We start from the raw sequence: 72,089 nt of genomic DNA, 5'->3' as shown, positions 1-72,089 counted from the left end.
CGCGTAAGGCAATCTGAGAGGCCAACCAAAGTTATTCTTCATGTTCGCGAACTTGAGGACGCGATCGCGAACGCAGAGCCAAGGTCGCATTCACGTTGAGTTAAGGAGGCTAAAGCTGGGCCATATGCTTTGCTCATTGCGAACACGTGAGAACATTCGCGATCACGTGAGTCTGAGAGCCAGAGCATCACGTTTGCGTGGTGTTTTACGCGATCACGTAAAGTTAAAATGGATAGGCAGAAATTGTTCTACGCGATCGCGAACGAATTCCCGCGATCGCGATGAGTAAAAATCTGGGCAAACAGAACTTAAGTTATGGAAATGGGATTTTGTCCCATTTTCCACCATTTTTGATTTTGAACTCGGGTAAGACGGGTTTTGGGCGATTTTTACGGGAAAACATTGGGGTAAGTATTCCTTATCCTATATTGATTATATTTCATGAATCCGTGAATTTATGAAAGAAAAATCAGATTTTTATAAAATCTTCCTAAAATGTAAAATGAAGATTTGAAAGCTAATCTGATGTCGGAATTCGATAATTTTTGTATTGTTGAATTCGTATCGAAATGGTTGTTCGGATTTCATGATTTTTTTTGGGATTCGAGACGTGGGTCCTACTGTTGATTTTTAAAATAAATTTCAATTTTTTATCCGTAAAATTTGTAAATTAATATGAAATTAATTCCTACGATTTGTATTGAGTATATTGAATTGTTTATGATTAGATTTGAGGATTTTAGACATGAATTCACAATGCAAAGGTTTATTGGATTCTTGAAATTTGGTTGCAAAGCGAGGTAAGTGTCGTGGTTAACCTTGACCTGAGAGAATAGAACCCTTTCATTATTTGTTATATGAGCTGCATGTGAATCATGTATAGACAAGGTGACGAGTGTCTATACGTCGTCAAATTAATTGTTTGCATAATTACTTGAAAAAATTATAAATCATTAATTAATTATTATATTAATTATTTCACTCATATTCCTTGTCAAATATTAAATCTTGAATTCCTACAATAATTGTTACATGATTATTTGACTTATGTGTCTTAATTGCTATTTGACATTTAGCATACTAAATATTAAACTCCTTATTTTCTCTATGATTTCCACAATTAATTGCTAATTGTCATTATTTGTTCATAAATAAATTATAATTATTGTGTGCCTTGATACTTAATAGTTTCTCATTGATTGTGGTATTTATTGGAGTAAATTTTATTTTATTTATGAGTTGTTAAAATATATTGGGGGATCGGTTTGCACGCCGCAACGGAAATGAAAGTAACTATATTGGTGGATTGGATTGCACGCCGCAAAAACTTATTTACTGGCCTTACTAATATTCCTGTAAGTGACCCGCCTTAGCCTCGTCACTACTTCGTCGAGGTTAGGCTAGGCACTTACCAGTACATGGTGTCGGTTGTACTGATACTACACTCTGCACTTCTTGTGCAGATTTCGGAGTTGGTCCCAGCGGCGTACTGTAGATCTACCCGGATACATCTTTCAGTGGAGACTTGAGGTATAACTGCACATCGTTCACAGTTTTGAAGTCCCCTTCTATATTATTCTAGAAGCTTGTGCACTTGTGACTCCAGTTCTGGGATGGTATTTAGATATCGCGATTATTATGGATTATTCACTTTATTTCAAACTTTATTTCCACATTTGTTTTCTTATTATTAATTAATTTTTTTGTTTGTTAAAATGGCTAATTATATACTAACGTTGGCTTGCCTAGCAAGTGAAATGTTAGGCGCCATCACGGTCCCGTAGATAAAAATTTCGGGTCGTGACAGTTGGTATCAGAGCACTAGGTTACATAGGTCTCACGAGTCACGAGAAAACTTAGTAGAGTCTAAAGGATCGGTACAGAGACGTCTGTACTTATCTTTCAGAGGCTATAAAGCTTAGGAACAATATCACTTCTTTCTTATCATGTCGTGCGATTTTATTCTATCATCGATGATTGAACCATTCTATTCTTATTCTTTCGCAGATGTAGAGGACACGTAATATATCTACTGACGAACAGCGACCAGAGCCCCCGATAGAACCTATGGCCAGGGGTAGAGGTCGAAGCCGAGGTCGTGCTAGAGGCCGAGGCAAAGGCAGACGTAGAGCTCAGTCTAGAGCTCGAGTAACAACACCTATTGTAGAACCTCAAGTGGATATTTAGGAGGAGGTTCCAGTTCAGACCGTACCGGTTGGACCAGTTCAGGTTCTGGAAAGGTCTACTCCAGTACTTCAGGACGCTCTAGTCCGTTTGGAGTGTCTTATGGAGGGAGTGGCCCAGAATGGTACATTTCCGGTGGCACAAACCATCTCACAGGCTGGGGGAGGAGCCCAAACTCCCACTACTCCCGCTTCGGAAAAGATGGCTCCCCAAAATCAGGCTCCAGCAGCCCCGCCAGTTGGTTTCAGCCAGTTATTGCGGCACAGACCGGTGATAGGCCCACCATGTCTTTTGAGGCCTTATTTAGATTGGATAAGTTTACTAAGCTCTTTCCAGTTCACTTTAGTGGTACACCTTTTGAGGACCCATAGGATTATCTTGACCGCTGCTATGAGGTGCTGCGGAACATGGGTATAGTTGAAACCAATAGAGTTGATTTTGAGGTATTTCAAATGGCGGGTTCCACCAAGAGGTGGTGGTGATATTATACATTGACCAGACCAGTTGGATCGCCTACATTGACTTGGGAGTAGATTTCACGGCTATTTCTAGAGAAATTCCTCCCTATCACATTGAGAGAGGATTACCGCAAGCAATTTGAGCGTCTACAGTAGGGAAGTATGACTGTTACTCAATATGAATCCTGTTTTGTGGATTTAGCCCATCATGCTCTCCTTTTACAACCTACTAAGGGAGAGAGAGTGAGGAGGTTTATTGAGGGACTCACTCACCCTATCAGGCTTCAGATGGCCAAGGAAACCGGAAGTGAGATTTACTTTCAAGCGGTTGCTAATGTCGCGAGGAGGATCGAGATGGTTCTTGCACAGAAGAGAGGGTAGAGGTCTGATAAGAGGCCTCATCAGTTTAGTGGTTTCAGTGGTGCCTCGTCTGGAGGCAGGGGTAATTTTGGTATAAGTCATCCTTCCAGACCGTTACATTTAGCACTTCAGGCATCTCCCAGTGCTTCAGGGAGTTACAGTCCTATTATGCCTTACTCTGGGCAGCCAACATTTAGTTAACATTTAGCTCTTATCAGTGCACCACCACTCTAGAGTCACTATAGTGGTTATCCGGCCCCTTCGGGTCAGCTTCAGCTTCAGCAGTCATGATATCAGGATGGGTGTTATGAGTGTGGGAACATTGGTCACATCAGGAGGAATTGCTCTAGGTTGTCGAGTAGCAGCTCATGGCAGGATTTGCGTGCCATCATACCGGCACCGGTTGCTTCACCGCCTCCTCAACCAGCTAGAGGTAGGGGTCGGGCAGCTAGAGGTGGAGGTCAGGCCATTAGAGGTGGAGGTCAGACCGTTAGAGGTGGAGGCCAGCAAGTTAGAGGTCGTCCTAGGGACGCAGTTCAGAGTGGTGGGGCCCAGCCCCAATTTTATGTTTTTCCACCTAGGCCGAAGGCCAAGTCTTCTGATGCTGTGATCACATGTATTATTCCAGTTTGCCCTAGAGATGCTTCAGTTCTATTTGATCCAGGATCTACTTATTCTTATGTGTCCTCCTATTTTGCTCCATATTTGGTTGTGCCTTGTTATTCTCTAAGTGCTTTTGTGTGTGTATCTACACCGGTGGGAGACTTTGTTGTAGTAGCTCATGTCTATCGTTCGTGTGTGGTTACTATTGGTAGTCTTGAGACTAGTGTGGATCTTCTACTTCTTGATATGGTAGATTTTGATGTCATCTTGGATATGGATTGCCTGTCACCTTATCATGCTATATTCTATTGTCATGCCAAGACGGTGACCCTATCCATGTCGGGGTTACCTCGGTTATAGTGAAAAGGAACTCCTGGTTATTCTGCCATCAGGGTTATTTCTTATATGAAAGCTCGGCGTGTGGTCGAGAGATGGTGTCTAGCCTATTTGGCTTATATTCGTGATCTCAGTGCGGATGTTCCTTCTATGGACTCAGTACTAGTTGTTCGTGAATTTACAGAAGTATCTCCTGCAAATTTGTCGGGAATGCCACCCGATAGAGATATTGACTTCTGTATTGATTTAGCTCCGGGCACTCAGCCCATTTCTATCCCACCATATCGTATCGCCTCGCAAGAGTTGAAATAATTGAAGGAACAGTTACAAGACTTGCTTGATCAGGGATTCATTAGACCCAGTGTATCACCCTGGGGTGCACCAGTACTATTTGTAAAGAATAAAGATGGCTCTATGCGAATGTGTATAGATTATCGGCAGTTGAACAAAGACACTATCAAAAACAAATATTTGTTTCCAAGAATTGATGACTTATTTGAACAGCTTCAGGGTGATAAGGTATTTTCAAAGATCGGTTTGAGGTCTGGTTATCATCAGTTGAAGATTAGGGCATCTAATGTCCCTAAGACAACTTTTCAGACTCGATATGGGCATTACGAATTCTCAGTGATGTCATTTGGGTTGACAAATGCCCCAACATCATATCTGGATTTGATGAATCGGGTGTTCAAGCCCTATTTGGATTCTTTTGTGGTTGTATTCATTAATGATATCTTGATTTATTCCAGCAGTCAAGAGGAGCATGAGCAGCGTCTTCGGAGTGTGCTTCAGACTTTGAAGAATAATCAGTTATATGCTAAAATTTCAAAATATGAGTTTTGGTTAAACTCATTTGCCTTTTGGGGGCATGTTGTATCGGAAGAAGGCATAAAGGTGGATCCTATTTCAGTTACAGAGATCCGGAGTTTCCTGGGTTTGGCAGGTTATTATTGTCGGTTCGTGGAAGGGTTTTCATCTATATCAAGCCCATTGACCAGACTGCCCCAAAAAGGTGTTCCATTGGGATGGTCAGACGAGTGTGAGTTGAGCTTTCAGAAGCTCAAGCCCGCGTTGACTACGGCGCTAGTGTTGGTATTACCCACAGGTTCAAGAGCTTATACTGTGTATTGTGATACATCTCGCGTTGGGCTTGGTGCAGTATTAATGCAAGATGGCGGGGTGATTGCATATGCGTCGCGGAAGTAGAAAGTTCACGAGAAGAATTATCTTGTTCATGACTTAGAATTGGCAACCATTGCTCACACACTGAAGATTTGGAGGCATTACCTCTACGGTGTCTCGTGTGAGGTATTTACTGATCATCGTAGCCTTCAATATTCATTCAAAAAAAAAGATCTCAATTTGAGGTAGAGAAGATGGTTGGAGTTGTTGAAAGATTATGATATCACCATTTTGTATCACCCTGGAAAGGCTAATGTGGTGGTCGATGCTTTGAGTAGAAAGGTTGTGAGTATGGGCAGCCTTGCTTGTATTCCGGTTGGTGAGAGACCGTTAGCTGTAGATATCCAGACTTTGGCTAATCAGTTCGTGAGGTTATATGTTTCAGCACCTAGTCGGGTTCTAGCTTGCACAGTCGCTCGGTCTTCTTTATATGAGCACATCAGAGAGAGACAGTATGATGATCCTCATTTACTTGTCCTCAAGGACATGGTGCTGCACGATGATGCCAATCAGGTTGTTTTGGGGGAAGATAGAGTTCTGCGAATGCAGGGTCGTATTTGTGTGCATGATGTGGATGGGCTTCATGAATTAATTCTGGAAGAGGCCCATAATTCGAGGTATTCTATTCATTCAGGTTCCGCCAAAATGTATCAAGATTTGAGGCAACATTATTGGTGGAGGAGAATGAAGAAGAATATAGTTGCATATGTTGCTCGGTGTCTGAATTGTTTGCAAGTTAAATACTAGCATCAGAGACCCGATGGTTTGCTTTAGAAGTTAGAAATTCCTGAGTGGAAGTGGGAGCTTATCACTATGGATTTTGTTGCTGGACTCCCACGGACTCAGAGAATATTTGATGCAGTTTGGATTATTGTGGACAGGTTGATCAAGTCAGCACATTTCATTCCAGTAGCAGTTACCTATTTTTCAGAGCGGTTAGCTGAAATTTACATTCATGAGATTTTTTGCCTTCACGGTATACCCGTGTCTATCATTTCTAATCGAGGTACACAGTTCACCTCACACTTCTGTAGGGTTGTACATCATGAGTTAGGCACGCGGGTTGAGTTGAGTACAACATTTCTTCCACAGACAGATGGACAGTCAGAGCGCACCATTTAGATATTGGAAGATATGCTTCGCCCTTGTGTTATAGACTTTGGAGGTTCTTGGGATCAGTTCTTGCCACTTGCACAGTTTGCTTATAATAATAGCTACCAATGGAGCATTCAGATGGCTCCATATGAGGAATTATATGGAAGGCGATGTCGTTCACCAGTTGGATGGTTTGAAACGGGAAAGGCTCGATTTTATGGGAACCAATTTGGTACAGGATGCCTTGGATAAGGTCAAGGTTATTCAAGATCGACTTCGCACAACTCAGTCTAGGCAAAAGAGTTATGCCGACTATAAAGTATGTGATATTGCATTCATGGTTAGAGAAAGAATATTGCTCCGGGTTTCACCTATGAAAGGTTTAATGAAGTTCGGAAACAAGGGCAAGTTGAGCCCTAGGTATATTGGACCCTTTGAAATTCTTGAAAGGGTGGGTGAAGTTGCCTACATGCTTGCATTACCACCTAGTTTATCAGCGGTTCATTCGGTGTTTCATGTGTCTATGCTCCGTAAATATCATGGTGATCCATCTCATGTGTTAGATTTCAGCTCAGTCCAATTGGACAAGGATTTGACTTATGAAGAGGAGTCGGTAGCTATTTTGGCCCGGCAGGTCCGACAGTTGAGGTCTAAGAGTTATCCTTCAATTCGGGTGCAATGAAGAGGTCAGCCGGTAGAAGCATCTACTTGGGAGTCCGAGTCGGACATGCAGAGTAAATATCCATACCTTTTTACCAGCTTAGGTACTTTTTCTAACTCCGTTCGAGGACGAACGTTTGTTTTAGAGATAGAGAATATGATGACCCAAAAGGTCATCTTTAAATTTAATAATTATTTTTGTATTCTAAGACCTCAAAAAGCACTATTCATCAATTCTCGACTTGCGTGCGCAGTCCGAATAATTTTCGGGAAAGTTTTTATGTAAAAAATGGATTAAAATGTGAAATAGAGCCTTAAAACTCAATTAAGTTGACTTTGGTCAATATTTTGAGCAAACGAACCTGGATTAGTGTTTTAATAGTTCTAGTAAGTCCGTATCGTTATTTGGAACTTGGGCGCATGCCAGGAATTTAATTTGGAGGTCCCTAACTCAAGTTATGGTCATTTAACGGAAATTAGTAATATAAAGGTTAAAGATTTTCAAATTTGACCACGGATTTGACTTTTTGATATCAGGGTCGGAATGAGATTCTGAAAATTTGAATAGCTCTGTTATGTCATTTATGACTTATGTGCCAAATTTGAAGTCATTCCGGATTCATTTAATATGTTTTGGCACAAGTTTTGTAAATTGGAAAGTTTGAAACTCAAAAGTTCGAATCGAGGTGTGAATTATAATTTCAGCGTTGTTTGACGTGATATGAGACCCCGAGTAAATTCGTATGATATTTTAGGACTTGTTGGTATATGTGGTTGAGGTCACGAGGGCCTCAGGTGTGTTTCGGATGCTCAACGTGTCATTTTAGACTTAAGGAAGATAACTGATTTTTTGGTGTTTAGTTGCAGACTTTTTCTTCACCGCGTTCGCGAAGGAGGTCTCGCGATCGCGTAAGGCAATCTGAGAGGACAACCAAAGTTGTTCTTCGCGTTCGCAAACTTGAGGACGCAATCACGTAGGCTTAGCTGGGCAGAGGGTGAATTGTTCTTCGTGTTCGCGGACATGGGCATGCGAACGCGTAGTGATGTGGGGTGGTGCTTCGCGAACGCAGAGCCAAGGTCGCGTTTGCGTAAATTTAAGGAGGCTAAAGCTGGGCCACGCGCTTTGCTTATCGCGAACGCGTGAGAAAGTTCGCGATCGCGTGATTCTGAGAGCCAGAGCATTTCGTTCGCGTGGTGTTTTACGCTATCGCATAGAGTTAAATTAGATAGGCAGAAATTGCTCTACGCGATCGCGAACGAATTCTAGCGATCGTGATGAGTAAAAATCTGGGCTCGTAGACATGGGTCCCACTGTTGATTTTTAAAATGAATTTTGGATTTTTATCCGGAACATTTATAAATTAATATGGAATTAATTCCTACGATTTGTATTGAGTGTATTGAATTGTTTATGACTAGATTTGAGGATTTTGTTCGCGGGAATTCGTTCGCGATCGCGTAGAACAATTTCTGCCTATCCATTTTAAATCTACGGGATCGCGTAAAATACCACGCGAACGCGATGCTCTGGCTCTCAGACTCACGCGATCACGAAAGTTCTCACACGTTCGTGATGAGAAAAGTGCATGAACCAGCTTTAGCCTCCTTAACTATACGCGAAAGCAACCTTGGCTCTGCGTTCGCGAAGCACTATCCCACTTCATTACGCCTTCACATGCCCATGTCCACGAATGCGAAGAACAATTTTATCCTCTGCCCAGCTAAGCCTACACGATCGCGTCCTCAAGTTCGCGAACGTGAAGAACAACTTTAGTTGGCCTCTCAGATTGCCTTACGCGATCGCGAGATCTCCCTCGCGAACGCGATGAAGAAAAATCTGCAACAAAACACCAGAAAATCTGCTATCTTCCTTAAGTCTGAATGGCCCGTTGAGCATATGAAACACAACTGAGGCCCCCAGAACATCAACCACATATACCAACAAGTCCTAAAATATCATATGGACTTACTCTGGGTCTCATATCACGTCAAACAACGCTTAAATTACAATTCACACCTCGGCTAAAACTTTTGAGTTTCAAACTTTTCAATTTACAAAACTTGCGCCAAAACATATTAAATGAATCTGGTTATTGTGGGGGAAGATGGAGTTCTACGAATGTAGGGTCGTATTTGTGTGCATAATGTGGATTGGCTTCATGAATTCATTCTGGAAGAGGCCCACAGTTCTAGGTATTCTATTCATCCATGTTCCGCCAAAATGTATCAAGATTTGCGGCAACATTGTTGGTGGAGGAGAATGAAGAAGGATATAGTTGTATATGTTACTCGGTGTCTGAATTGTCAGCAAGTTAAATACTAGTATTAGAGACCCAGTGGTTTGCTTCAGAAGTTAGAAATTCCTGAGTGGAAGTGGGAGCTTATCACTATGGATTTTGTTGTTGGACTCCCACAGACTCAGAGAAAATTTGACACATTTTGGGTTATTGTGGACAGGTTGACCAAGTCAGCACATTTCATTCCAATAGCAATTACCTATTTTTCAGAGCGGTTAGGTGAAATTTACATTCGTGAGATTGTCTGCCTACACGGTGTGCCTATGTCTATTATTTCCAATCGAGGTACACAGTTTACCTCACACTTTTGGAGGGCTGTACAACGTGGGTTAGGCACGTGGGTTGAGTTGAGTACAATATTTCATCCACTGACAGACGGACAGTCAGAGCGCAATATTCAGATATTAGAAGATATGCTATGCGCTTGTGTTATAGACTTTAGAGGTTCTTGGGATCAGTTGGATGGTTTGCACTGGGAGAGGCTCGGCTGTTGGGAACCCATTTGTTACAGGATGCCTTGGATAAGGTCAAGGTTATTCAAGATCGACTTCGCACAGCTCAGTCTTGGCAAAAGAGTTACGCCCATCGTAAAGTTCGTGATATTGCATTCATGGTTGGAGAAAGAATATTTCTCCGGGTTTCACCTATGAAAGGTGTAATGAGGTTCGGAAAGAAGGGCAAGTTGAGCCCTAGGTATATTGGACCCTTTGAAATTCATGAAAGGGTGGGTGAAGTAGCCTACAAGCTTTCATTACCACCTAGTTTATCAGCGGTTCATCCAGTGTTCCATGTGTCTATGCTCCAGAAATATCATGGTGATCCGTCCCATGTGTTAGATTTCAGCTCAGTCCAATTGGACAAAGATTTGACTTATGAGGAGGAGCCGGTAGCTATTCTAGCGTGGCAGGTCCGACAGTTGAGGCCTAAGAGTTATCCTTCAATTCGGGTGCAATGGAGAGGTCAGCCGGTAGAGGCATCTACCTGGGAGTCCGAGTCGGACATGGGGGGGAGGGTAAATATCTACACCTTTTCACCAGCTCAGGTACTTTTTCTAACTCCATTCGAGGACGAACGTTTGTTTTAGAGGTGGAGAATGTGATGACCCAAAAGGTCATCTTTAAATTTAATAATTATTTCTTTGTTCTAAGACATCAAAAAACACTATTCATTATTCATCGACTTGCTTGCGCAGTCCGTATAATTTTTCGGAAAGTTTTTATGTGAAAAATGGATAAAAATGTAAAATAGAGCCTTAAAACTCAATTAAGTTGACTTTGATCAACATTTTGAGAAAACGAACCCGAATCAGTGTTTTGACAGTTATGGTAGGTACGTATCGTGATTTGAGACTTGGACGTATGCCCGAAATTAAATTTGAAGGTCACTAGCTCAAGTTATGGCTATTTAACGGAAACTAGTAATTTAAAGGCTAAAGATTTCCAAAATTTGACCACGGATTTAACTTTTTGATATCGGGGTCGGAATCCAATTCCGAAAATTTTAATTGCTCTGTTATGTCATTTATGACTTATGTGCCAAATTTGAAGTGGAGCCAAATCAATACAGAAGTCAATATCCTTGTCGGGTGGCATCCCCGGCAAATTTATAGGAAATACTTCTGGAAATTCACGAACAACTGGTACTGAGTCCATAGAAGGAACATCCGCATTGGGATCACGAATATAAGACAAATAGGCTAGACACCCTTTCTCGACCATACGTCGAGCTTTCATATAAGAAATAACCCTGCTGGCAGAATGACCAGGAGTTCCTTTCCACTCTAACCGAGGTAACCCCGGCATGGCTAGGGTCACTATCTTGGCATGACAATCCAATATAACATGATAAGGTGACAACCAATCCATACCCAAGATGACATCAAAATCTACCATATCAAGAAGTAGAAGATCCACACTAGTCCCAAGACTACCAATAGTAACCACACACGAATGATAGACATGATCTACTACAACAGAGTCTCACACCTGTGTAGATAAACACACAGAAGAACTCAGAGAATCATAAGGCACAACCAAATATGAAGCAAAATAGGAGGACACATAGGAACAAGTAGATCCTGGATCAAACAGAATTGAAGCATCTCTATGGCAAACTGAAATAATACCTGTGATCACAGCATCAGATGATCCGGCCTCAGGCCTAGCTGGAAAAGCATAAAATTGGGGTTAGGCCCCACCACTCTAAACTGTGTCTCTTGGACGGCCTCTAACTAGCTGGCCTCCACCTCTAACGGTCTGAACTCCACCTCTAATGGCCTGACCTCCACCTCTAGCTGGCTAAGAAAGCGGTGAAGCAACCGGTGCCGGTATGATGGCACGAGAATTCTGTCGAGATATATTACTCGACAACCTAGGGCAATACCTTTTGATGTGACCAATGTTCCCACACTCATAACACCTATCCTGATATCATGACTGCTGAAGCTGAAGCTGACCTAAAGGGGCCGGATAACCGCTATAGTGACTCTGGAGTGGTGGTGCACTGATAAGAGCTGAATGTTCACTAAATGTTGGCTGCCCAGAGTAAGGCATAATAGGACTGTGACTCCCTGAAGCACCGGGAGATGCCTGAAGTGCTAAATGTAACGGTCTAGAAGGATGACTTCTACCAAAATTACCCCTGCCTCCAGATGAGGCACCACTGAAACCACTAAACTGATGAGGCCTCTTATCAAACCTCTACCCTCTCTTCTGTGCAAGAACTATCTCGATCCTCCTTGCGACATTAGCAATCGCCTGAAAGTAAATCTCACTTCCGGTTTCCTTGGCCATCTGAAGCCTGATAAGGTGAGTGAGTCCCTCAATAAACCTCCTCACTCTCTCTCCCTTAGTAGGTAGTAAAAGGAGAGCATGATGGGCTAAATCCACAAAACGGGAATCATACTGAGTAAAAGTCATACTTCCCTACCGTAGACGCTCAAATTGCTTGCGGTAATCCTCTCTCAGTGTGATAGGGAGGAATTTCTCTAGAAATAGTCGTGAAAACTACTCCCAGGTCAATGTAGGCGATCCAATTGGTCTGGTCAATGTATAATCTCTCCACCACCTCTTGGTGGAACCCGCCATTTGAAATATAGCAAAATCGACCCTATTGGTTTCAACTATACCCATGTTCCGTAGCACCTCATGGCAGCGGTCAAGATAATCCTATGGGTTCTCAGAAGGTGTACTACTAAAGTGAACTAGAAAGAGCATAGTAAACTTATCCAGTCTTAATAAGGCCTCAAAAGACATGGCGGGCCTATCATTGGTCTGTTCCGCAATAACTGGCTGAACCACCCCAACTGGCGGGACTGCTGGAGCCTGATTCTGGGGAGCCATCTGTTCCGAAGCGGGCGTAGTGGGAGTTTGTGCTCCTTCCCTAGCTTGTGAGACGGTTGGTGCCACTGGAAATGTACAAATTTGGGCCACACCCTCCATAAGACTCACCAAACGGACTAGAGCGTCTTGAAGTACTGGAGTGGCTATGACCCTTTCCGGAACCTGAACTGGTCCAATCGGCACAGTCTGAACTGGAACCTCCTCCTGAAGATTCACCTGAGGTTCTACAATAGGTGTTACTACTCGAGCTCTAGAATGAGCTCTACCTCTGCCTCGGCCTCCAGCACGACCTCGTTGTTACACCCCATATTTTTATACGTGAAAGTGCACCATAAATAAATAAATTGATGAAAGCTCAAGAATGAGATTATTTTGGAATTATAGGTATTATGCTATTTCAGACAAGGGATAAGTAAATTCGTGAAGGTGAGAGGGTAAGCAAATCGAAAAAAATGAGTTTCGTCGAAGTTTGGCATTTTGGGATAAAATACGGCCCGAGTTAAAATATCCGGTATTTATGGACTAGTAACATACAAGGTACCACATGGCTATGATAGTAAGGTGTATAAGGTATGTTAAAAGTGAATAGTATTTTACGTGGGTAATTGATTAATTATTGGGTAATGGGATATTACCTAATTAATTGGGGATATATTGGATAAGTATTAAAGAGCATGAGGTGGCAGCCCCCCATGCAAACCAAGTGACTCACAACTTAAAATGGAAGGTCGCTATCTTAAATGTCATACACATGACACTTACGTGGGTATATTAAAAGTTTGGCGTATTGGGCTTCATTAGCCTTAAAATAATCAAGGTAAGCTTATAGCTTTCTTCATAAACTCAAACATTTGCAAGAACGAAAGTTAATCTCACTCCAACAAGAATGGACATTAATCCTGAAACAAAACAATTCCAACGAGATTTCTTAGTACCGTAGAAACGTGAGATTTTGCGATTCTAAAGGAGTACGGTGCAACCTTTTCCAAGAATATCATACGAATTTTCCCTACTCCAGGTATGTTAAGGCTATCCCTTCTTTCTTTTGACATGATCTTTACGACACAAACGAAACGAACAAATGCGCAATTTCCATAAATGATTATATTCATAGAAATACTAGAGATGCTTATGTTCTTGATTCCCCATGTGTCATATTATTTTATCATCTGTTCATAAATCTCGAAAAATACGTAAATTGGTAAAGTTTATTTCATGATATTAATCAGAGGCATAATGGTCTTATGACGTACCGAGAGATTTTATTAACATATTTCATATGCATTTCATGCATTTATACATGCACATTGACCCATGACTAGATGACATTATATAGGCATATATATGTATATTATATGTATATGGAATATGACACATAAGTCAACATCAGGTTGACTTTTCCAACTTAAGCTTCTACTTTAGAGATTAAGTGTCTCAATCCACTCCTAAACTACTCAGGACTCGAACCAACTAACCCGATATATCATAATATAACTGAAAAGTACAAAAGTAAGCAGATATGGGGAAACATGACTATAACTCTCGAAATAACCGATCGAGTCATTACTGGGCGTATATATGACCCCGGAGGGGCTTCTTCAGCCCAAGCGCTATAAACCGCACGTACAACTCACATGCTAAAATATAAATATCTGGATCGGCACGTACAACTAACATTTCATAATATAAATATTTGGATTTGTATGGACAACGCACGTGCTGCACGGATAACTCATGTGCCATAGTATCAATAACCTCATAATCAGGCACTCGGCCTCACTCAGTCATCAATATCTTTAGTCTCTCGGGCTCACGACCGTTGTGGGTCTCAATAATACCGACATATACCCTCAGCATTGTTTTTAGCTCAATTTCTCTAACACGTGAAAGTACATGGAAAATGCCAAGATTATTTGACTACACAATTTCATGGAATCACTTACGTCACATCTTCTATGGTGTACACCCACACACCCGTTACCTAGCATGTGCATCACATCCAAACAAATCACATAACACGTATATTCAAGATTGATACCCTCAGTTCCAAGTTTAGAAATGTTACTTACCTCGAACAAGTAGAATCCAATATCAAGCAAGCTAAACAATGCTCCAAAAATTCCACTCTGTGCATATCAACCTACAAATGCCTTCCTATCTCCTCTATTCCAAGCTAAATGATTCGAAACTAGTCAAACAACGTGCAAATCAATCAAAATATAATCCAATCATTACAATTTAATAATTTACAAAAATTCCCAACCCCGCTAGAAACATCCTTAGTGGGTACCACATCACATAATCTGACGAAACTCACAAAATCTGACAACCCATACAATTACGAGTCCATCCATACCAATCTTACTCAAATACGACTCAAAATCGATGTTCAAATCTCGAAAATTTATTTTATGGAATTATAGAAAATTCCTCCAATTTCTCTTGAAAAATCAATAATCTAATGCTGAAAACGAAGATTAATTCCTGGAATATAATCACAAGGTAGTCAAAAACACTTACCCCAAGTTGCGTGGTGACATTTGCCTCTGGAAATCGCCCAAACCGAGCTCCCAACTCTGTTTTTGTCAAACAATGGCAAAAACCTCCCGTTTATAGGGATTTTTAATGTTCGAGCCCACATGTGGAGTGGGGCGCTGCCTGTGGCACTGTTTCCAGAACCACTAAACATCCCAGTGCTAGGGCTAGCACCCCACCCTAACCTGGGCGCTGGTGACAGGATTTTATTTTTTCCGACAAGGATATTGGCATAACTCTCTGATACGATGTCTGAATTCAACGATTCTTTTTGCTATGGATCCGTAATTTCAATACAGACCTAATTCTTCAATCAAAAGTGAATTTGGAGCTCATTTCATTAATGTGATACCACATATTCTTGAATAATCGACGACTAAACATTCTAAAAATATCCAAATTAAATTCTGTTGGTCAACCGAAATCCACCTGCTCGGGACCTCAACCAAATATACCAACAAGTACTAAAACATTATACAAACTTATTCAATGCCTAAAATCTCATCAATCAACAATAAAAACACGAACCACACCCCAGTAGAAGCTTAAATAAAACTTTCGAATTTCAACTTCTACATTCTATGCCGAAACCGATCAAATCAAGTCCGATTGACTTCATATTTTGCACACGCATCATTAATAACATAACAGACCTATTCAAATTTCCATAATCGGATTCCAACCCGATATCAAAAAGTCAACTCCCCGGTCAAACTTCCAAACTTAAATTTCTATTTTAGCCATTTCAAGCCTAATTTAACTACTGACTTCCGAATAATTTTCCTGTCACGACCCGAAACATCACCCGTCATGATGGCGCCTATCTGAATACTAGGCAAGCTGACAACATTAATAAACCACAATTTCTTTTAACTACGGAAAACATAATAATTAAGTTTAAGAGAAAGTTCCTTAAATACTGGATATAAATACACTCCCAAAATATGGTGTCACTGAGTACATGAGCATCGATACATCACAAGTTTGGAAAATACGGTCTACAATAGTCCGAGACCAAATATAGTAAACAAGGGGGTAAGGAAGGAGAGACAAGGTCTGCGAAACACGATAACTACCTCTGAATCTCTGAAAAATCAACTGTGCGAAAGAATCAACACCCACTATGTCCAAGATCACCTGGATTTGCGCACGGAGTGGAGGGTGTTGTATGAGTACAACCAACTCAGTAAGTAACAATAATAAATAAGAACCAAAAGTAGTGACGAGCTTTACAGTTAAGTCCAAATAGAATAATTTTCAACATAAAAGGGTAGGCATGCTCTCAAGTTCAACATTTAAAATTCCAGAGTAACTTCATATCAACTTTGGCTGAAACAAAAATAATGTCTTTCAGAGTTTTCCAAAACAATGATATATGAAGGGTGAAATACAACAATAATGGAATCAATGCATCCTCCCAGAGTAACAGTCATTGAATCCTCCCATTCACTCCAACATCACAGTCACTCATTCCTTACAGTCACTCATTTCTAAGAGTCACTCATTCCTCTCAATCGCATAACACTAGGTACTTGGCACTCGGTAGGTACCTACGCTCACATGGGGTGTGTACATACTCCAGAGGGGCTCCTTCAACCCAAGCGCTATAACAAGCCAATCATGGTATAAATCAATAAAACATGCAGCGGCGTGCAGCCCGATCCCTTAAATATTCTCACAATTAAGCCCTCGGCCTCACTCAATCATCAACCTCTCCAGTCGCTCATGCTCTCAGAAATCATGATAAGCAGCCCAACAACAATGATATGATGCATCAATGATGAATAATAGAGACTGATATGAAATGTTTAAGTAAAACTGTGACTGAATGCAAAACATCAATTTAGTAAATAATTAAACAAGTACACGGCCTTTGTGGGTCTCAACAGTGTCAACAAATGGTTTAAACATGATTTATAGATCAATTTCTCTAATACGTGGGAAATGTACGGATATCAATAGATTATTCAACTACACAGTTCCTAGGTGACGGGCGTGTAGGCGTGCACCGAGGGGATTGTGACTTGGTCCGTCTCGGGAAACTGTAAAGTTGAATAATTTGTTGTTAGCTATATGCTCTCTATGTGTTGATAAAATTTGACTGTAAATCATGTATAAATCATTCTTAGGTTATGTGATAGTACTGTTCGGATGCACAGAGGTCGCGTACTTGTTGAATTTCCTACTAAATGCTATATGTACTCAGTCTCAATTTTTACTTGCACATTTTATCTCAGTCTCTGTTATTGTTATTAATACATCATATCATTGTTGTTTGGGCTGATTTAATGATTATTGAGAGCCCGAGAGACTGGAGAGATTTATGTCTGAGTGAGGCCGAGGGCCTAATTGTGTGGATAATTTTGGGATCGGGCTGCACGCCGCAGCAGGCCATGTTGGCTTCATATATATTATATTATAGCACGTGAGTTGGCCGTGTGGATCCAGATATTATTATAGCACGTGAGTTGGCCTCGCGGATCCTGATATTATTATTGCACGTGAGTTGTCCGTGTGGATCCTTATATTATTATTGCATGTGAGTTGGCCGTGTAGCACGTGAGTTAGCCGTGCAGATCCAAATATTTATATTATAGCATGTGAGTTGTTCGTGTAGCACGTGAGTTGTCCGTGCTTATAGAGCTTGGGCTGTAGGAGCCCCTCATGAGTATGTACACCCCAGTGAGCGCGGGTACCCAGTGAGTGAGTGATGAGGGCTGGGAGCCTAGGGAGTGACAGGGCTGGGAGCCCAGGGAGTGATTTTTGTTCTGAGAGGTTGTACTTGAATTCCAATTGTTGTTGCATTTAGTTGCTATCTGTCATTGTTGTGAAATTTCTGAAAGATTGTTGATATACGGATTACATGAACAGGAATTGTATAAAAATTGATTTGACATTAAACTGCCAAATTAGATAGCATGTCTATTCTTTGCTGGGATTACTAGAAATGAACCATAACTGTGTAGCTCGTTACTATCTTCGGTTCCTTATTTATTATTGTTACTTGCTGAGTTGGTTGTACTCATACTACACCCTGCACTTTGTGTGCAGATCCAGGTGTTCCCGAACATAGCGGGTGTTGATTCTTCCGTACAACTGATTTTCTGGAGATTCAGAGGTAGCTATCGTGTTTTGCAGACCTTGTCTCTCCTTCCCTATCTCTGTATTACTGTATTTTGGTCTTAGACTATTGTAGACCATACTTTTCCAGATTTGTATTCATGTTAGATGCTCATGTATTTAGTGACACCAGGTTTTGGGGAGTGTTCGTATTTGTATTTGGGAGATTGTGTATTATATTTAAATATTATATTTTCAAACTTAAACGAAATTGTGGTTTAGTGACATTAACAGCTTGCCTAGTATCAAGATAGGCGTCATCACTATGGGTGAGATTTTGGGTCGTGACGAAGACGCAGGTGCGTGAAGGGCTGAGCTTGGTAGTCTCCGCATTTATATTCGAGGGTTTTGCCATTTTCTCCATATTTTGAGTTGTAGACCTCGGTTTTGGGAGGTTCGTGGGATTTTCAAGCCAATCATTGGGGTAAGTGTTCTTCACCTAGAATTTATTATATTCCATGATTTTATCTTTATTTGTATCATGTTATTAGTATATTGAGTTGAGAAAATGGAGGTTTTTGAAGAAAAAATTCAAAATGAAAAAATCATGGTTTGAGGGACGAAATGGTATCGGAATTTGATAATTTTAGTATGGTTGAACTCGTATCGGAATGGGTGTTCGGGTTTTGTAAATTTTGTCAGGTTTTGAGGTGCGGGCCTGGGGGTCAATTTTTAGATTTTGATAAAAATTGAGACTTTATGATCCGAAATAGTTTCTTATGAGTTTTATTTGTGTTTTGAAGTTATTTTGGTTAGGGTTGAGCAGGTTGGAGGTCATTTCACCTGAGAAGTTCATTTTAGAGTATTGTTCTATCTTCGTTGAGGTAAGTATCTTGCCTAACTTCGTGTGGGGGTACTACTCCTTAGCATTTGAGTCTTCTATGCTAATTGTAGTCTGTGTACGCAAGGTGGCGAGTACGTGCCCCTATCTGCTTATATTTATTTGAAGTTATAATTATCTCTTCTGTAATTGTTCGTCCTTAATTGAGGTTATAATTATATTTATACTGCTTATCCTTAATCGAAGTTATTGTGTCTCTTTCGTAATTGCCCAACCTTAAAAGAACTTTAGATACCCTATATCTTAGTTGACTTATCCTTAATTGGAATTATTCGACTTGTGTTAGCTGCCTTGTTGTTGAAATGTACATTGTGGGACCGTTGTTACCTATTATTTCCTTCCCTATTGAGTTGTTCTTATTATGACTAGCATTCTCTATTGTGGCTACTCCTTGTGAATTCGTTCCTCCGTTCCTTGAGTTCTGGAATTTCTGAGTTGACAAATTTGTCGTACCCTTGTATTACTGCCATTGTTGTTTTTGTACTTGTTGTGGTGAGGCTCACAGTTTCTGCCGTGCGGTTGATGTTATGAGGTTGCACGAGGTTTCTGTCGTGCTTTTGTTACTATTGATATTTGCACATGCGGCGTGACAAGGCGGGATATATATATGTGTGTGTGTGTGGGTTGCGTATATGGCGAGACAAGGTGGGAACATTATTATGCACGTGTGGCGAGACAAGGCGGGCATTTACTTTACTATTGCACATGTGGCGAGACAAGATGGAACATTATTATGCACGTGTGGCGAGACAAGGCAGGCATTTACTTTACTATTGCACATGTGGCGAGACAAGATGGAAACATTATTATGCACGTGTGGCGAGACAAGGTGGGCATTTACTTTACTATTGCACACGTGGCGAGACAAGGTGGGCTATGTCAGTGATTGATTTGTGATGACTTGTGATGGTGTGGGGGCATTCTTGTTGTTGATGTTTGTGTAGTGGTACACTTACCTATGTGAGCTTTATCTTGTTGGAAGTTATGAGAAAACATTCTACGTGTTGTCCATTCCTCTTCCTATACTTACTAACTGGCATGAACCATGTCAGGACACTTGCACAAGCATACATGTAGTTGAGCACTCTTATCGGTTAAGAGGTTTTCTTGATATTGCTGAGTATAGATGCACACGCTTGTTTACTTGTCTTCTATGTGATAATGGCTTTATTCGGTATGTGAGTCATCAGTGCGGTTATGAGGTGTAATAAGGGCACAGGATGCCAAGTGTTAGGGTTCAGGTATTGGGACCCATGAGTTGTGAATAGTATGAGGTTCGGTACCTCGTTGAGTTTTTTGACTAAAACATGGTGTGAAAGTGGTTGTTTTTCATCTAGCTTCTACCTGCCCTTTTTTTAATTGTGTTCATCTGATTTAGGCTGTGTTTCCGTTCGTTCATCTATGTTATTATTATGGTGCACCGCTGATAGTTATTTTACCCCTTTCTTACTGAAATTTACCGTATTAATTTCCATTTCGCGTGGTCTTTATGTAGATATCACACTCTCTTGTTTCTATACTTATACTTGTTCAGGTTATTTAGTCCAGTAGGTGTCTTGACTGTTCCTTGTCACTACTCCACTGGCGTCAGTCTTGATACTTGCTGGGTACCGCCGTGGTGTACTCATACTATACTTCTGTATATTTTTGTGGTTATGGCGTTATATACGCACCACCACCTGATCAGCTGGTATACATTGATGATTTTCCCACAGTGGCCAAAATGATATGATGGGGTGACCTCAGAGGCTTGATGATGTTATGAACACATATACCTATGCATGGTATGACATTTATACGCATATACATGATGTTATAAAAATGAAATGATTCACAGAGCTATGCAGACGTACATGTCGAGTCTTTTACTACATGTTTCTCTAATGTCTATTATTTACTGATTTTTATTCCTTACATACTCGGTACATTATTTGTACTGACGTCCCATTTGCCCGGGGACGCTGTGTTTCATGCCCGCAGGTCTCGATAGACAGGTCGAGAGTCCTCCAAGTAGGCGATGAACTCATCGGAAGATGTTGGTGCACTCCATTTTTCTTCGGAGTTGCTTGTTGGGTCAGTATGATTTAGATGTGTATTGTTTGGTATGGTGGGGCTCTATCCTGACCTTTATGACAATTATGTATTCTTAGAGGCTTGTAGACATATGTCATGTACGGATACTTGTATGGTCTTGTCGGCCTATATTTTGAGTTTACAAATGATCATATTAGACTTATAGGCCCGTATGTCACGTATGTAAGTTTCTATATCAGGTTAGATCGTTCTATGTTTATTCTAGTTAGCCCATGATGGCCTGTTTGGCCCATTTTCTAATGATAGTATGATATGAAAGATACGGTACGTTGGTACTCTGTTGAGTAAGGAACCGGGTGCCCGTCGCGGCCCATCGGTTTGGGTCGTGACAAAAGTTGTATCAAAGTAGTTCTATCCTAGGGAGTCTACAAGTTGTGTCTAGTAGAATCTTGTTTATGGATGTGTTGTGCACCACACTTATAAGCGGGAGGCTACAGGGCATTTAGGATTGTTACTCTTTCTTCTTACTCTACATTGTAAGGTAGAGCTCAGTGGTAAGAACTCAATTTCCTAAACTCTATCTTATTCATAATACGATGATGCCTGCATCCAGGAAGACGGTTGGTAAGAAATATAGCTGTGGAAGAGTTGAGTCAGAGGAACTCGATTTTTGCATCATGCTTATGATGGATAAATATGAGGTATTCAATAGATCATGTGTGTACTAAGACGTGTAAGCTTCTTGATAAGGAACCCTAAGGCAGGAATGTCTATCCACTCTTACGGTAAAAAGGAATAAGAGAATCGGAAGGTATACACAAGTTTCAACAAGTAAAAGAAGCAAGGTGAAGAAGGGTAGGAGGTACCCAGTTAATGAAGATTAACTGTATTTACAATTCAAGCAGAGAAATATGAGTATTTTTTAGTTACCTTCAACAATAACAGAGGCATATACAATTGGCTATACCCATCTCATTTATGCCCTACGGAGGCTAATAGAAGTAGTATAAGAGAAGGTAAGATATTAGGATCTAACTGGGGTTAGGGTAACCCAAAATGGTAAATGGATTGTTAGCGTTAGCTGACATTTTCAAAGGATATTACAAAAGTACTAATAGATCTCCTTGAGAGACACCTAGAGGGTGCACTCTAATATAGTACATCTAGATATGAATACTACAAAGATAGGCACTGGAAGCCTTGAAGGGATAAATATTACCTTAGGGTGGCTCGCGTCCCTAGTAAAGCGAGAACGTTAAGCAACCCCAAGAGCCACTGGATGGAGCAAGGGGAGATAAAAAGCAAAAGAATGTCTTGTTCGAGTTTTCAGAATAAAGTGATAGACATAAATGTTAACGGGAAATAAGAAAAGAGTTAATGAAGCATTATGAGTAAGATATGATACATGGATGACAACGGTGGATAAAAAAATGACAATATTACAGAGTCTATAATCAATTGAAGGAAAAGACGAGAGTTGACAGGCCTTGAGACAACAAAAGAGTATAGGCCATAAAGTAATATCCTCATTTCAAGAAATAAGTTCGTAGCTCCAACGCGACTACCAGAAGGAAAAGTTAGACTCCAGAACAATAGAAATCAGTATGGGCTGGTGAACAAGATAAACTAAATATGAATTAGGGACTAAGTCATTGGATAATAGTCAGCATCATGAGAATTTCAGATTTCATTCCGGCGATAATAGAATGGACAACAAAAGAAGATTCATGCGAAATTCAAAGAATGGTCATTCGGGAAGACGCTTCCCTAGAGCAAGCAAGGTGAGTAAAGTTAAGCTTAAGGTACTGTATGTGCTAGTTACACTAAGTGTCACCCTCGCGAGTGAGGAATTTCGTTATCCTTGGTACTGAAGGATTACCGCAAGGTGAGTAAGGATCATCAATGATGTGAAAACGATGCCAAAGATGAAGAGGTAAAACAACTATAGGTAGATCGTCGTAGCGCTAAATATTAGTACTTCCCCAAAGAGGGGAATGTAGAAGGAGGTGGCATTAAGTCATAATTAAGTGGTTCCAGTAACTATGAGATGGTAAAAGAAGAATGCAATAAAAATGAAAGGGATAAGATTGCACTTATTCAAATCCCCACAGATATGCTGTAATTCCATAACATTATGCAAACACGGCGTCAAGGAGAGGAAGTAAGGGTTCCTGCTCGGAATGTTATTTATAAATAAGGAGCCAGTGCGAGAGGTAAGTTAGACAAAGGAAATAACCCGAGAAAGATTACGTGGAATATTGATATGAGAATGGGCCAACGAGTAGTTAGCAGTTGATTAAGAAAGAGCCTAGTTATGGCTAGACAGGAGGTTACAGACAAGAATCAGTAGATCGTGCAAGATAAACACAGTAAAACTCAATATAGTGAATCCAGCCTCGCAGTAATGTCATTGTAATACTTAAGATATATTCATATAGGAGTCGGGGTAGTTAAAGGTACCATATGAATGTTACAGTAATAAAAGAGAGTTCCACTGAGAAGACAGTCAAAATGTTAGTTCAGAAGCAACCCTACAAGCATAAGAGCATGAAGGTAAGTAACTACAGATAATTATAGACAAATAATGACATCCAAAGGTCCGTAATAAGCTCACAACTTTACAAGAGTCATAGGGTCCTCCCTAAGTACTACAATGAAAAACTAGTTGAGGAAATAAGAAAGAAGGCTTCAACCTAAGCACAGTGACCTAAAAAGGAAATGGTCATGAAACAACAGTCTCACTACAAACTTGTATGCACTCCAAAAGAAAGTGGCACCTACCATGGCTAATGAGTGAGGAGTAAAACCAAAAGTAATATTCAAGACCATAAGAGTTGCACAAAGATTCCGGCATGCGTGGGAACTCAGATAAGCTAAGTATGCACGCAACAAGGGGGCAGAAAGACCAGGAAAGATAATAGCTTATGTTTGAAGAAAGCTGAGAAGAAATAAAAGGAATTATTCGATCAATGATCCACAGTTAGTTACATTATGAATGCACTTAAGATTTTGGAGTATTATCCATGCAGCATATATGTTGACAATCATACAAGTCGTAGAAGACTTCGGTATAAGTTAAAAGAAAGAATTGATCCCAGGGTATAAACAAAGGATTGAATTGTTAGAAGATTGCATTATGGATATTCTATAGCACCCATGGAAGGATAAAGTAATAACTAATACCAGGAGCCGAAGATCGGAAAATAGCTCAAGCGTACATGACGGCTGATCAGAAGGAAGAGGAAACTAAAGAGTTACATCAACCAAATGAATCATGAGTCTAATTATTGGACCCAAAAAATTTTAGACATCATGATTAAGAACATTGTAGAATTACTCTTAATATCAGAGGTACAAGAGAGATGTTACAACAACCATATTCTACAACGGCTTTACGATAAAGCCAGTTAGAAGGGTACCGGCCTCATAAGAAGTTAGTATAAAGCTCCTACCATATTGTGTATGCACCAGAGGTGCAAGTATTATAATAGAGTTTCAAATTATGGGCGTGAATTATACCTGTGTGAAAGCGAGGTCATGAAAGAGATAGAAGATGTGATGCGAGATTTTAAGGTAAGTAAGGTAAAGGTGAACAACGTACAAGATACTCAAATGCAGAAGGTTGCGAACAATCCATACTTCAGATAAAGGACTAGAAGCGTTAGGATTGAATATCCAGGAATGATAGCAGTGTCATTGATGGCATATCTTCCATCCTATGGTTTCTAGGTACCGAAAGACCTAGTCAAGAGAGTAAAGAAGAGTTAGAGATAATGTGATGTCTCGCTTGATATTCCAGAATAACATAAGGAAATCTATGGTGCAAGCAAGTTGAAGGAAGGTTGCGAGTAGTATAAATGGATACGTATAGGTCGCAAGCTAAAGTATAGTAAATCGACAAGGTTTTAGGAAGACATGAGTAAGGATAAGAAAGGGCGAGTGGGAAGATGATGAGAATGGATAAAGTCCTTAGGATTAAGCCCATGAAAATAAGAGAGCTGATGGTTTCTCTAAGTTATACAAAGATTAGTATAGCCTGAATCAACTCAAACAAGTCTAAGACTAATGGCATTTAGAAGAGATGGAATGCTGCCCTGATAGTACAATGAAGGCATAATTGTGATAAAATAAAGGATGACGTTTGGGCCTTCGATTGAGTAATGATCTAACGAAGAAAAGAAAGGGGTCTCATGAATTGGACAGGATTAAAATACCCACGTAAGGTGATTCACATTGGGAAGCTATGAGATACGCTTATGAAAGCATGGTATCTCCCCAAGTGGATCGGTCTAATCATTTCAGATGTTCCCCGATAAAACATGGACCCTAGCGGCAGTGTTACATAAAAGGTTAAGTTATCAGGGGTAGATTATAGATCAATATTGAGGTGAATCAACAATGGATGGATAAAAGTTATAAAGTATGAGATGAGATTAGGCCATCATTCTTAAGATAAATAGTAATGTGGAAGCATTAAAGGACATAGATTTATACATATTGGATAAGCAATGAAAGTAACCTGGAATTTTGGTAGTAAACCTCAGTAACGAGAAATCGAGGTAAGAGTTATGGTATAGTATGACCTACTTAGATGCAGTAAAGTCATACGGATGGATAACCGGGTCTATGAAATAAGATATAGTAATATTCGTAAGTTCGACAAAATACCGGGCGAAGAACTTCAGTAATAGCTAAAAATCGGAGGAAAAAGGAAAGAAGAGACGCATAGCATAAGCACACTTACAAGGTCAGATTCATACAGGCTGCATGATAGAAGGTAGCAACAGTTACGAGACTGGAAGGATTCCGACCATAAGTGAAAGTGCGCCATAAATAAATAAATTGATGAAAGTTTGGGAATGAGATTATTTTGGGATTATAAGTATTATGTTATTCCAGACAAGGGATAAGTAAATTCGTGAAGGTGAGAGGGTAAGCAAATAAAAAAAATGAGTTTCGTCGAAGTTTGGCATTTTGGGATAAAATATGGCCCGAGCTAAAATACCCGGTATTTATGGACTAGTACCATATAAGGTACCACATGGCCATGATAGTAAGGTGTATAAGGTATGTTAAAAGTGAGTAGTATTTTATGTAAGTTGAGATAATTCTTAATTATGTGGTTAACTGGTTAATTATTGGGTAATGGAATATTACCTAATTAATTGGGGATATATTGGATAAGTATTAAAGAGCATGATGTGGCAGCCCCCCCATGCAAACCAAGTGACTCACAACTTAAAATGGAAGGTGGCTATCTTAAATGTCATACGCATGACACTTTCGTGGGTATATTAAAAGTTTGGCATCTTGGGCTTCATTAGCCTTAAAATAATCAAGGTAAGCTTATAACTTTCTTCATAAACTCAAACATTTGCAAGAACGAAAGTTAATCTCACTCTAACAAGAACGGACATTAATCTTGAAACAAAACAATTCCAACGAGATTTCTTAGCACCGTATCAACGTGAGATTTTGCGATTCTAAAGGAGTACGGTGCAACCTTTTTCAAGAATATCATACAGATTTTTCCCTACTCCAGGTATGTTAAGGTTATCCCTTCTTTCTTTTGACATGATCTATACGACACAAATGAAACGAGCAAATGCGCAATTTTCATAAATGATTATATTCATAGAAATATTAGAGATGCTTATGTTCTTGATTCCCCATGTGTCATATTATTTTATCATCTGTTCATGGGTCTCAAAAAATACGAAAGTTGGTAAAGTTGATTTCATGATATTAATCAGAGGCATAATGGTCTTATGATGTAACCGAGAGATTTTATTAACGTATTTCATATTTATTTCATGCATTTATACATGCACATTGACCCATGACAAGATTGTGTTATATACGCGTATATATATATATATATATATATATATATATATATATATATATATATATATATATATATATATATATTACATGTATATGGAATATGGAAAAAGGTTATGGCGTTATATACGCACCACCACATGATTAGCTGGTATACGTTGATGATTTGCCCACAGTGGCTGAAATGATATGATGGGGTACCCTCAGAGGCTTGATGATGTTATGAACACATATACCTATGCATGGTATGACATTTATACGCATATGCATGACGTTATAAAAATGAAATGATTCACAGAGCTATGCAGACATACATGTCGAGTCTTTTACTCCATGTTTCTCTCATGTGTATTATTTACTGATTTTTATTACTCACATACTCGGTACATTATTTGTACTGACATCCCTTTTGCCCGGAGACTCTGTGTTTCATGCCCGCAGGTCTCGATAGACAGGTCGAGAGTCCTCCAAGTAGGCGATGAACTAAGCGGAAGATGTTGGTACACTCCATTTGCTTCGAAGTTGCTTGTTGGGTCAGTATGATTTAGATGTGTATTGTTTGGTATGGCGGGGCTCTGTCCCGACCTTTATGACAATTATGTATTCTTAGAGGCTTGTAAACAGATATCATGTACGGATACGTGTATGGCCTTATCGGCCTATGTTTTGAGTTTACAAATGATCATGTTAGCCTTATAGGCCCGTATGTCACGTATGTAAGTTTCTATATCCGGTTAGATCGTTCTATGTTTATTCTGGTTAGCCCATGATGGCCTGTTCGGCCCATTTGCCAATGATAGTATGATATGAAAGATACGGTACGTTTGTACTCTGTTGAGTAAGGCACCGGGTGCCCATCGCGGCCCATCGGTTTGGGTCGTGACACTCGTTATCGACCTATACCCTTGGCCATAGTTTCAACCGAGGGCTTTGGTCCTTGTCCATCGGTAGATGTATTACATGTCCTCGCCATATGCGAGAGAATAAGAATAGAATGGTTCAATCATCGATGATAGAATAAATCGCACGACAGGATAAGAAAGAAGTGATATAGTTTCTAAACTTCATAGCCTCTGAAATATAAGTACAGGCGTCTCTGTACCTATCCTTCAAACTCTACTAAGTTTGCTCGTGGCTCGTGATACCTATGTAACCTAATGCTCTGATACCAACTGTCACGGCCCAAAATTCTCACTTTTGGAATCGTGATGGCGCCTAACATTTCACTTGCTAGGCAAGCCAACGTTAGAATATAATTAGCCATTTTAACAAAAACTTTAATTAATTAATAACAAGGAAACAAATGCGAAAATAAAGTGAATAATCCATAATAATCGCGATATCTAAATACCATCCCCGAACTGGAGTCACTAGTTCACGAGCTTCTTGAATGAGACAAATAAGGGTTTGAATAAAATAAAGCTATTTGAAAGCAAACACACACCTAAAATAAAGTAGACGGGGACTTCAGAACTGCAGGCGTTGTGCAGTTATACCCCAAGTCTCCTCTGAGTAGTTGAAATCCGAGCAAGTCTATGGTACACCGTTGGGACCAACTCTGAAATCTGCACAAGAAGTGCAGAGTATAGTATTAGTACAACCAACCCCATGTACTGGTAAGTGCCGAGCCTAACCTCGATGAAGTAGTGACGAGGCTAAGACGGGTCACTTATATTAACCTGTACACAATAATAGTAATAACAACAAAAATAATAATGGGAATATTAGTAAGGCCAGTAAATAATATTAATAATTGAAATCAACTCAGCAATCACAATCCCTCAACTTATTTCCATTGCAGCGTGCAACCCGTTCTCCCAATATAAATTTTAAACAAGTGTGTTGCAGTGTGCAACCCGATCCCCCAATATAGACTTAAGTCTGTTGCGGAGTGCAATCTGATCCCCCAATATAGACTTTTAAATATGTTTGTAGCGACGTGCAATCTGATCCCCCAATATAGACTTTTAAATAAGTCGGTTGCGACGTGCATTCCGATCCCCCAATATAGACTTTTAAATAAGTCTGTTGCGACATACAATCCGATCCCCCAATATAGTTACTTTCATTTCCGTTGTGGCGTGCAACCCGACCCCCCAATATATTTTAACTCATACATGAAATAAAAATTGCTCCAATAAATACCACGTTCAATGAGAAACTATTAAGCATCAAGGCACACAATAATTATAATTTATTTATGAACAAACAATAACAATTAGCAATTAATTATGAAAATCATGGAAAAATAGGCAGTTTAATATTTAGTATGCTAAATGTCAAATAGCAATTAAGACACATAAGTCAAATAAGCATGTAACAATTATTGCAGGAATTCAAGAATTAATATTTGACAATGAATATGAGTGAAACAATTAATATAGTAATTAATTCATGATTTAAAACGATTTATGATTTTTCAAGTAATTATGCAAACAACTAATTTGATAACGTATAGACACTCGTCACCTTGCCTATACGTGATTTACATGCATCTCACATAACAAATAATTTAAGGGTTCTATTCCCTCAAGTCAAGGTTAACCACGACACTTACCTCGCTTTGCAACCAAATTTCAAGAATCCAATAAACCTTTGCCTCGCGAATTCGTGTCCGAAATCCTCAAATCTAGTCATAAACAATTTAATATACTCAATACAAATCGTAAGAATTAATTCCATATGAATTTATAATAAAAATCCGAAATTCATTTTAAAAATCAATAGTGGGACCCACGTCTCGAATCCCGAAAACTCACAAAATCCGAATACCCGTTCCGATACGAGTTCAACCACACAAAAATTATTGAATTCCGACATCTGATTGGCTTTCAAATCTTCATTTTACATTTTTGGAAGATTTTATAAAAATCAGATTTTTCTTCCACAATTCACGGATTCATGATGTAAATGAGTATGGAATCATAAAATATAATCAATATAGGATAAGGAACACTTACCCCAATATTTTCCCGTGAAAATCTCCCAAAACGCGTCTTACCCGAGCTCAAAATCGAAAATATTGGAAAATGGGTCGAAATCCCATTTTCAGAACTTAAGTTCTGTTTGCCCAGATTTTTACTCATCGCGATCATGGGACTTCGTTCGCGATCGCGTAGAACAATTTCTGCCTATCCATTTTAGTTCTACGCGATCGCATAAAACATCACGTGAACACGATTCTCTGCATCTCAGAGTCACGCGATCGCGAACGTTCTCACATGTTCGCGATGAGCAAAGCGCGTGGCCCAGCTTTAGCCTCCTTAACTCTACGTGAACGCGACCTTGGCTCTGCGTTCGCGAAGCACCACCCCACATCACTACACGTTTGCATGCCCATATCCGCGAACGCGAAGAACAATTCCATCCTCTGCCTAGCTAAGCCTACGCGATCGCGTCCTCAAGTTCGCGAACGAGAAGAACAACTTGGGCTGGCCTCTCAGATTGCCTTACGCGATCGCGAGACCTCCCTCGCGAATACGATGAAGAAAAAGTCTGCAACAAAACACCAGAAAATCTGTTGTCCTCCTTAAGTCCAAAATGGCCCGTTGAGTATCTGAAACACACCCAAGGCTCCCCAGGGCTTCAACCATATATACCAACAAGTCCAAAAATATCATACGAACTTACTCGGGGTCTCATATTACGTCAAACAACGCTGAAATTACAATTCACATCCCGATTCAAACTTTTGAGTTTCAAACTTTTCAGTTTACAAAACTTGTGCCAAAACATATTAAATGAATCCGGAGTGACTTCAAATTTGGCACATAAGTCATAAATGATATAATGGAACTATTCAAATTTTCGGAATCGGATTCCGACCCCGATATCAAAATATCAAATCTGTGGTCAAATTTTGAAAATCTTTATCCTTTAGATTACTAGTTTCCGTTAAATGGCCATAACTTGAGCTAGGGATCTCCAAATTAAATTCCGGCATACGCCCAAGTCCCAAATCATGATACGGATCAACTAAAACTGTTAAAACACTGATCCAGATTCGTTTGCTCAAAATATTGACCAAAGTCAATTTAATTGAGTTTTAAGGCTCTATTTCATATTTTAATCTATTTTTCACATAAAAACTTTACAAAAAATTATACGAACACAAATAGTATTTTTAAATAGTATTTATTTAAATAGTATTTTTAAATAGTATTTACTATTTATACGAACACAAATAGTAATTTATTTAATCTATAATAAATAGTATTTTTTGAGGTCTTAGAACACAAAAATAATTATTAAATTTAAAGATTGCCTTTTGGGTCATCACAATTCGATCTGCTATTTGTATAAAATCTCTTAAAAACAAAAAGTAAAATGGATAGTAGTTAGATCCCTATTTTCATAAATACTTTGTATTCGGTCAAAATATATTTGTCACGACCCAATTTCACCTTAAGGTCATGATGGCGCCCAACACTATAGCTAGGCAAGCCAAATAATAAATTAAACATATATCGATTAGATTTAAATCCAAGAAAATAATAAGACATCAAATTCTACCAATGTGTGTGCCAAGACCTGGTGTCACAAGTGTATGAACATCTAGTAGATTTTATAAAACTCCAAATACTGTCTGAAATAAAAATAGACAGAATGAAAAATACAAAGAGAGGCACTGGTAGCTGCATGACGGCTCATAAAGGCAGCTCACCACTACCCAGTAAGTATCAAGCCTAAACTCGAAATGGTAGAGACGTGATGGTCGACTTTGACACTTACTAAGGGTCAAAAATAATAAATAGGATGAAATAGAATTTATTTAATTCAGCATGACTCACAGAGTTAACAATAATTTTACTAAATTAGCAGAAATAATTAAATTCTTACAAATGCAATGATTCCCAATGTATTAATTAAATTCCTTCAAGTCCAATAATTTGAAATTTATCAATTAGCTTCACAAGTTGCAATAAACTATCAAAGTATCGTGTATTTATTATTATTATTATTAAGCATCATTTTTGCCGAGAACGTACTGCCCGATCCAGACTGTCGTGTACACTACCGAGTGACGTGCGGCATGATCCATAGATGCATCTATCCTGCCGAGGCGTTCGGCCCGATCCACAAGAAAAGAGGACATTTTCTTATGTACCTCCAGAATGAGAGTATTTATTGTAAGATTTATTCGAGAGACTACACAATTTATTCCAACAATTAATTAATTTAAACAAAAATTAAGCATATGAGAATTTCACCTTTTAATATCTTTCCTAACAATTCACAATATATACATCAAATAATTTAAATAAATAAAAAATATAATTCACACAAGTAATTCATGCTTTGAGTCCTAAACTACCCGGACTTTAACATTAATAGTAGCTACGCACGGACTCCCATCACCTTGTGCGTACGTAGCCCCTTCAATTAGCAATAATTATTAATTCAATTACCTATGGGGTAATTTTCCCCTCACAAGATTGGACAAGAGACTTACCTTGTTTCAAAGTCCATTTTTCGATTACCACGTCGCGTTAAATTCTCGATTCGACGCCGAAAACTCTGAAACTATCCAAATATATAACAAAATAATTAATACATGCTCAATAATTTGAATTTAGGTTATTAAATAATTTACCCTAACTAAAATGGTAAAATTCCTAAAATTGACCTCGGGCCCACGTACGCGGATTCCAGAAATTTTCGGATGTAAACGTTACTCATAATCTCAAGAACTCAAATATATAATTTCTATCCAATTCCATAACCATTTTCGTGGTTAAAATCTCATTTTTATAAAAATCTAGGTTTTTCACCTAAACCCTTGATTTCTAAGATTTAATAGCTATAATCTACCCATAATCTATGTATTTAACTCAAGGGGTGTAGAATTAACTTACCTTCCAATTGCTAGTTGAAACCCCCCTCTCCCTCAAAAGCTCTGAAATCGCCCGGAAATGGAGGAAACATGGGCTCAAATTGTCTGAGCCCCGACTTTTTAACCAATTTTGTCCAACAGGCATTTCCGCACCTACGGAAGGTGTACCGCACCTGCGGCTTTCGCACCTGTAGAAAATCCATGCAGGTGTGAGTTTCACTCACTTGGGCCAAGGTCGCATCTACACACATTTCTTTGCATCTGTGCATTCGCAGGTTTGCAAATCATCCGCATTTGCGGTCCACGTCCCCTTCCTTTTTTCCGCTCCTGCGCACAAGAACTCGCATCTGCGAGGTTAGCTCCTGCGATCTACAGCCGCACATGCGGCTGGCCAAGCGCAGGTGCGATTCTGACAATAGCTAGGAGCTTCAGTTTTGGCTCCCAACTTCCAACTTGGTCCGAGCCTCGTCCGATTGACACTCGGGGTCAAAACGCTCCCAGGTTATCCAACATTGGATTCGAACATACGCCCAAGACCGAAATCATAATACGAACCTATTGGAGCCGTCAAATCCAGATTCTAAGGTCGTTTTCTCAAAATGTTGACCAAAGTCAAACTTGGCCATTTAAAGTCAACTTAAGGAACCAAGTATTTCGATTTCAACCCAAACACTTCCAAATCCCGAACCAACCATCCCTGCGAGTCATAAATCAATAAAAGCACGTATGGGGAGTTTTATTTTAGGGAACGAGATTCTAAAAGTTAACATGAACGGTTGGGTCATTACATTCTCCACCTCTTAAACAAACGTTTGTCCTCAAACGGGTTTAGAATAATACCTCGAGTGCTAAATAAGTGTGGATACTTGCTCCGCATGTCCTCTTCGGCCTCCCAAGTCGCTTCCTCGACTGGTTGGCCCCTCCACTAGACTTTTACTGCAGAAATCCTCTAGGACCTCAACTGGCGAACTTGTTTATCAACAATGGCAAATGGCTCCTCTTCATAACCCAAACTCTTATCTAGTTGAACCGTGCTGAAGTCCAACACATGTGACAGGTCGGCATGATACTTCCGGAGTATAGATACATGGAAAACCGGATGAAATCCCGATATACTGGGAGGCAATGCAAGTTCATAAGCAACCTCCTTAACTCGTCTCAACACCTCAAATGGGCGTATAAACCTTGGGCTCAATTTCCACTTTTTCCCAAATCTCATGATTCCCTTCATTGGCGAAACTTTCAAGAGAACGTTTTCACCTACCATAAATGATAAACCACACGCTTTTTGATCCGCGTAACTCTTCTGTCTGGAATGTGCTGTACGAAGTTCCTCCTGAATCAACTTTACCTATTCCAAGGCATCCTTCACCAAATCAGTACCATATAACTTAGCCTCACCGGGATCAAACCATCCGATGGGCGAACGACATCCCCAACCATATAAAGCCTCAAATGGAGCCATCTCGATGCTGGATTGGTAACTGTTATTATAAGCAAACTCGGCCAAAGGCAAGAAATGATCCCACTGACCTCCAAAGTCAATCACACATGCCCTGAGCATATCCTCCAAAATTTGAATTGTCCGCTCAAATTGTTCGTCGGTCTGCGGATGAAAAGTTGTGCTGAGCTTTACACGAGTCCCCAACTCACTCTATACTGCTCTCCAGAAATGTGAAGTAAATTGAGGAACCCTATCTGATATGATGGAAATTGGCACACCGTGCAACCGAACTATCTCCTGAATATAAATCTGGTCCAACCTTTCCGAAGTATACCTAGTCACAACAGGAATAAAATGTGTCGACTTGGTCAACCTGTGAACAATGACCCAAACTTCATCAAACTTCCGCAAGGTCCACGGCAACCCAAACTACAAAGTTCATAGTGATACGTTACCATTTCCACTCTGGTATAGTCATCTGTTGAAGTAGGCCACCTGGCCTCTGGTGCTCATATTTAACTTGTTGGAAATTCAGACACCTAACTACATCCTTAACTATATCGTTTTTCATTCGCTGCCACCAATAATGCTGCCTCAAGTCACGATACATATTCGTAGCACCTGGATGAATATAATACCGAGAACTATGTACTTTTTCTAGAATTTGTTTCCTCAATCCATCCATATTAGGAACACACAAACGATCTTGGAGTCGCAGAACACCATCCGCACCAATAGATCAAGGCTCGCCAGTATGATGATCCACACTTGATGGTTCTCCGAGAAATGGTACTTGGGCCACAACATATGCAAGAACTCAGCTGGGCTCTGAAATATCCAGCCTCACAAGTCTGTTAGCCAAGGACTGAATATCTGAAGCTAATGGCCTTTCCTCTGCTAAAATGAAAGCCAAACTACCCATACTTTCCGCCTTTCTACTCAAGGCGTCTGCAACCACATTTGCTCTGCCCGGATGATACAGCATAGTAATATCATAATCTTTTAATAACTCCAGCCATCTGCGCTGCCTCAAATTTAGGTCCCTTTACTTGAACAAATGTTTCAAACTGCGATGATCAGTATAAACTTCACAGGACACCCCATAAAGATAATACCTCCAAATCTTAAGAGCGTGAACAATCGCAACTAACTCCAAATCATGTACTGGATAATTATTCTCGTGAGTCTTCAGCTGATGTGAAACATATGCAATAACACGCCTTTCCTGCATCAATACACAACCCAAACCAACGTGTGAAGCGTCATAATACATTGTATACATCCCCGAACCGGAAGGCAACACTAACACTGGTGCTGTAGTCAATGCTGTCTTGAGCTTCTGAAAGCTCAGCTCACAATCATTAGACCATCGGAACGGAGCACCCTTCTGGGTTAATTTGGTCAAAGGCGCTGCAATAGAGGAAAAACCTTCCATGAATCGACGATAATAACCTGCTAAACCCAGAAAACTCCTGATCTCAGTCGCTGAAATGGGACGATGCCAATTCTGAACTGCCTCAATCTTCTTGAGATCAACCTCAATACCCTCACCCGATAAATTATGCCCCAAAAATGCTACAGACTCTAGCCAAAACTCACATTTGGAGAACTTAGCATATAGCTTATGTTCCCTCAACGTCTGAAGCACTACTCTCATATGCTGCTCGTGCTCCTCCTTACTGCAAAAGTAAATCAAAATGTCATAAATAAAGACAATGACAAATGAATCAATATATGGGCGGAATACCATGTTCATCAGATCCATAAACATTGTCGGGGCATTAGTTAAACCGAAAGACATCACCAGAAACTCATAATGACCATATCTAGTACGAAAAGCAGTATTTGGAACATCTGAATCCCAAATCTTCACTTGATGATACCCCAACCTCAAGTCGATCTTAGAGAACACCCTGGTGCCCTGTAACTGGTCAAATAGATCATCAATACGTGACAACGGGTACTTGTTCTTAATAGTGACTTTGTTCAATTGGAGATAATCAATACACATTCGCATTGTTCCATCCTTCTTCTTCACAAATAATACTAGTGCACCCAGAGGCGATACACTCAGTCTGATGAACCCTTTGGCTAGTAGCTCCTCAAGCTGTTCTTTCAATTCTTTCGGAGCCATGCGATACGGTGGGATGGATATAGGCTGAGTATTTGGAGCCAAGTCAATACAGAAATCAATATCACGATCAGGTGGCATACCTGGAAGGTCTGAAGGAAATACATCGGAGAACTCCCGAACTACAGGCACTGAATCAATAGTCGGAGTCTATGTAGTAGTATCCTGAACATAAGCTAGATAAGCTAAACAACCCTTATCAACCATGTGTTGAGCCTTTATAAAAGAAATAACCCGATTGAAGGAACTAGTAGACGAACCCTTCCACTCCAGCCTAGGCAATGCTGGAATAGACAAGGTAACAGTCTTGGCATGACAATCTAGAATAGCGTGATATGGAGATAACCAGTCCATGCCCAGAATAATTTCAAAATCGGTCATCTCGGGCAATAAGAGATCTACTCTAGTTTCATAACAACAGAATGTAATAATACACGACCGGTAGATCCGATTCATAGTAACAGAATCGCCCACAAGAGTGGACACATAAACATGAGTACTCAAGGACTCACAAGAAGCACCTAGTAATGGAATGAATATAGATGACACATATGAATACGTAGATCCTAGATCAAATAATACTGAGGCATCTTTGCCGCAAACAGAAATAATACATGTAATCACGGCATCTGAGGCCTCTGCATTTGGTATGGCTGGAAAAGCATAGAACCGAGCTGGAGCGCCAACTGGCTGGCCTCCACCTGGCTGACCTCCACCTCTAGGATGGCCTCTACCCACATGTTCTCCACCTCTTGGTGGTCGGATGACTGGTGGAGCAACTGGTGCGGTAATCAGAGGTTAGTGACCCTGTTGCACTGGTCTACCCCGCAACCTAGGACAGAATCTCTGTATATGACTGGGATCCCCACACTCGTAATAACTTTACGGTGCAATAAGCCGCTAACTAGAAGTCTGGCTCTGAGGACCTGAAAACCCACTGGAAGAACCCTGAATAGACGGTGGGCGGTAAGAACTCTCTGGTATAGCACTGAGATAAGGTCGCACTGGAGCACCTCGAGGAGGCGGTGGTGCTAGATCTGGACTACCCTCTCATGAACTGACCTCGTCCCCCTAGAAGGAGCACCTATGAACTCTCCAGAATACCTGAACCGCTTAGCTCTCATAACCTGCTCTCGGCTCCGCTGACGTACATTCTCAATCCTCCAGGCTATCTCCACGACTAGATCATAAGAAGTACCCATCTCAACCTCTCGAGCCATAGTGGCCTGAATGCCATTATGTAAACCAGCTACAAACCTCTGCACTCTCTCTGCCTCAGTAGGGAGTATCATAAGTGCATGGCAAGATAACTCAGAGAACTTCGCCTTATAATCGGTCACTGACATCTGACCCTGCTGGATCTTCTCAAACTGAAACTGCATCTCTTCCCTCTAGGAGGATAGAATATACCTGTCCAAGAAGATACGGGTGAACATGTTACAAGTTATGGGAGGAGAACCTGCTGGTCTTCCAAGAACATAATATTGCCACCATATACGGGCCCTGCCCTCTAGCTGAAAAGTAGCAAAGTCAACCCCATGAGATTCCAATATCCTCATGTTGTGCGGTCTGTCCCTGCACCGATCAATGAAGTCATGGGATCCTCATGTGCGCTCACCCCCAAAGGCAGGAGGGTGTATTCTAGTCCATCTATCCAATAGTTTTTGCGGATCTGCGGCTGCAACTAGCCTGGGCTCAAGTGTAGCTGCTTCCACTGGTTGGGCTCCACCTACGGGTAGTACACCCTAGGTCTGATATACAGCATCTGCCTGTCCATGAGCCTGCGCGGTAGGGGTCTGTGCTCCCCCGCCCACCTGAGATGTGGCTGGGTCTACCGGAAATAAACCGGCCTGAGTCATAGTGTCCATGAATCGCAACATATGACCCATAACATCCTAAAATCCCGGTGCAGATGTGAAATCCACCGGAGCTGGCTCTACCACAGGCACTGCACCCTGCTCCTTAATAATGAGATCCTCTGCTGGACCCACTGGTGGAATAACTGTAACAGTCTTGGGACATCCTCTACCTCTACCACGGGCTGGAGCCCTCCTCCGGCCTCTGCCTCAGCCTCTAGCAACTAGGGGAGTAGCTCTTCCCTGGTCTGAAGCCTCATTCGTGCGCGTTTTTACCATCTGTGAGAGAGTAAGAGAAAGAAATTTAGTATTGCATCAATTGCATGATAGAAGATGAAGAAAAGTAGTTTCCTAACACCCTATAGCCTCTCGAATATAAGTAAAAACGTCTCCATATCGATCCGCAAGACTCTATTAGGTCTGCTCATAACTTATGAGACCTACATGAACCTAGGGCTCTTATACCATGTTGTCACGATCCAATTTCACCTAAAGGTCGTGATGGCGCCCAACACTACAACTAGGCAAGCCAACTAATAAATTAAACATATATCGATTAGATTTAAATCCAAGAAAATAATAAGACATCAAATTCTACCAATGTGTGTGCCAAGACCTGATGTCACAAGTGTATGAGTATCTAGTAGATTTTACAAAACTTCAAATATTGTCTGAAATAAAAATAGACAGAATGAAAAATACAAAGAGAGGCACTGGTAGCTGCAGGACGGCTCATAAAGGCAGCTCACCACTACGCCTCTGGATAACGAAGATGTGTGATGATAGGTCCTCCACAAGTACCTGTCTCAGATCCTGCACAAAAAAGTACAGCAAGTGTAGTATAAGTACGTAAACAACGTGTACCCAGTAAGTATCAAGCCTAATCACAAAGTGCTAGAGACGAGATGGTCGACTTTGACACTTACTAAGGGTCAAAAATAATAAATAGGATGAAATAGAATTTATTTAATTCAGCATGACTCACAGAGTTAATAATAATTTCACTAAATCAGCATAAATAATTAAATTATTCCAAATGCAACAATTCCCAATGTATTAATTAAATTCCTTCAAGTCCCAATACTTTTCAATTTATCAATTAGCTTCACAAGTTACAATAAACTATCAAAATATCGTGTATTTATTATTATTATTATTAATCACGATTTCTGCCGAGGACGTACGGCCCGATCCAGAGTGTCGTGTATACTGCCGAGGGACGTGCGGCACGATCCATAGATGCATCTATCCTGCCGAGGCGTTCGGCCCGATCCACAAGAAAGGAGGATATTTTCTTATGTACCTCCGAAATGAGAGTATTTATTGTAAGATTTATTAGAGAGAATACACAATTTATTCCATCAATTAATTAATTTAAACAAAAATTAAGCATATAAGAATTTCACCTTTTAATATCTTCCCTAACAATTCACAATATATACATTAAATAATTTAAATAAATAAAGAATATAATTCACACAAGTAATTCATGCTTTGAATCCTAAACTACCCGGACTTTAGCATTAATAGTAGCTACGCACGGACTCTCGTCACCTCGTGCATACGTAACCCCCGCAATTAACAATAATTATTAATTCAATTACCTATGGGGTACTTTCTCCCTTACAAGATTAGACAAGAGACTTACCTTGTCTCAAAGTCCACTTTTCGATTATCACATCGCGTTTAATTCTCGATTCGACGCCGATAAATTTGAAACTATCCAAATATTATACAAAATAATTAATACATGTTCAATAATTTGAATTTAGGTTATTAAATAATTTACCCTAACCAAAACGGTAAAATTCCTAAAATTTACCCCGGGCCCACGTACCCGGATTTCGGAAATTTTTAGATGAAAACGTTACTCATAATCTCAAGAACTCAAATGCATAATTTCTATCCAATTCCATAACCATTTTCGTGGTTAAAATCTTATTTTTATAAAAATCTAGGTTTTTCACCTAAACCCTTGATTTCTAAGATTTACTAGCTATAATCTACCCATAATTTATGTATTTAACTCAAGGGGTGTAGAATTAACTTACCTTCCAATTGCTAGTTGAAACCCCCTCTCAAAAGCTCTGAAATCGCCCGGAAATAGAGGGAAAATGGGCTCAAAGTGTCTGAGCCCTAACTTTTTAACCATTCTGTCCAACATGCATTTCCGCACCTGCGGAAAATTCTCGCAGGTGCGAGTTTTACTCGCCTGGGCCAAGGTCGCATCTGCGCACATTTCTTCGCACTTGCGCGTTCGCATGTGCGTAAATCATCCGCATCTGCGGTCCACTACCCCTTCCTTTTTTCCGCTTCTGCGTACAAGGACTCGCATCTGCGAGCTACTGCCGCATCTGCTAATGTCGCACCTGCGGCTGGCCAAGCGGAGGTGTGATTCTGACAGTAGCTGGGAGCTTCAGTTTTGGCTTCCAACTTCCAACTTGGTCCGAGCCTCGTCCGATTGACACTCGGGGACCCCGTCCTAGCATACCAACAAGTTTGAAATCATAAAGCAGACTCGCTCGAACTCTCGGAACGTGTAAAAGAATATCAAATCTTAAATCACTATACGGAACTATTCCCAAACTCAGAATTTCAAACAAACTTCAATTACTCAAAAACCTACTCCAGACCAAATTTAAAGAATTTTAAAACTTTCAAATAGTTGATTTTTACTATTAAGCGTCAAAACGCTCTCGGGTTATCCAAAACCCGATTCGAATATACGCCTAAGTCCGAAAATATCATACGAACCTATTGGAACCGTAAAATCCCGCTTCCGGGGTCGTTTTCTCAAAATATTAGACCGAAGTCAAACTTGGTCATTTAAAGTCAACTTAAGGAACCAAGTGTTCCGATTTCAACCCAAACACATTTTTTTCTTTAAGAGATGGAAAATAGCAGTAGAAAAATCGAAGTTCACCGATCATTCTAAGTTTAGGTTTAACATATCTTGGATTCACTAAGCATAAAATAAATCCAGCTACAAATCTCTCATCAAACACTATGCTTTAAGCTTATAAGTCATATATAAATTTGATCCCCCAAAGTAGAAGAAGAGAGCTTTGGCAATCTCTCATTTAGCGCCAGAGTCCACTAGAGATCAGCTAACTGGTGATTCCCGTAGCCATTAGAGGATGCTCCATAAGCTGCTCCAGTAGCATACATGCCAGAATCCTGATTTTGCGATGCACCATATCCATATCCTCCATAATTTTGCCTTCCATTATAACCCCCATTCCACTGACTACCAGAATCAGTTCTCATCTGCTTGTATCCCGAACCATTCATCTCCGCGAGTCATAAATCAATAAAAGCACATACGGAAATTTTATTTTAGGGAACGAGATTCTAAAAGTTAAAATGACTGACTGTCATTACAATATTTATATACTATACTATATATGAAAAAGTACGGAGGGCTTTAGCAAAGATCACCTTTTTTATCCTCCATAAATACAATACATATTGAATAAAGTTGAAATTTTATCAAACTTTTAATAAATAATTAGATCCTGAAATATGGAAATCCTAAAACTAAAAGGGTGAATGATTTAAATACGTACATAAAGATTTTGAGAAGATTTAGAGTTAAAAATAAAATAATATTTTAAGTATGAAAGAGCTACAACTAATTTATAATAACTCTATTAATTAGCCTGAATGGTTTAAATACGTAAGAAAATTTTTGTAAAGATTTGGAGTTAACAGTAAGGAAAGATTTTAATTATGGAAGAGCATCAATTAATTTATAAGAACTCCATTAATTACTATTAATAATTAGGCTTTTGAAATCTTTCAGAATAAATGTTGTGTCTCCTATGTTTTTATCTTCCCAGTGGCACAAGCATTCTTTTACTGGAACTCGAATTTGTCTTTGACTTGGACAGTATTATGTTTAAAGATTTCATAATTGCTTTAAGACTTAGAAAGTCTTATTCTGGACTCCCTTTTCTGGTATTTTTAGTTTGACAATATTAATAGTTAGATATTTTTGGTGCAATTGCTGAAGTCTTAGCCTTTAATTCTAACTCCTTTATTGCTTCCTACTTTTGCTTTTGTTTTTTCATCTCTTTTTATGTTCTTAACTCGATATTATCTAACCCTTATGCTTTCTTTTCCTTCATCTCTTCCAATTTTAGGTTGCGGGGTTTAGGTTTTAGAAGCTTAATTTCGGATCCTTCAAAGCTAATAGTACAGAGTATATTTAGGTTAATGATTATCTTCTTATGTTCCTCTCGATGTGTTTTAGCGATTATGAGCCTATTTTTTAATTTATTTACAAAGTATCTTGCTCTTCGTTCTTACACACACACTACTAAAAATCTGCTAAAAACCGACCAACTATTTCCGACCAACGTTGGTCGGTCAAAAAATGCGACCAAAAATCATCCAGGTTGGACGCAAACTCCCTGCCATTGCCGCCCCTAGATCTCCTTCTCCATCTCCTACAAATTCTAGGTTTGAATTAGAACCCATTTATTTATTATTTCCAGATTTTGTTAATTAGTTATGAATTAGTTTCAATTGATTAGTGTTTTAATTATTTGAACATTGCATTTTATTGAGGATTAGGGTTTAGGTCTTGTTTTAATTAGTTTTGTTAATTAATTTTATTAACTAATTAGTTTTGTTAATTAGTCAATTATTTATGAATTAGTTTAGTTTAGGGTATGGGTTGAATTTCTTTAGTTTAGTTAGTTTATGTTTAAACTCGTAGGATATGAATTGAAATTTTAGTTTTTAGGATTTGTTCTTGTGAATTGAACTTTTAGGATATAATTTGAACTTTTAAGATATGAATTGGACCTTTTTGATATGAATTGAACTTTTAGGATATAAATTGGTGTAATTAGGAAAAAATAATTATCTTGAATTAACTAAAAAAGATAGAATTAATTTATAATTGTAGAATAAATTAATTTATTCTTGTTTTATTTGTATAGATGGAACATCGTACTTAGATGTACAATAGAAATTATCCTAATCGGCGGGGATTGCGGGAGGATTTTGTAGAAGGGGTTGATGACTTTATTAGACATGCAATGTCACTTCCACCATACCAAAGTGAAGGAGTAATTAGGTGCCCTTGTGTCAAGTGCGATTGTATGAAGTTTAAAAAATCGGAGGAAGTTAAGCTTCATCTTTATAGGAAGGAGTTTATAGAGAATTACTTTGTGTGGACTAATCATGGAGAGATCGATGGTAGCCATGAGATATTTCACAACATGGTTGTTGGTGAAAGTAGTAGGTCGGTGGAGAATACAAATCTTGATTCTAGAATTCAGGATATGGTTGCGGATGCTTTTGGGGGTGAGCCCAATAAAAATGTTGAACAAACTCCTAATGATGACGCAAAATGTTTTTATAAACAGTTAGAGGAAGCTAGTCGTCCACTACGTGAAGGAAGTCCGCACTCTGAGCTGTCTGTTGCAGTTAGATTACTAAGTATCAAATCTAATTGGAATATTTCTCAAGCAGCCATGGACTGTTTCAATGACCTTATGAGTGAACTAGTTGACCCTAATATCAACTTACCTGGTGATTTCTATAAGGCGAAGAGATTGGTTTCTAAGCTAGGACTTTCGTCAATGAGAATTGATTGTTGTGAAGATGGTTGCATGTTATATTATAAAGATGATGCAACTTTAGACAGTTGTAAATTTTGCGAAAAGCCTCGTTTCAAGAGGCTTTCCAGCGGGAATATGGTCGCTGTCAAGGCAATGCATTATTTACCTCTTATACCTAGGTTAAAGAGGTTATATGCGTCGATGAGTTCTGCTCCTCATATGAGATGGCATTTTGAAAATAGAAGACCACCTGGTGTTATGTGTCATCCTTCAGATGGAGAAGCTTGGAAGCACTTTGATAGGACATATCAGATTTTGCTAGTGAACCAAGGAACATTCGGTTAGGTCTGTGTGCCGATGGATTCACGCCTTTTTCTATATCTGCGACACCATATTCATGTTGGCCTGTCTTTCTTACAACTTATAATCTACCACCTGAGTTGTGTATGACTAGTCCATATATATTCTTAAATTGTATTATCCCCGGACCACGTAATCCGAAAAGTTTGATTGATGTATATTTGCAACCTTTGATTGATGAGCTAAAACAATTGTGGTATGATGGTGTTGAAACATATGACATATCAACCAAGCAGAATTTTAATATGCGTGCTAATTTAATGTGGACTATTAATGATTTTCCTGCGTATGGAATGTTGTCTGGGTGGATGACTGCTGGGAAGCTAGCTTGTCCTTACTGCATGGAAAATAGTAAAGCGTTCACTTTGAAACATGGCCGAAAGCAATCATGGTTTGATTGTCACCGTCAATTCTTGCCTGATGATCATGAGTTTAGAAGGATGAAAAATGCATTCAAAAAGAATAAAGTGGAATATGATTCTCCACCTCCGATACTTTCAGGTGAGAAAATTTGGGAGAGGGTCCAGAACTTCAGTAAAGTTACTGAGGCTCCACCTTATAGATTCCCCGGATATGGTGTTAATCATAATTGGACGAAACAGAGTATATTTTGGGAGTTGCCTTACTGGAAGGATAATCTTCTCCGACACAACCTTGATGTCATGCATATTGAGAAGAATTATTTTGATAATTTGTTCAACACAGTGATGGATGTTAAAGGTAAGACAAAAGATAACCCGAAGGCTAGAATGGACTTACAAGAATATTGCAGGCGGCCTGAATTATACTTGCAGATAGCAAACAATGGTAAGGTGTTCAAGCCCAAAGCAAGTTACACATTCACTTTGGAGGAAAGACGACAAATTTGTGATTGGGTTACGAAATTAAAGATGCCTGAGGGTTATGCGTCGAATCTTGGAAAAAAGTAGATATGGAGGTAGGGAAGTTGAGCCATTTGAAAAGTCATGACTGCCATGTTTTCATGGAGACCTTAGTGCCTATTGCATTTTGTGGTTTGCCTGAAAGAATCTGGAAACCCATCACAAAGATTAGTTTGTTTTTCAAAGACTTGTGTTCTACCACATTAAGGGAAGAAAACCTACTTCGGATGGACCAGAACATCCCTGTAATTTCTAGTAAGATGGAAAAAATATTCCCATGTGGTTTCTTTGATGTGATGGAACACCTTCCAATACACCTTGTACACGAGGCACGACTTGGAGGGCATGTTCAATGCAGATAGATGTATCCCTTTGAGAGGTAATATTATAAGTTTGATGTACTATTCTATTTTATTTAAATGTTATTGGCTAACATGAGATTATGTAGGACAATTGGCAAATGCAAACAATTTGTTAAGCAGAGGAATAAGATTGAAGGATCTATATGCGAAGCCTATCTTGCAAAGGAAACTGCACATTTTTGTTCTTATTATTTTGAGAGTAACGTGCCATGTTCTAGGAATAGGCCCAATAGGCACACGGTCGAATGTGTGAATGATCCATTATATCCACCAATGTCCATATTCAATCAACCAGGCCGATGTTCTAAGAATGTTAGAAAGAGAAGTTTGAGTGATATGGAGTACAAGTCAGCTACACTTCATATGTTGCTAAATTGTCCCGAAGTTGTACCATTTCTCAAGTAAGTATTGATTTATTAGTTATCAAAATGTAAAATTTACTGTGACTACATATTGATGCAACTACTAAAAATATTTGATATGTCACAGTCACTTTGTGGGTCAATTTGGCTATGATGCTGTATATACGATATTTGATACGTGGTTCAAACAGTTTGAATGTATAAAAATTGATTCATAAGTTGTGCTAACTTATGACTTTTTTTAACTCTATGTAGGTAAATAATCCAAATAATGGTGTAAATCAATTTTTGAAAAATATATCTTGGGGACCTGGGCTTCAGGTCACAACAATGTCTAAGTACGTAGTGAATGGTTATAAGTTTCATACAGAGGATTGCTCTAAAAATAAAAATAGCAACAACAGCGGGGTGTGGGTTCTATGTGGTGATGGAAATCAAGTTGGAGATATTGATTATTATGGTGTGGTCAAAGAAATATTACAACTAGAATATACATGTTGGCCATATAAGAAATTGATACTCTTTAGATGCAAGTGGTTTGACCCAAATCCAACAAGAGGTACAAGAGTACACAACCAATACAACATAATGGAGGTTAATCATACGAGGGAGTATGATCGCTATGATCCTTTCATAATTGCACATAACGATAGGCAAGTGTATTATGCTCATTATCCATTACGGCGGAATAAGTCTGATTGGTGGGTTATAATAAAAACTAAGCCTGTAGGTAGGGTGGAAGTCGAGAATGTGTTAGATGTTGCATATCAAAACGATATCTCCAATATTCACCAAATAGTGGACGATCAGTTAGAAAATGATTTGGAACATCCTGAACGCATATTGGAAGAAGTTGATATAAATGAAGTAACAATTATAGAAAATGAGGACGAGGAATCAACTGATGAAGCTCAAACAAGTGAGGACGAAGAATTCTCGGACGAGGAACAATACGTCGATGAGGATTAAAAAGTTGGTGTTTTAAAGCACTCTCGTTTTATAGCTAGTTTCTTATATGTTTCAATCTAAATGTGTATTATATTATGCAGATGGCAGGCAAGGGTCAAGGTAACAATGACCCTACTAGTTCTCGGGGTCGAGAAAAGGGTAGGAAGGGAAAGAGGAGGGTAGAAAATAATACTCCCTCTTGTCCACCTTTTTCAGAGATGCCTATGTCTTATCCTCCACCACACGGCTATACTGAGCTGCCACAGCATCACGAGCCGTACACCTTCATTCAGACACCCAGTCTTCCATCACAGGGCCACAGGACTATACGTCCGACATACAGTCCAGCTGCCTCACAGCCATCTGCATCACATCCACATGGATCACATCCCTACATATCACAGCCACATGGATCGCATCCACCCATGTCACAGCCACTCGGGTCACAGCCACTCGGGTCACAGCCATCGGTATCACATCCACTTGGGTCGCATCCAGCTATGTCGCAGTCACAGGGATCGCAACCATCTTCATCATCGACTCCATCTATTGCAGGCCTTCGCCTGGGAGGCATTAGCTCTGACCCGCCTACACCGTCTTCACATGCATCTGATACACATGCTTCGGATGGTGATGACGAGGTAGTGCATTATGATCGATATGGCAGGATCATCATAGTCCCTGAGGGTGATGGGTAAGTGTTATTCATTATTTTTGCGTCTATTGATTTGTAACATTTTTACTAAGATATTAATGTGTTTTTGTTATTAAATTGCAGGTTTAGGCCGGGTAATAAAGCTACGAGGATAATCACCAATGCCATCAGAAAGCTTTATGATGGCCCTTATGCGACTTGGACTGATTGCCCATTCTCACTGAAGGAGCAAATTTTCAATCAATTTAAGGTATAAATATTCTTTTAAACAGTTTAATAATTTATACTTATGATGTTTCCATCTAATATTTAACTTTTGAAATACAGAGCAAGTGTGTATGGGAAGACCGCTAAAGCGCGGAAGTGGCTACAAATTTTCATCATAAAGCTCGCAAGAGATTGGCGGATGCTTTCTCGGATGCTAGAAAGAAGAAAAAGAGGCCTGGCTGGTTACTTGAGAATTTGTGGAATGGTTTGCAAAGGCAATGGCTTACCGCAGAGTTCTTAGAGAAGAGCAAAAAAGGAAAGAAAGCTCGTGCATCCGAGAAGGGAGGCTCCTTGCACACTGGAGGTGTGATCAGCCTAGGGACAATAAAAAGAAGATTGGTACGTAATTGCTTAAATTATTTTACTTTTCTAAGTATATCTATTCTGTTTATTAACTAAATTAATTTATTTTCAGGAAAAGAAGTATGGACATCCAATGAGTCATGATGAGCTATTCAAGGAGACACATGTTGTGAAGAAGAAGAAAGAGGGGGATCAAGATAGGTGGGTCGAGGACCGGGCCTCGACTGCATATGTAAGCTTTCAATTTTATTTAAGTATTATAATTTACTTTTATAAACAACTTGAAATACTGATTTAATTTAAAATAATATAGGGTCGCTACCAAAGTAACGTGGAGGAATTCATCCGTAAGTCATCCAGCTGGTGAATCGGGTGAGCCAACCCAACCTTCGGACGAGGATGCTGAAAGAATATGGTTGGAGTCTGTTGGCGGTCCAAAATGGGGAAGGTATACGGGCTTCCTACTAAAAACTTCCATCGCTATAAGTGTGGAATGCGAGGAATAGGGACTTTCTCGCATGGCGAGCAACTTAATAGGGAGAGCCTCTCCGCTATGCGGGAGACAGTGACAAAGCTCACATAAGAGCTAGAAGCGGCCAAGGAAAGATAAAGGCTTAGAGATGCTCAATTCCTTGGCATGCAAGCTCAGATCAGAACTCTCCTATCTAGTGGAGCTTTTCCGTTGCCCCAATCTCGTGAGTCATCTCCAGAGGGTCGACCTTCACGTGATCGTTCCTCCCGCCCTGCTCGTGATCGCTCCTCCCGTCCTCCCCGTGATCGTGCTTCCCGTCTTCCACAAGACCGTTCTCTATATCGTCTTGTAGATGAAAGTTCATCAGACGGTGATGATGATGTTGTACAAAACACCCCTTGACTTTTATATACTTTGAACTAGACAAATAGAACCAGTTTTGAACTAGTTGTAATTAATTTTAACTTGGTTTTGGATTTTTATGTTCAATTGAACTTTAATTTGTTAGTTTTAAAGTATTTATTGAATGTTTTGGTTGTTGTTGTTGTGTTGTTGTTGTTGTTGTTATTGTTGTTGTGTTGTTGTTGTTGTTGTGTTTTTGTTTTTGTTGTTGTTGTTGTTGTTGTGTTGTTGTTGTTGTTGTTGTTGTTGTTGTTGTGTTGTTGTATTGTTGTATTGGTATGCTGGCAGGTGGTTTAGCTGCCAAAACAGGCATTTTATGCCAAAATTAATCCCAGAAAAACCGACCAACGTTGGTCGGTTTTTAATAATAAAAAAATTATTCCAAAATACCGACCAAAGTTGGTCGGTTAATGAACGTTGAATTCCCAGAATTCAAGACTACCGTCCAACTTTGGTCGGTATTTTGCTTGCATTGTTGAGATTACCGATCATAGTTGGTCCGTAATGTTTAATTTTAATTAGTTTTAAAAAATATATATTTTCAATTACCGACCAAAGTTGGTCGGTTTTTTTTAATTTTAATAATTAATAAAAAGAAAGATAATCCGACCAACTTTGATCGGTAAAATTAAATTAATAAAATATGTTTCCGACCAAAGTTGGTCGGTAAGTAATTAAACTTGTCAGATGGTCGTTTTAATATACCGACCAAAGCTGGTCGGTAATTTCCGACCAACTTTGGTCGGTAAGCCGTTCCGACCATCAAAATACCGTCCACACCGTAAAAGGTCGCATTTTGGTCGGTAATTTACCATAACCGACCAACGTTGGTCGGTATTTTTGGTCGGTTTTTAGCGAATTTTTAGTAGTGACACAAACACATAATTTATATGTAAATAAAGACAAATAATAATTGGTTTGTTGGATTTATCTCACGCGGTAAATATATATATATATATATATATATATATATATATATATATATATAAAGCAGTGTGGTGCACTAAGTTTTCACTATGCGCGGGGTTCGGGAAAGGTCCGGACCACAAGGGTCTATAGTATGCAGTCTTACCATGCCTTTCTGCAAGAGGTTGTTTTCACGGCTTGAACTCGTGATCTCCTGGTCACATGGCAAAAACTTTACCGGTTACGCAGTAAATATGTGATCTTTAATGTGTGGAATTATGACTCTCGATCATCTAGAACTCTCTAATATTTCTTGCTTAAACAAATCATTACGGAGGAGAAAAATAAAAATTAATCAAGCTTTCAATCGAGCTAGGCTACCTATTTAGAATAAGTAATCTTTTTTAGATAGTTGTAAAGTATATTTCAAAATTCATTGAATTTCATGATTTTCGAGCCATATTCTGATGTGAGTTTTTTTTACAATCATTCATTATGAGTTAGCAAGATAAGATTAATATTCATCATAAATTTTTCTAAGTTTTATTTTTCTAATTCAAATATATTGTATTTTTAATGTGGGATACACGCGCATATAAGACTAGTTACATAAAATGAGACGAAAGAAGTAATAAATTTTAAAGTCGACATTTTAAACGAAGAGCGGAAGAGGATCCTTATTGATAGAGAGATGAAGAAAGCAGGTTTTAATTATTTGACTTTCTTGGCCAAATTTAAAAACAAAGATTTAATTATTTGACTTTCTTGTACAAAAATGTGAAGTTTGGATCTAGCTACTTGTGCAGTAAGACATTAGGGTTTAACATAATTACAAATAACATTTTAAAAGATGGAATTAAGACTCGTGCTGATGTCAAGTTGACCCTATATACCTAGGGCGGGGAATCTATAATCTCATTAGACTAAGACCCTAATAGGTGGACAAGCGTCGTGTATTGCACATATGACCCGGATGAATTATATGAGTTGGTTTGTTCAATGTGAATAGGATACTAGGTGCAGATCACGTGAATTTGAGACGTGACATTCACATTTTCTTTTGGTTGCCCTATGCCCAAACTTCTCAACTTATAGAGAAAGAAGTTTCTTAATTTAAAGTGCAAAAAAAGAAACTTGGAAAAACTGATGAAAAGTTAACAAAGCCATTTCTGATTATATTTTGCAAATCCTTAAAGGACATTATTTTGGGGCTGAAATATAATTCATTTACAATCCTCTCTCACACAATAGGCATATGGCCTTATAGATTTTTTAAGGGAAAGGAAATTAATTAAACAAATAGATATGACACTCGAAATTGGTCAGGAAAGTCAAATAATTAAAAACCTTGCTTTTAAATTAGCCAAGAAAGTAAAAAAATTAATATCCTTGATTTCTTCATCTCGCTATCAATAAGGATCAACTTCGGCTCTTCGTTTGCCAACAAAATAGCCTCCTTAACTAGGGGCAGAGCTAGAGGATGCATGGACTATTTTGCCGAAAAATTATACTATATATACAAGGTCAAAAATATATAATTAGTAATCAATTCAACCTGGACACGCCACTGAAATTCAAAGGGGGTCCACGACTTAAAATTTTACAGCTAACTAAAACCTACAAGTTCTGAATACTTTCTCACCACTTTCTTTTCACAACAATTGCTATTCCGAAGAGAAGAAAATATGGGTGTGAAGGGCAAGTTGATTGCTTCATTAGAGGTGAAGAGTGGAGGACACTCTGTTCAGGATATTTTTCACGTTAATACTCATCATATACCCACCATAAGCCCTAGTAAGATCAACCATTTTGAGATTCATGAAGGTCAAATTATAAAAGTTGGTTCGATCGTTATCTGGAAATACAACGAGGGTAACACACATTTCCCCGCTCTCTTTATATGCATCATTTTCTTATATTTAGGTGTATTTGATTTTGATTATGTTTGATTACCATAAATATATTCTGAGTAAGACATTTTGCATTAAAAAAAAAGAAGAAAAATAGCTTCTTTAGGCGGAAGTCATTTCCCTTAGAGAAAAATATTACAACTATTTTAACTTTTAACTTTCTTCTACTTGCTCCAATTAATCTTTAGACCTTACTATTAGATTTTAGCACTCAAAATTTTATCAAATTAAATGACCTATAAATTTTTAATATTATTACTATTATTATCTTTAATGTATGCTTTCCGTAATATATCTTTCACTCACCAATCAAATATTAGAAAATATTTTCCAAATATTTTGCAGAACAAAACCTTTTTCATGAAAAATTGCTTCAGTCATACCAAACACATTATAATCAAATCTATAATTTTTTCATGAATGTTTATATCTTTTATGAGGAATTGCACTATTGAACTAGGAGTAACATCTCTTGTATTTTTGAATTTTAATGATTATAGATGGAAAAGAAAAGATTGTTAAGGAAGTGATTGAAGCCTTCGATCATCAGAAGAAATCAATCACTTGGAAAGTGATTGGAGGAGATTTGTTAGAGTTGTATAATTACTTCACTATTATCACATCTAGTGAAGATCAGTGGACTACATGGACATTAGTGTACGAGAAGAAAACTGAAGACACCCCTGAGCCTCTCGATTTCTTGGGTGTAGTCCTTGATTTGACCAAAGATATAGATGCCCACCTTCTCAAGAAATAAAAGATATAATTATTAGTGTGCTTTCTTTTTCAGCCCCTTTTTGTTTTGATTTCTCTAATGGTAATATGGGAATTAATATTTACACAAATAGTCATTGAGGCACTCGAAAGCGACTCGTACAATAAGGGATAGGTCAGGGAAAGTACACAAACAACCAATCTAGAGTGCTATTTATTTTGTCCTTAAATTTTAAACTGAAAATCTTAATTTCAAGATATTTGTGACCCAAAAAATTTGAACTAGAAAACTAAAATTCATAACACATTGAGTAATTCCTAAATAACAGCGTTGGGTTTCATAATATGAGAATTGTTCCGCGGTTAGACAGTTAGGCTCGTGCTAATTTTGGCTTCCACAATAAAGCACATTATGGTAACGAAAAATGAATAAAGTAGGACTTTTATGCAAAGAAAGAGTAAACAATTTAGACGAAGGTTGGAGAAATGAAGAACCCCACATTGAAGAATATAGGAAAAAAATACAAAAGTGGTCGATCGGCAAATTAATTGCATTTGCTAACCAAAAAACGTATAAATTATATACATATTTTGTATATAATACACATAAAACAAACAAACAAAAATATTTTATCGGCTATTATTTTTGGGAGCGGTTAAAATATACATTTCTCCAAAGAGTGTACCAACTTCTCTAGTGCCAAAAGATACATTTCCAACAATAAAAGAAACTCTCTTCTGCATGCAGGAAGAATACCACAAGTTACCCAAAGAAACTTCAGCGGGAAAAATTGTTCAATAGGGAACTGCAAATTTTGAACTTCAGGTTTCCTATTGTGGGAGTTTTTCTCATGTTTATTTATTGTACAAAAAAACTATGTAGAGTAAAGAAAAGGTTTACAAAAACAGGAATGGGAATAAGTTAAGGAATATGTAATCTGAAAGAAAACAAAGAAAGCAATTCAACAAAGTTCTCTTTGAGGAATTTTCTGTGTAAACTTCATTTCCATCAACAAGAACAAAGACAAAGGATAAAAGGAAATATTACGTATTAGCAAAAAGGAAAGGAAAGGAAAGAAACACAGGAAATGAATTCAAAGGGAGCTGCAGCTGCTACACCAACTCAAATATATGAAGATTTTGTGCCAACATCAAAGCTGGTTCAAGAAGAACTCTCTGACACTCTTCACCTTAATATTCCAGGTGCCATTCTTTACTCATTCCTGTCATTAATCATCTGTTTCCTCCTCCCATCACTGACGGATTTATACTAGATGTGGATTCAGTACATCTATCGGAAACAGCCTCTACCTCACACAAGGTAGGGGTGAGGTCTGCGTACACCCCATCCCCGGATCCCACTCGTGGGAACACACTAAATATGTTGTTGTTGTGGATTCAGTAGATTATATTGCATCTAACTCGCACTATATATATGTAAGTGCTCGCACGTGTGAGAAACAAGTTGGCACATATATAAAGAGTAAAACAAACTGAGTTAAATTTTGGATTCACCTCCCTCTCCCGCCAAAATGGTGCATGCAATACACTTGCGACAGAATGATTTATAGACTGATCCAATAAAGCAGTGGGTGAACCTCTCAATATATATTGATACTTAAAATAAAAAATTCTTTAAGAATTTCTACAGAACATATATACAGTACGACTCCATCTAGTGCATGCGCAACTAGTATATGTTGGATTCCCCACTGGTGATATTAACCTTACAACATCATGAGAAATTACAGGGATTCTATAAAATGCTATACTGCTATATGAGATTTTTCCCGCTATGCTCAGAATAATGTTAACAATTCTCCAGAAAATGAAAAGTTCATAATCAGATGAAGATGTCACATCTCACAGTAACTTATTCCATGCCTTATGTCAACTAAGATATCTGAGAAGTCATGTATCCACATCAGGCGCAACTGTTGTTATTTTCTTAATAATTTTCATAGTTAACCTTAGAGATTGAAATTCTATCTTCTGGAACATATTGATTTCATATATGATAACACACTGATGAAGATTGAAATCATCAGGTTTCAAGAAGGAACAGATGAGGGTTCAACTGACCAGAACGGGAATTCTGAAGATCAACGGACAAAGGCCGATTGGGCAGAATAAATGGCAGAGGTTTCAGAAGGACTTTCCTGTTGCAGAAAATTGTGACAAAAGTAAAATCAGTGCAAAGTTTGAAAATGGCATTCTTCATGTTAAACAGCCAAAACTGATAACTTCAACACTGAAAAATGATCAGGAATTGCCAGCCTCAGAAGCTGAGAATACCCCTGCTAAAAGACAGAAGACCTCTTTACGAGATGAATTTACTAAGCAGGATAATGCTGATATTAATAACTCTGCTAAAGAGCCAGCAAAAGAAGAACAAAACAACACTAGTCCTAAAACCACCGAGCAAACAGAGGCTAGAAATCTTGGAGAAAAATCACCAGCAGATAAAAGTAGCTCAAGTAGTTCTTACAGTGAATCTGAAAGTGATGAATCGTCTGATGATTGGACGGATGATGAAACAACCGGAAACGCTAGCTGTTTGGCTGCAAACCTGAAGAAGCCAAGGAAAATGATGAAAATGACTCTTGTTGCTCTGTTGATTCTTGGTAGTGGGGTCTATGTCGCCAACATGATGAAGTCTGCGAACGAAGCTGAAGAAATGGATAAAGTTTTCCTGTAGCCCAAAATTGGTTGGGATATGTGCAATTCCTCCCAGCTATGAATGTGAATAGAATAACTATTCAATTTCTAAACTGTAATCAATCAATTTGTTTGAATAAATCATAAGTGCTAATGAGGTGAAATGGTCTGTATCTCATGTATGCTTTCTGAAGGGGAGAGCAAATGACCAAATCCAAGTCCTAAGCGCTCATTTAACTCGACAGATAAAGCAGAAAAGGTGATTGTAAAATGGGATCAGGAAGCAGAGTATCTGCATCTGAGGTCTTTAACCATCTAGCAGCAGTTAAGATATGACAAGAAGAACTCGGGCAGTTCCAGTTAGTCAACTTAGATATGACAAGGACTTACCCTGTTAAGTTCACATTAATACAACATAACTTCCAAAACACTTCAATGTTTCAGAAAATAAATCATAAAAATATTTTAACAGATGGTAGTTATAATCATCCTTGCCAGCCTCTGTGTTCAAGAGGACACTAAACGCAAGTAATATGCCTCTGGAGTCTTCGTCGCGGTAGAATTTGCATTCGGGATGATAGATGAATCGGATGGTGTCATTGCAGCTGATGATATAGTTTCTCTAGGCAAATGGCACAATGATTCCATCTAAGAAGGTGGCTTCTCATTTACATTGAACATGCATTAACCTTTTCAGCACCTATGGACTGTGGAGATGTATATTTAGAGTGAGCCATCTCCTCTTCATCTGCCAAAGGCATGAATACGTAGTTGCATCAGAACCGGTAATAATAAGCCAATCACAGTAATTGGAATGGGTACATGGTGAAATATGAGACGGACCTCTGAATTTTTCTTGACAACCAGAAATGGACAGAGTGAATCCATGCAAGGATCAGTTTTGCTAAGTTCACCTTCCAATTCCGAGAGAAGAGTTGAAGGATCATTGGTAAGGAAAAATTTGCCTGAAATGGGAAAAGATGTCAATTTACTGTACAAAAGTGAAATCTTTGATAGTCTTCCAACAGCATTAAAATGTCCTTGTTTGTTAATCTCAAGACAAACATCTATTAGCTTGAAGAATGTCTCCTTAACATCAATTTGGCTCTAGTGCAAAGAAGGCGGAGGAGAATACGAACATTTTGTTAAAGCCATAAAAGCAACCTCGGCAGCATAATACCTGAAGACTACTAAAGAGCACTGAAATGCTATTCCTAGACTTACAATGTTATCCCAAATGAATGTAAAGCCCAGTTCAAGTAGAAAGCTTCCCCAGATGTTCTAAGCGGCAAACCCTCTCTTGACATTAATGCAGCCTTCTCAAGAACTTCAACCTCAATCGTTAATAGAAAAAACAATTTGATAACAAGTCTAAAATCTGAAAAGCGATAAAATATCAGTCAACATAGATGTGTATGATGCCGAATGGGGGAAAAGAAAAGCGTTGAAGCTTAAGAATACAAACCTCAGTTGGCCATCTCAGTTTAAAATGGTAACACGGCCTGTAAGCATTCCCTTCATTGGGTGCTTGCTCATGCTTTGTGCCAGTGAAGACCAGAAAACAGTCATTTGTTTTGTGCGACTGACATCCATAATTGGAGGCTTAACACCACGGCATCCATAACATTAAACCCATACTTCCGCTGTAAAAGCTTCTCCTGGAGTTTCGACTACTTTGCTCATTTCCTCTGTAAAAGGAATAACTGCACTAGTAGATATATAGGGAACTTGTTAGCCTTGTATTCTAGCCAAATTATTTTTATCTCTAAAGTCGCATTGTATTCTAGTCGAAAGTTTTCTTATCTCTAAAGTCGCATTGTATTCAAGTCGAAGTTTTCTTAGCTCTAAAGTCGGAGAAGAGTATTGTTTCCTGGAGAAGAATATACCAGCACCATGCTTCACTCTGTCACGTAGAAAGAAGCTTCTCATCTGACAGGAAGCTGTTATTGATGATAGAAAATTATAACACCTGAAGACCACTAATCACCACTGAAAAAAGTTATTCCTAGACTTATAACTCGCATCATTTCTCATATTAAGAGTGAAATAAAATATGATTTCCAAGATAAAGTAGAGTGGCATAACAATCAAATATTAGAACTGATGTACCTCCTCAATAGGCTCACTTGGATGTTCTAACTGAGATTCTTTCAGCTTCTGCATTTCCATTAGATGCGATTTCCTTTGCAGAGGTAAAAGGAAATTACAGCATAGTGATAAATATAGCAGAATAAACCAAGTGATATAAATATTCACTTTTTACTTCCCGAGTGAAAGTGTGATATCATCCCCACTTGTGTGAATTCACTGGGTTTATTGTTGTTGAGTGAGTGAAACTGTGGTATCATGTTAAGCAAAGAAGGATCCTCGGCGATAAGGTGTATAAGTAACTTTGCTGTAGCTGCATCAAATGAGAATCCCCTTCCAGTCATTTCCTTCAAAAGTGTTGTCATTTCACTAGTTCTGTGAAACTTGAGAAATCCTCGAACAATAATATTGTAAGTGGCATTATCTGGAGAACAACCATTATCCTCCATTTTTTTAAGCATATCTTTAGCTTCATCTAACAACCCTTCTAGACAAAATCCATTTATTATCATATTGTAAGTTATCACATTAGGAGGCATTCCAATTAAAGAAAGCTTCTCAAATATAGCACGAGCTTCGTCGAGCTTACCATTTCTACATAATCCGTCAATTACAATACTGTAAAGTTCAATATCAGTATATTCTCTCTTTCTTTCCAACTCATGAAAAAGCAACAAAGCTTTCTCAACAAGCCCGTTCTGAAAGTAACCACCAAGCAAAATGCCATTGGTGCATATATTAGGTTTGATCCCTGTAGATAGCATCTCAGCAAAGAATATTTCGGCAAAGTCAGTTCTTCCAACTTCAAATAGACCTTGCAAGATAGTACTGTATGTAACAATGTTAGGTTTCGGTCCATTTCGAGAAATTTCACGAAACAAATGCATGGCCTCATCCAATTTCTTTTTCTTACAATATCCATTTATTAATATGTTATAGCTAATAATGGTAGGCTCAATGCTCTTATCTATCATGGAATCGAAAAGTCTCCTTCCTCTATCCATTTGACCGCGCAAGCAATATCCATCAATTATCACATTGTAGGTGACCACATTAGGCTCTACGCCTTTTTCAATCATGTGTCTCATTACCTCCTCAGCATCTTCAACTTTCCCTTCTTTGCATAATCCATCTGTTACAATGGCCAAAGTGCGCACATTTGGATAAATATTAAGATTTACCATTTCAAAGAACAAAGGCCTAACCTTTTCCCACTTACCAAACTTACAGAGACCATCAATCAATGAATTATATGTGACAATGTCCAGAGGAATGCCTTTTTGTTTCATCTCTTCAAAAAGGCTAACTGCAGCATCTAACATTCTATCTTTGCATAGGGCATCTATAACAATGTTATAGATGTATTCATTGGGCTTAGTGCTTCCTTGTTCCATTACCCGTAGCAAATCGAAAGTTTTTTGAGTATGGCCACTTTTGCTAAGCCCATTCATGACTATGGAATACATGAATTCGTTCGGCTCACAAATATTCTGTCTCACCAACTTTTTGAACAAGTTAACTGCATCTTTTATCTTATTTTCCGCAAAGAGTCCCCTTAGTAAGGTGCTAAATGTGACAACATTAAATGGAATGCCATTCTTCAAGTAAATGGGTAACACCGAAAATCCGCAATCAGTACGAAGCATTAGGCAATAACTGTTAATCACGATACACAAGATGTAATCGCTAATTGGGATATCAGATTTCTGCATTTGTCGAAAAAGGGAAACAACAGCAGAGTAATGCTTCATATTTACCATAGTCTTTAATAATTTGGAGAAGCTAAAAACAGAAGGAAGAGGCTGCGTACTGACCATTCGACGAAAGAGACTCAGAGCATCATCTAAACACTTGACATTCTCAATAATGCTATGAGATGAAGAATAATATCTGATTGCAATTGCCGAAGCAGAAGGAGAATTAGTAAAGAATGAGGTAAAGGGAAAAATACCATTGCAAGAATAACGCAGCAGAGAAGTTCTCGTCATCTGATTGCAATTGCTGAAGAGAAATTCTGTTTGCCCTAATTTTTTTGTGCTACGGATGAAATACATTTTTGTACACGTGACATTTTCTTAAAATAAACCTATATTTCATTAATTTTTAAAAACAATTGTTTTTAATCAATTTTTTCAGGCCATTATTTAGCTAACAGTAATAGAGTTTCAGCCAATTCTTTTTATAGATTTAGCACCAAAAAAACGTAGTTTTAAAACAAATTATGATTGCATCGGAGGAAGAAATACAAAAATAGAAAGTTAAAACTCCATTATTTGGATAAAGAAAATAATTGACTAGATTAACATTACTCTAGTATTAGCTTAGGAGAAAGAGGCTAGAAAACTTTTTGTATTTTTATCTTCACTCGTGTTAGTCTACATGTAATAATAGAGTACATAAGAGTTAGAGTTTTAACTATTTTGAACCTAACCCTTATCATGTAGGAGATTGATTTCACTAAAAATATTCCATGAAGTAGGGCTTGCTCTAATACTCCCCATTCAAGCTAAAGGTAGAGAAACAACATTTAGCTTGGAGCAAAGTAGCTCAAATATGGCAGAAGCGAGAGGCTTGGTTAACACATCAGCTAGTTGGTCTTTTGTTGACAGGAACTGGACTGAGAGATCCTTTCGAGCCACTTTGTCACGGACAAAGTGATAATCAATCTCAACATGCTTAGTGCGAGTATCAGGGGTGTACAAAGGATTTTCCATAAGCGGTGTCGACATTTAAAAAAATAGATAAAGAAACAAATATAGTAACAATATCATATTAAAAACGTAGCTTACTACAACTCTCCTCGACGAGTTTTCATATTTTGGAAGGTATTCATAATAGCCTCATTAGGAATAAGACTAAATACACCCTTTTCTATATAAAGTCACCAAACAACTACTCAAAAACTCATCATCCATTCTACTCCGCAAATCGGACTTAATCAATTTCATTACCGAAAAAGCTCTCTCAACTGTAGCAGTAGCAACTGGCAAAAGTAAAGCAAATTTTACAAGTTGAAAAATAAGAGGATAAGTCTCATGTTTCTTTGTCTCTACTAATTTCGTGGAAAGATTACCAAGTCCCCTAAGATCTGAAAACCTTTTATCATGATCTCGGACATCAACAATGTAATTCTGAAGCTGAAATCAAAGATCGGCCATAAAATATTTATCAAAATCATCAGGATATAACTCACCTAATCTCAATATCTTTTCAATGTCAAAATTAGAAAAAGAGTCAATCGGGTTCAAGCAAGCAACTCCAAGAAGCAAATCGGTTGTCACCTCATCAAAGCGAATATTGAGTTCTTGAAATTGCCAATAAATAATTCTATAAAATACCTCAACATGGTAGTGATGTGAAACTGTATACTCAGCAACTCTACGACGTGATCTTCCTGGGATAACATAAAGCTCATCAAATTCATGTATGGAAATTCGTATTTCATACAGAATTTAGATACCTCATTAATAAGTGAATCTCAACCTTTCTTTCTCAGTTCTTGCAATTGATCCTTTGCCACTCCAACAAGTAACATGGCATTACCATATCTTGCTCCTTCTTTTAAAAGGCTTCACTAAGCTCATTTGTGATTGCTAAAATTAAATTAACATGAAGACAATTTCAAATGTTAAACATACTTTAAGATATCCCCTTGCCTTACATTTCTCTTCAAACACATGCATTACCCGCAATAACAACAAGCACATCAATAACATGGCTAAACATAAGAATGAAATTATTAAAGGATTTGTAATGAGAACCCCGCCGTGTATCACCAGCTCTAGCAAGACTCAATTCTTGATTCAAGCCCTTATCGGTTTCAAGCTCACCTTTACGTAATGCCTCTTCTAATTCTTCTACTTGAGATTCACGAAGTTCATCTCTACGCTTGAAAGAAGCTCTTAGCATATTCAGTATATCATAAACCAACAATAAAAATTCTTGCACTTCATCACATCTTCTAGAAATCTCAACAAGAGTTAGTTGAAGTTGATGAGCAAAACAATGAATAAAATGAGAACCTCTACTTTTTTTTTTGCATTAAGATCTTAAGACCATTTAAATCACCTTGCATATTGCTTGCTCCGTCATAGCATTGTTCACATATAGAAGATGGACTTAAAGAATGTTTAGTAAGTAAACTAAAAATTTCATTCCTTAGAGACAAAGCAGTAGTATCACGAACATGAACGATGCCCATAAATCGCTCAATCACACTTTCCCTCCTATCAACATAATGCAGAACAATAGTCATTTGCCTTACATGATACATCACGAGATTCGTCTAACCAAGATTGAAAAGTGATCATCATTTATATCCTTGATAATACTCTTAATTGTTTTTATCTTACATACAGTGATAATATCCTTTTGAATATATGGAGAAGTCAATTGATTATTTTTTAGAGCTTTTTAATATGCATCATCAATATCTTTACATCGCTTTGTGTACCATGTAAGAAGTTCAATATAATTACTCTATTGAAAGATGATTCACCTTCACGATGTCCCCGAAATGATAATCCTTGATTCAAAAGATATCTTATCACATCGATTGCAGCTTCTAAACGAGTTCGGTATTCTAACTTTTGTTGATCAAATTGTTTAGCAAGTGCACTTTGAATGGATTGTTTTTGTCTCATCAAATCTTCACACTTCTTTCTTGACTGATTATGAACGTTGTTTGGTCCACTAATATGTATAGCAAATCTATCCTTCTTAATCCAACTTGTAAACCCTATGCTTGAAAATACATCTCCTCCCCCTCGATTAATGCATTCATCTTGAAACAAATAACAATAGAAGCAATATGCCGCATCTTTTGTTAGGCTATACTCCAACCAATCGTACTCAAAAAACCATCAAGGATTCAAACAACGCAATTGACCATAAAAATTTCTTTGAGGGAAATTGTGATTTCGAGGTCATCAAGGACCTTGTTGAATATATGCTCTTCTTACTGCATCACAGTCATTCGGATGATATTTTTGAATTGCTAATCTTTTCCCTCGATCAGTCTCAAAACGATTTAAATTAACTTCTTCACTTTGTGAAAATTGTTCGGACTCGTCAACTGTTTCTTCCAAGTTAGATGAACTTTGAGGTGTTGAACTTGATTTTGAAGGCTTGGAAGGAACTACAGGATAAAATCTCTTCATTGGAATTCAAGCTGAATTGCAAATTAAAATATCAATTAGACAACCCGTATAAATTGTACAAAAATCAACTCAAAAAGAACAATAATGTTTGTTTCAAGAAATTCTAACTCGAAAAAAGAGAAAATATAAAAGAAGTAGAACAACTCACTTGTGATTGCAACTAGAATATTTCGGCAAGTTCCGATGTAATTAAACTCCAGAGAATTTTATACTACTATTCTCTGAACATATAACCCGTATGAATTATCACAAAATGTTGTAAAATACAAATATATTGAAAATTATTTTATAATGAAATTACAAAAATATTGTTTCATTTTCTGACAAGAGAAGTTAAATATTCGGTATCTACTCTTTATTTACGTACTCCCTTTTCTTTGTGAATAGATCAAAATGTGAGAAAAATGGTATCTTATGTGAATATATAAAAAGGGGAAAATAGCTACTCATAGTATCTTATGTGAATATAAAAAAAAACTTAACTCATTATTTGACATTTAAGAGCGAAATAAGTAATTAAGTTATTATCTTTGGTGAACACGTAAATCTCAAAACGCATAAATTAATAATCATCCATATTTGTATCGCGCCTCCCGAGTCCAACATAGCACCCAGTTGTATAAATATGTACAAGGAATTTCTATAAAAAATATAATGAAAATCAAGATTGACTTTATTTCGCCTTTGATTAATCCCCATATTATAATTTTAATATAACTTGTTCACAAGGAAAATTAAATAAATTACATCCATTCGTACACTACAGACATACAACACTTATCTAGTATAAAGTGTCACAAAAAAAACTTATCTTGTACAAAATCAACACATAGCTATAGAAGCAAATTTAGAAGGTCACACATTTTGCACTAGCTTTAACTCAGTGAACTTCTTGAAAGGCACATCTTTTACCCATTTGTAGATTTTTCTTCTAATCAAGTTAAATTTTGTTCACTTTAAAAAAAGAACGTAAAACCAAGCAATTATATCAAATATTTACCAAAAGTGATAAGAGCTACCAACAAAATCTAGGAAGCAACCCGCGAAACGTCATGCATATAACTCACAATCACAGACACTGTCTAGTTGAGGCAACTTGTCGAAGATAGGTTAAAAGCAATAAAATCCATAAGAAATAAGAAACCAACAGATATTAGGAAAGAAAAAGGGACATGTGATAAATATTGGTTTCTCACATTTTGTTTTACAGATCTATTGTGTGACGACCCAATTTCCTATAGGCCGTGATGGCGTCCAACGTCGATGCTAAGCAAGCCAACAGTGAACTCGTCATGTATCTATTCTTGTAATATTTTAGAAATAGTTGATTTTTATTATTAAATAAGTAAAAGGTGAGAAATTTATCAAAATAAAGTGTAAACAATTATAAGAACTAGTGTGGTGAAATAAATACTCAAAATCATCGATTGTCTACTAGCAAAATTCCAAGAACGGAATGAGCTACTAGTAGAATATACAAAATACTAAACTACTGTCTGAAATAAAGTAGATAGAAAGTAAATACAAAAGAGATACTTCGGATGCTGCAGAACAGACTCGGAAGGCAGCTCACCGCTAAGTCTCGAAGTATCAGGAGTGCGCGCCGGGATGACTACCAGATGCGCCTGCCTCAGATCCTGCACGGTTAGTAGAAGAATTTACCTCGCTCGCGAAAATACTTGCGACGTGAGTGAACATGAATTTCTCAAAATTATTATAAAATTGTTCAATTCTTCCCAAAGATAAGAAATCCAAACTGGGGACTTTAAATCTTAAAATCCTTAATCTCAGCTCTATTTAAGACAATTAATATGCGTAATCAACATAACAGTGCAAACAAAATATGATGTAAATCTAAGACTACCCGGACATCACATGAAATTTAGCTACGCACGAACTCTCATCACCTAGTGTGTACGTAGCTCTCCACACAACTAATTTACAACAAATACACCTAAGAGGAGGAGTTCCCTCTTACAAGGTTAGGCAAGAGACATACCTCGTTCTCAAGCTCACTTTCGATCCACAAATATGCTTTAAATCCTTAACTCGGTTCCAAACAACCCGAAACTAGTCAAATATTATATAAATTACTCAATACATGTTTAAAAGTTCATAATTTAACTATTAGAGTAATTACTCAATCCAAATTGAAAGATTCCAAAAATTCATCCCTGGGCCCACATGCCCGGATTCCGAAAATGTTTGAAGATAATTATTATCCATAACCTTACAAACTCAAATATATGATTTTCATCCCATTCCATAATCGTTTTCGTGGTTAAATTTCATTTTTATCAAAACCTAGGGTTTTCATCTAAACCCAAAATTTTCAAAATTTTACATGTCAAAATTTTCCCATAATCTATGTTTTAAACTTATATTGTATAGAAATCTCTTACCTTAAAGTTCTAGGTGAAAATTCCTCTTCAAAGAGCTCTATATTCGACCAACAAGTGAGAGAAATGAAGAAATGAGTCTAAATCTAGACTTAAATGCAACCCTTCTGCCCAACGGTTTTTCCGCTTCTGCGATTCATTGGTCGCATTTGTGGCTCCGCATTTGCGGAAGGTTCATCAGAGATGCGTGTAATGACCCAACCGATTATTTTGACTTTTAGAATCCTGTTCCCCTAAATAAAACTCCATGTATGTGCTCTTATTAATTTATGACTTGCGGAGGTGGTTGGTTCAGAATTTTTAGAAGTGATCGGGTTGAAATCGGAATAATTGGTTCCTTAGTTTGGCTTTAAAAGGACAAGTTTGACTTCGGTCAACATTTTGAGTAAACGACTCCGAAATCGAGATTTGACGGATCCAATAGGTTCGTATGATGATTTCGGACTTGGGCATATGTTCGAATCAGATTTTGAATAACTCGAGAGCGTTTTGACGCTTAATAGTGAAAATCAACTATTTAAAAGTTTAAAATTCTTTAAATTTGGTTTGGAGTAGGTTTTAGAGTAATTAAAGTCCATTTGGAATTCCGAGTATGAGAATAATTTTGTATAGTGATTTATGACTTGCACGCAAAAATTCGTGTCATTCCGAGTAGTTTAAGTACATTTCGGCGGGTTCGGAGTAAGTTTGAAGAATTTAAAATTTTTAAGTTGAATCAATTTGGTTTGGGGTATGATTTTTAGATTTGATGTTGTTTTACATGTTCCGAGAGTTCGAGCGAGTCCGTTTTATGATTTCAAACTTGTTGGTATGTTCGGACAAGGTCCCGAGGGCCCCGAGTGTCAATCGGAAGACGCTCGGACCAAGTTGAAAATTGGGAGCCAAAACTAAAGCTCCCAGCTACTGTCAGAGTGTCAATCGGAAGACGCGTGGGCCCGGGGTGAATTTTAGGTATTTTACCATTTTGGGCTGGGTAATTAATTTGATAGCCTAAATTCGAATTATTGAACATGTATTAATTATTTTGTATAACATTTGGATAGTTTGGCAACGAATTGAGGTTTTCGCGACATTTTGATTGAAAAAGTGGACTTTGAGACAAGGTAAATCTCTTGTCTAATCTTGTGAGGGGAAATTACCCCATAGGTATTAAATAAATAAATTGTTGTTAATTGTGGGGGCTACGTACGCACGAGGTGACGAGAGTCTGTGCGTAGCTACTATCTATACTAAAGTCTAGGTAGTTTAGGACTCAAAGCATGAATTATGTGTGTAAATTGTATTCTTTATTTAATTAAATTATTTGAAATATATTGTGAATTGTTAGGGAAATATAGTAAAAGATGGGAATCTCATATACTAAAATTTTTCTGTTTAAATTAATTAATTGTTAAAAGAAATTGTTCATCCTCCCGAATTGATCTTATAATAAGTATACTCTCCTTCCGGAGGTACATAAGAAAATATCCTCCTTTCTTGTGGAGCTGGCCGAACGCCTTGGCAGGATAGATGCATTTATGGATAGCGTTGCACGTCCCTCGGTAGTGTACACGCCACTCTGGAATGGGCCGTACGACCTTGGTAGAAATCGTGCCTAATAATAACAATAATTACATGATACCTTGCTACTTTAATCGTAGCTTGTGGATTTAATTAACAGATTGGAAATTATTGCATTTGAAGGGATTTTATTATTTCTACTAATTGAATAAAATTATTGTTAACTCTGTGAATATTGCTGATTTAAATGATTCTATTTTATTCTATTTATTATTGTTGACCCTTAGTGAGTGTCAAAGTTGACTATCTCGTCTCTACCCCTTCGAGATTCGGCTTGTTACTTACTGGGTACATGTTGTTTATGTACTCATACTACACTTGTTGCACTTATTGTGCAGGATCTAAGACAGGCACTAGTGGAGGACCTATCATCGCACATCCCCGTTATCCAGAGGCGTAGTAGTGAGATGCCTTTCTGAGCCATTCTACAGCTACCAATGCCTCTCCTTGTATTTTTATTCTGTCTATTTTTATTTCAGACAATATTTGGAGTTTTGTATAATCTACTAGATACTCATACACTTGTGACACCAAGTCTTTGCGCACACATTGGTAAAATTTGCAATTTGTATTATTTTCTTGGAGTTAAATTAATCGGTATCTTTTATATTTTCTTTAATATTGCTAGTAAAAGAATAAAATTACTTAGAAAATTATTCTGAAAATAATTGATATATGTTTAAATTATTAGTTGGCATGCCTAGCTGTAGTGTTGGGCGCCATCATGACCTATAGGTGAAATTGGGTCGTGACAATGTTGTTCTCCCTCAGTTGGCCTAAATCCGCACTTGTGGAAAAGGGCCGACTTCTGTGATCCCGCTTCTGCAGCGTACGAGCTGCACCTACGACCATGCTCGCTTTTGCGGTCGCGCATCAGCGCCCTCCATGTACGCATCTACGGACTCAGCCCACGCAGTCTAATTGCGTACATGCGCCCAACGAGTCGCTTCTGCGGTGCTGCACGTACAGCCAACCCTTCGCAAGTGCGAATGCACCAGAAGCCTAGTTGCATCAACAACTTCTCAAAATCCAAACTTGGTCCACGCATCGTCCGATTGACACCCGAGGCTCCCGGTGCCTCGCCCAGACACACCAAGAAGTTTGTAAACATGAGACAGACTTTCTCGAACCCTCATAACGCGGAAAATAACACCAAAACTAAGAATCACACCCCCGAACGAAATCGAATCAACTTATGAACTTCAAGTTCTTCCAACTTGCTTCGAACGCGTCAGATCATACCTAAACTACTTGGAATGGTACCAGACTTTGTGTGAAAGTCTTAAATCACCATACGGAACTATTCCCGAACTCGGTATCCCAAATAGACCGTGATAACACCAAAACCTACTCCAAACCAAAATTTAAAAACTTTTTAACTTTCAATAAGTCAACTTTCAACTTTAGGCACCAAAATACTCCTGTGTCATCCATAACCCGATCCGAACACAAGCCCAAGTCCAAAATTATCATACAAATCTATTGGGACCGTCGAATCTTGTCTCCGAGATCGTTTACTAGAAATTTTGACCAAAGTAAAACTTTCTCCTTTGAAGCAAATGTTAAGGAACTAAGTGTTCCGATTTCAACCTAAGCCCTTGCAAACCCGAATTAACCATCCCCGTAAGTCATAAAATAGTAAAAGCATATACGGAGAGTCTTATTTAGAGGAATGGGGATTTAGAAAATAAAATGACCGGTCGGGTCGTTACATATTGATGGAACAAAAATTGATCAACAAAAATGTAATTAATAAATTACACTAATTTGATAAGGAAAAACGGTACAGAAACCTGCGCAGATCTAACATTAGGAGATATGAAATGTATACTAATGTCGTCACCATGTCGACTTCTCTTTCCAAGGAAATCACCGAAAACCCTCTCTTTTGTTACTGGAGATTTGTGTAGTTTTCTTTTTCCGATAAAGATGGATCTTAAATAGGAAAATGACAATTAATCAAGCTAAAGAATGTAACATAAAATTTATTTAAGAATATAAGGGGAATTGAATGGAAGAAAGTAACGGGGAAAAAGGTCTCTCCAAACGTCATTTTATCTCTGAATTTCACAGTGTATAGGCATTTTGTAACGACTCGGGCGGTTGTTTTGAGAGTTAGAGCCCTGATCCCCTAATAACTGTCTTCCCCACGTTTGTTTCCGCTATTGGGACTTGCCGGAGTGATTTGTAATGGAATTCAGAGAGTTTTGGGATACTTAGTCCTTAATTGTGCGTTTAAGCCTTAGAGTTTGGATCGTAGTCAGAACTGCATGAAGATGGATCCGGAATGGAATTCCGTCAACTTTGTTAGCTCCGTTGAGTGATTTTGGGGTTAGGAGCGCGTCTGGAGTGTGTTTTGGAGGTCTATAGTAGATTTAGGCTTGAATTGGCAAAAGTTACTTTTTCGGCGACTTCAGCCGATGGTGGAAATTTTGCTATCGAGCTCGGAATGGAATTCCGAAAGTGGTTGTAGGTTCATAGTGTTATTTGTAACATGTGTAAAATTTTAGGTCATTCGGACTAGATTTGATGTGGTTCGGCGTCGTTTGTATAATTTGGATAAATTCAAAAATATTTAGGCTTGAATCTGTGCTTAATTCATGATTTTGGTGTTGTTCCATGTGGTTTGAAGGATCGATAAAGTTCGTATGGTGTTATAGGATTGGTTGGTAGGTTTAGTTGAGGTCCCAAGGTCCTCGAGTGTGTTTCAGATGCTTAACGGAATGGAATTGGACTTGGGAAAATCTGACGCTTTTGCTGGTTCTGGTGTTTCGCATCTGAGGAAAGGAAGTCGCAGGTGCGACAGCCGCTGGTGCGGAAAGAGTGTGCAAATACAGAACTTGTGGGGCTGTGATAGAGTGCATGTGCGCAAGTTTGACCGCACCTGCGAGCTCGCAGGTGCGCATGGGAAGCTCGCAGATGCAGAAATGGGCTTGTTAAGCTGGGCTCGCAGGTACGGCTCGTTGTCCGCAGAAGCGGAACCGAATATGCGGCCCAGGGGTTGCAGGTGCGGACCCAGCCCAAGTAAGTAGACTTCGCACCTGCGATGGGTTTGTTCGTAGGTGCGTGACCGCATGTGCGGAAATCGCTGGGTTGAAGAGGCAGATTCAAGGGTTTCATTCCTCATTTTTGACCAATTCGAATTTTAGCTCGGGAGAAGCCGATTTTGCAAGGATTTTGAAGAGGAAATCAGTGGGTAACAATTCTTAACTCTAATTCGTGTATGTTACATTAATCTATTGTTGTTTTCCTCATCTAATTAATGAATTTGAGGGTAGAAGTTTGGAAACGGGGGAAAAGATTTCCCAATTGAAAATCTGAGATTTGAATAGGAATTTGACGTCGGATTTAGATGATTTTTGTTCGAGTGAACTCGTGAGTGAATGAGTATTCATAATTTGTAATTTTTACCCGATTTCGAGACGTGGCCCGGTGAGACTTTTTGGGCGATTTCTAATTTCACACTTTAACTTCGAATTAATTAGTTAAATTAGTTACTTGTAGTTATATTTACATTATACAATTAATTTGAGTAGATTCAGGCCATTTGGAGTCGGATACTCGCAGCAAGCACGTGATATCGAGTTGATTTGAGCGGTTCGAGGTAATTGGCTTGCCTAACCTTGTGTTGGGGACTTTCCCCTTAGGATGTTTGATATTAATTGATGTGTGGGCGCCTTGTACGTGAGGTGACGAGTACATAAACAGGCTATTATTGCAAAAATCCCATTTTTCCTTTATATATCATAAACTGTTTTCCCTTATTAAATTGCACTAATACATTTAATTGTTTAGCTTAGATTAGAGAAGTATGCCTATATGTTTTAACTACTCCCCTACAGACGTATTCCGGGAGATCCCTTTGTCTTGCATATTTAAATTGGGACTACAGATGTATTCCGGGAGATCTCCCTGTCTTGCATATTTATTTTGGGACTACAGATGTATTCCGTGAGATCCCCCAGCACTGCATATTTATTTTGGGACTACGGACGTATTCCGGGAGATCCCTTTGTACTGTATATTCATTCGAAACTAGAAGACGGTATCCCGGGTGATTCCCCATTGTGTTTACCTTGTTCTGAGCCGAGGGCTCCCTTAACTGTTAAAATTTTGAGAATTTCTTTAACTGTGTTACCGTAAACTTTACTTATATCTTTCACTGTTTAATTTATTATATTTACTTCGGTTGGGCCTTGACCTGACCTCGTCACTACTCGACCGAGGTTAGGCTTGGAACTTACTGGAGTACCATTGTGGTGTACTCATGCCTTTTCCTGCACATGTTTTTTGTGTGCAAATTCAGGTGCGAGCTATCAGCCTCGGGGTTACTGCGTGCTACTAATTCTAGGAGACTTCAAGGTACTTCTAATTGCGTCCGCAGATCCTCGGAGTCCCCTTCTACTCCCTCGCCTAGAGATTTTCTTTATTATCTTCAGACTTTTGTAAAGAGCTACATAGATTATAGCAGCTTGTGACTTAGTGATATTCCAGGTCTGGGGAAATTATTTTGTATATGCCGAGTGGTAATACTTTAGGTTTTTCACAATATGCTGTTTATCTTTAAGATGTTGTGTTTTCTTTACATTTTTTGTAATATTAGGCTTACCTAATCGTAAAGACTAGAAGTCGTCACGACACCTTACAGAGGGTTAATTTGGGTCGTGACAAGTTAGTATCAGAGCATCTAGGTTCATAGGAGTTGCGAGTCACATGCCGATTTTCTAGAGTCTCCTGGATCGGTGCAGAGACATTCGTAATTATCTTCGGGAGGCTATGTAACTGTTAAGAACAATCATATTCCTTTGATTTCCTTGTCGTGCGAGTTATTGACATCAAAAATTCTAAAACTCTATTTTATTCTTTCTCACAAATGGTGAGGACACGTACCAGGAGGACCAACAATCAAGCACCCGAGCCCCCAATCAGAGCCGCTAGAGGCCGGGGTCGGAGTAGAGGAAGACCACACGGTGCAGCCCGAGTACCTGCTAGAGTTGCGTTAGAGGAGCCCCCAACAGATCTAGCTGGAGGGCTGACATCGAAGATCCCTATTGCTACTCCAGCCTTCCAGGAGACTTTAGCTCAGTTCATGAGCATGTTCAGCACTCAGGTTCAGTCTGTACTATTTTTGATATCTCCCGCTACATCTCAGGTCGGGGGAAGGGAAAATACTCCCACAGTCCGCACTCCTGAGTAGAGGGTCCAGGTTGATCAGACCCTAGAGTATATTCTTATGCCCCTAGTGACTCCAGTTGAGCATGAGACCAGGGTAGCTGCTTCTGAGGCAGAGTAGCTCAGACTTGAGAGGTACAGAAAGTACCACCCACCTACTTTTAGCGGACTAGCTGCAGATGATGCTCTGGTTTTCTTGAGGAGTGTCATCGTATTCTCCGCAATATTGGCATTGTGGAGACGAGTGGGGTTTCTTTTACCGCTTTCCAGCTGAGGGGAGCAGCATATTAGTGGTGGCGTGCCTATGAGCTGAGTAGTCCAGACGAGGCAACCTCACTCACTTGGACTCAGTTTTCAGAGATGTTCTTGCGTGAGTATGTTCTTCAGAGCCTCAGGGATGTTTGGCACGCAGAGTGTGAGCAGTTGCGTCTGGGTGCAATGATTGTATCAGAGTATGTAGTCTGTTTTAGTGAGTTAGCTCGCCATGCACCGACTTTGGTTGCTACAGTCAGAGAGAGGGTTCGTCGCTTCATTGAGGGACTCCACCCCAGTATTCGGACCAGTATGGCCAGGGAGTTGGAGATGGACATCACTTATCAGCAGGCAATGAGCATTGCTAGGTGAGTGGAGGGCATGTTTGCCCGGGACATAGAGGAGAGAGAGGCCAAGATGTCTCGAGAGACTGGTCATTATTCAGGAGCTCGTGCAGCAGTAGAACGCCATGGTAGGGGTTTTATGAATCGCCCTGTTCATTCAGCTATTCCAGCAGCCAACAGTGTTCCAGCTC

The 72,089-nt window shown here is 38.7% G+C and overlaps 4 protein-coding genes across 19 annotated transcripts; 2 read left to right on the top strand and 2 right to left on the bottom strand.

Moving 5' to 3' along the window:
* The first annotated feature begins 51,271 nt into the window (after nucleotides 1-51,271).
* LOC104103410 (kirola-like) lies at nucleotides 51,272-52,316 on the top strand. The gene is made up of 2 exons (XM_009611309.4): nucleotides 51,272-51,514; nucleotides 52,053-52,316. The coding sequence occupies exons 1-2, from the start codon at nucleotides 51,328-51,330 to the stop codon at nucleotides 52,307-52,309; spliced, it is 444 nt and encodes a 147-aa protein (XP_009609604.1). The 5' UTR covers nucleotides 51,272-51,327; the 3' UTR covers nucleotides 52,310-52,316.
* An 862-nt stretch (nucleotides 52,317-53,178) lies between these two features.
* LOC104099436 (inactive protein RESTRICTED TEV MOVEMENT 2-like) lies at nucleotides 53,179-55,088 on the top strand. The gene is made up of 2 exons (XM_009606453.4): nucleotides 53,179-53,469; nucleotides 54,315-55,088. Exons 1-2 carry the CDS (start codon nucleotides 53,355-53,357, stop codon nucleotides 54,962-54,964), a joined length of 765 nt encoding a protein of 254 aa, XP_009604748.1. The 5' UTR covers nucleotides 53,179-53,354; the 3' UTR covers nucleotides 54,965-55,088.
* Nucleotides 53,856-59,057, bottom strand: LOC104099504 (putative pentatricopeptide repeat-containing protein At1g12700, mitochondrial). Of its 16 annotated transcripts, none has more exons than XM_070192614.1 (7): nucleotides 57,034-59,057; nucleotides 56,811-56,903; nucleotides 56,390-56,627; nucleotides 56,149-56,302; nucleotides 55,768-55,889; nucleotides 54,755-55,672; nucleotides 53,856-54,425 (listed from the first exon to the last, which is right to left on the bottom strand). In XM_070192614.1, the coding sequence occupies exon 1, from the start codon at nucleotides 58,998-59,000 to the stop codon at nucleotides 57,177-57,179; it is 1,824 nt and encodes a 607-aa protein (XP_070048715.1). In that variant the 5' UTR covers nucleotides 59,001-59,057; the 3' UTR covers nucleotides 53,856-54,425; nucleotides 54,755-55,672; nucleotides 55,768-55,889; nucleotides 56,149-56,302; nucleotides 56,390-56,627; nucleotides 56,811-56,903; nucleotides 57,034-57,176. The 16 variants fall into 16 exon arrangements, with proteins under 16 accessions (XP_070048715.1, XP_018627599.2, XP_009605424.2 ...); XM_018772083.3 differs by having other exon boundaries at nucleotides 56,811-56,893; XM_009607129.4 differs by having other exon boundaries at nucleotides 56,811-56,864.
* An 810-nt stretch (nucleotides 59,058-59,867) lies between these two features.
* On the bottom strand, nucleotides 59,868-60,921 carry LOC138891658 (uncharacterized). The gene is made up of 3 exons (XM_070175341.1): nucleotides 60,699-60,921; nucleotides 60,351-60,406; nucleotides 59,868-60,149 (listed from the first exon to the last, which is right to left on the bottom strand). Exons 1-3 carry the CDS (start codon nucleotides 60,919-60,921, stop codon nucleotides 59,868-59,870), a joined length of 561 nt encoding a protein of 186 aa, XP_070031442.1.
* Nucleotides 60,922-72,089: the final 11,168 nt, after the last annotated feature.

Source organism: Nicotiana tomentosiformis, chromosome 1 (genome assembly GCF_000390325.3).
Source record: "Nicotiana tomentosiformis chromosome 1, ASM39032v3, whole genome shotgun sequence".
In the NCBI taxonomy this organism is placed as follows: domain Eukaryota; kingdom Viridiplantae; phylum Streptophyta; class Magnoliopsida; order Solanales; family Solanaceae; genus Nicotiana; species Nicotiana tomentosiformis.
The sequence above is the reverse complement of the archived record's forward strand: the minus strand, read 5'-3'. Positions and strand labels throughout refer to the sequence as shown.

Coding starts and splice junctions, on each gene's coding strand:
- LOC104103410 (XM_009611309.4), top strand. CDS start 51,328: ATGGGTGTGAAGGGCAAGTTGATTGCTTCATTAGAGGTGAAGAGTGGA. Junction 51,515..52,052: donor TATCTGGAAATACAACGAGG/GTAACACACATT, acceptor TAATGATTATAG/ATGGAAAAGAAAAGATTGTT.
- LOC104099436 (XM_009606453.4), top strand. CDS start 53,355: ATGAATTCAAAGGGAGCTGCAGCTGCTACACCAACTCAAATATATGAA. Junction 53,470..54,314: donor TCTTCACCTTAATATTCCAG/GTGCCATTCTTT, acceptor TGAAATCATCAG/GTTTCAAGAAGGAACAGATG.
- LOC104099504 (XM_009606544.4), bottom strand. CDS start 59,000: ATGACGAGAACTTCTCTGCTGCGTTATTCTTGCAATGGTATTTTTCCC.
- LOC138891658 (XM_070175341.1), bottom strand. CDS start 60,921: ATGCTAAGAGCTTCTTTCAAGCGTAGAGATGAACTTCGTGAATCTCAA. Junction 60,407..60,698: donor TGTGCTTGTTGTTATTGCGG/GTAATGCATGTG, acceptor ATGTTATCCCAG/GAAGATCACGTCGTAGAGTT. Junction 60,150..60,350: donor CACATCACTACCATGTTGAG/GTATTTTATAGA, acceptor CTTTGATTTCAG/CTTCAGAATTACATTGTTGA.